The 72,089-nt window shown below is 38.3% G+C and overlaps 1 protein-coding gene across 1 annotated transcript; it reads left to right on the top strand.

Annotated features, from left to right (window-relative positions):
* The first annotated feature begins 1,413 nt into the window (after window positions 1-1,413).
* On the top strand, window positions 1,414-37,135 carry LOC140239661 (uncharacterized). Its single transcript, XM_072319491.1, has 15 exons — window positions 1,414-1,433; window positions 12,530-12,829; window positions 13,498-13,789; window positions 14,371-14,526; window positions 15,406-15,501; window positions 15,949-16,140; window positions 18,402-18,606; window positions 19,372-19,558; window positions 20,003-20,180; window positions 20,328-20,334; window positions 29,174-29,247; window positions 30,183-30,801; window positions 30,850-32,138; window positions 35,243-35,358; window positions 36,482-37,135. The coding sequence occupies exons 1-15, from the start codon at window positions 1,414-1,416 to the stop codon at window positions 37,035-37,037; spliced, it is 4,287 nt and encodes a 1,428-aa protein (XP_072175592.1). The 3' UTR covers window positions 37,038-37,135.
* The last annotated feature ends 34,954 nt before the right edge of the window (window positions 37,136-72,089 follow it).

Below are 72,089 nucleotides of genomic sequence, written 5' to 3' on the forward strand. Positions count from 1 at the left end.
TCCGAAGATGTGTTATAAGTCAAGGTCACGACTTTTGATAATAAACAGAAGTCATGTTATGCATCATAAAACTGTGGAAGGGACTTCGTTTCGACAGTCTGAGTCCCAGACCGTCGTTCCTTAGAACTACAAACACTTTTTATATAAGAATGTAAATGAATGACACCAATTTAGCAGTGGCGGATCCAGGGAGGAGCGCACCGGGCGCTGCCACCCCCTGATTATTATTATTATTTGTTTTTTTAGAAACAAAAGAAATAAAACGAAAAAAAAATGGGGGAGGGGTGGGTGCGTCCCCTTTAATTTTGTAAAGGGGGAATTCCTGGATTCGCCTCTGATTAGAACGTATTGTTCTTATCAGTTTTAAATACGTTCACTGGACCAACAATAAGTTATCATTTTTACAGTGTCCTTCCGGCTCCTCGCTCCCACTGGAAAGACCGGACGGAATTATTCTCAAGGGTCAAAAGTTTTGTGTTGTTGTCGTTTTTTAAAATCACTTTTCCACGGTTTTTCGAAAGTCAAAAGCGAGTGAGGGATTGTGTAGGTGTTGGGGGGGGGGGGGGGAGAGGGGTGGTAGGAGGGGAGGGGGAGGGGGTACCCGTGTTGTTACACTCCAATCCACTTTTGTTCCGAGGTCTCGGACCTGATAGGAATAGTCTTTAGTCATCTAAGGCGGTCCCATATGCGTATAAATTTATCACAAAAATATCAAAACATGACTCCATGCACCTTCTGCATACAGTGATTCTCATGGAGTCTCCATGAGAATCACTGTATGCAGAAGGCCTGTAGGGAATTTCCCAAACAATCCATGTAAATAAAGCTGACTTTGACATTAATTGGTACAGGTTTCTCTATTCAAGAGTGGGGGAATCATTCAAGTTAAAGCAAATAAAATCAAACGTGAAGACTAATTTGAGTTCACGCGTCAGCCATATATTAGCGTCGCGTACCATACTCGCGTTGCGTTTCATTTCTTGTTTGCGCTTTGGCGCTTCCATAGAAAGACGATCGCCCTTTCGCCTGCATCGCAAACATACGGCGATTGCCATAACGACGGCTTCTACCTGTTGTGTGTGTGTGTGTGTGTACACGTTACCTGTGTGTGCAGTGTGTGCATACGCGTACTACGGCACAAAACCCATGTGTGTCTGAGTACGTACACTCGCAATAATAGTGGCAGGTTTATGCGTCTTTATTGTTTATGGACGCATCCTTATCGTCGTCGATGCCTGATGCGAAGCGCTCAGCGAATCGTTCACCGTGTAATAGGACTGCTGCATTACGATATCGCCATGCCCAAACAAAGTTAATCTACATGTTTATTGCTGATTAAACCATTTCAACTCATCCTTTTCGTCACGACGGCAAGAAGTCATCGAAGACAGGAAATCCACCTGCAAAGCCACCATGTCTCACGTTGATTCCGGGTAAGTTTAACAAAATTGGTGAAGGGTTTTTCTCCACCCAGCCGATAGCGGTGTCCAGTGCACTGTTCCGAAGGTTGCACGGGTCCTCACCACCACCTGTCTGGCGGGTTGGGTGTGCTTCTCACCGCCCCGCATGGCAGTGTCATTATACTAGGCCCAGCCCCAGGAAATTCAGTAAATTTACGGATCAAGTTAGATATTTACAACCCCAAACTCATCTTGTAACCTTCAGACTGAGGGAATTCAAACTCAACAAAATCCAACCCTAATCATAGTTAGACGTTAGACTCCAGAGACTCCAACCCCAAGCACCTTCTGATCTGGTTGGAGATTCTCTCGCCTGAAACCCCTAACTTGTTAATAGTTAGCAAACGGGAGACCAAGTTTATGTGTGCGAAGCGCGAAGTTCCTAGGGTTATAGATGCTCTCTGGTGCTATCTAAGGCTCATTTTTGCAATATACGATAGCAATAAGTAAGAAATCCTTTCCAACGGGAGACATTGAGCCAGGGCGGGAGAAATTAAATCTCAAACGGGAGAACGGGAGATTTTGCAAAAGTGGGTTTTCGGCGGGAGATCTCCCGTCGAAAACGGGAGAGTTGGAGTCTCTGAGACTCTATGCCTAACGTACTATAAGTTATAACTATAATAACATAAGCATCTTTGCAGAGGAGACAGGAGGAGGAGGAGGAGGGAAACATGAATTTGCCATTTTATGTCATGATGATGACTATTGTCGTATTGACATGTCTGGGCAATTGCCTTCCAAACAACATGCCTTTTGCTGGATATCCTGATAGTGATGATGGTTCTGTAGGCCACCTAAGGTTACAAATAAACACCTATATGTAGACCTACAACGTAGGCCCTACTTGTACAGCAGTTGTAGAACCTATATGATGAGTATATCATAATACCTGTGTGGTTTGGGTTACACTGCAAAACTCCCTGATGACTAGAGCTACAGTGTAGATCTAGTCTTGCCTGTGTGACCGTACGGTAAACTTTCCAAAATTTCTGCTCGGGAAACTTCTTTTTATAGTGATGCACTGACTGGCGTGACTTCTCTCAAAGGGATAGGATTATTGCTGACTGTTATATAGAGATTTACATTTTGTGTCCCTGTGTACATTTGTACATGCACAGGTGTATTAGGTTACCGCCGGTAATGTATTTTATTGAAAACACCATCATGAATGGTTGAAATCCTCATTCCTTATAAAAGGATGGTACGTATTGGCGGGGATGAGGATTGAGCTTTTAACTTTTGCGAGATACATATGTAGAAACCTACATTGTAGTGAGAAACCACAAATAAAATGTTAGAGCAAAGTTAGAGCAAGAGATTATTATATCATCTTTGAAGGTTATTGGATGAAAATCAGTTTTGAAATGGCTAAAATATCCAAAAAACAAAGTAAAACAAAGCAATCCTATTCAATAGGCTTTGTTCCTGTAGTCTAGTATTACAGTAAAAGGCGGGTCCCACCTTTTATTGAGATCGCTCTGTTTTGGATATTTCAGCCATTTCAAAACCAATTTTCATCAAATGAATGATGACATACAACAATGTATTAAAATTGTATCCCAGTGTACCAAATGAAAATCAGCCAATTTGTTGAATTATTTATTTATTTTTATGCCTCCGCAACGAAGTGGCCGGAGGCATTATGTTTTCGGGTCGTCCGTCCGTCCGTCCGTCTGTCCGTCCGTACGTCCGTCCGTACGTCCGTCCGTCCCGTTTTGTTTTTGTCGATATCTCAAGAACCGTGTGGTGGTTTTACATCAAACTTGGTATGAGGGTATATCCTTGGGGGATAATACTTTGTGTGGATTTTAGGGTCACTGGGTCAAAGGTCAAAGGTCACAGGTTATTTTGTGAAAAAAAAATTTGAAATTTCATGTTTTTATGCCTCCGCCACGAAGTGGTGCCGGAGGCATTATGTTTTCGGGTTGTCCGTCCGTCCGTCCGTCCGTCCTTCCGTCCGTCCGTCCGTCCTTCCGTCCGTCCGTCCGTCCTTCCGTCCGTCTGTCCGTCCGTCCGTCCGTCCGTCCGTCCGTCCGTCCGTCCTTCCGTCCGTCCGTAATGAATTTTGTGGACAAGGTAACTATCAAAACCTGTTGAGGTATCCTAATGAAACTTGGCATGTATGTGTATTAGGGGGTGAAGTTGTGCCTATCAACTTTTGGGTGCACATGCTCAAGGTCAAAGGTCAAAAGGTCAAGGTCAAATACATAAAATTTCACTATTTCCACCATATCTATTGAATGCCTGAAGATATTTTCTTGAAACTTAGTGTATACATGTATTACCCAATTAAGATTCTCTGGTGAAAGTTTGCGTCATGAGGTCAAAGGTCAAAGGTCAAAAGGTCAGGGTCAAATACATGAAATTTCACTATTTTCGCCATATCTATTGAATGCCTGAAGATATTTTCTTGAAACTTAGTGTATACATGTATTACCCAATTAAGATTCTCTGGTGAAAGTTTGGGTCATGAGGTCAAAGGTCAAAGGTCAAAAGGTCAAGTAAAAATATCAAAACTTCTTTTTTTTCTCCGTGCCTTGGAAAATTGTTCAAGTATCTTCATGGAACATAGTATATACATGTACTGACTGGAAGTGATTATCTAGAGAATGTAGGGTTCATGGGGTCAAAGGTCAGGGGTCAAAGGTCAAGTGCAACACTTCAAAATTTTACTATTTCCCTCATATTTATGCAATGCCAGCAGGGTTATTATTTTTTTACACTTGGTGTATGCATGTGTAACCTAATAGAAATTCTCTGGAAAGTTTTTTTTTTTTCTTCTTTTTTTGCCTCAAAGGTCAAAAGGTCAAAGATCAAGTGAAAGTGCTGAACTAACTTTTTCCTCCATATCTCGAAGTGGCTCAAGTTATCTTGAAACTTAGTACATATTATGCATGTTCTACCTGAAAGTGATTATCTTATGAATTTTAGGGTCAAGGGCCAGATGAAAATGGTAACAATTTACTATTCAATTCAGAAATTGCACTTTTTCTCCACACCTGTACCTTGAAAATTACTCAATGCCTAAATGTATGAATGGGTCAAAGTCAAGTTAAAGTCCTTAAATCCCTAGATAAATGCTCTCCTATTCATTCAATTAAACCTAGGTCAATGAAGGTGAACATTCAACACATTTGTGACAAACTTGTCATTTCAATATTTTGCCAATTTTGTGAAAATGTAATCACACATTGTCCACATGTACTATCTAGACCTATTGGGAAAATCATGCATTATGGCGGAGGCATACCAGTCACCAAAGCGACATTTCTAGTTCTCCATATCTCGCAAATGGTTCAAGGTATCTTCATGGAACTTAGTATATATGCTTGTACCGATGGGCAATGATTATCTAGGGAAGTTGGGGGTCATGGGTCAAAGGTCAGGGGGGTCAAAGGTCAAGGTCAACTCCTCAAAATATCAGTACTTTCCCTAAAATGCAATATGCCTGAAGGTGTTTTTTTTTTTAACTTGATGTATGGCATGTATTACCCAATATATATTTTTGGGGAAGTTTCTTGCCGAAAGGTCAAAGGTCAAAAGGTAAAAGGTCAAGTGAAAGGGCTAAATTGCACTTTTTCCTCCATATCTCGAAAGTAACTCAAGGTATCATCATGAAACTTACATATTTATACATGTTCAACCTAACAGTGATTCTCTTTGGAACTGTGAGGTCAAAGGTCAAAGGCCAGGTTTAGATAATGCTATTTTCCCATTTGATACTGAAATTATGCTTTTTCTCAATACCTTGAAAATTACTCAATGCATAAACTTATAAAAGGGTCAAAAGTCAATTAAAAATCATCAGTTCCCCAAATACCTGCACTCTGACATTTTAATCATTCATGCAATTGAACCTAGTTCTAGGAAAGTGAACATTCAGCACATTTGTGTCAAACCTGTCATTTTAATATTTTGCCACTTGTGTGAAACTGTCATCACACATTGTCAAGACATTGTACTATAGACCTATTAGGAGAACCATGCATTATGGCGGAGGCATATCAGTAGCCGTAGCGATATATCTAGTTTTTTTTAAAGGTTGTACCCTGGGTTGCCAAAAAGTGGAAATTATTTTGGTGCTGGAGCTACATTGTAGCCACTGCACTGCACTAAATATAGCACATGCTTTTGCTAGCACAGCGTACTATGCATGCATAGTACATAGTATAACATGCAGTGGCATGGGAATGACTATGTATACGCACACATGTGCATGCATTTCTCTGCAGCTGTCCTCGAGTGGACATGAGGTGGCGCTACACAACGTGGTACCCCAGGGTACCGTAGTACCCCGGGGTAATGTGTGATATATCAAATGTTAACGTGTGATGTACGTTGTATCCAATGTTGAGGTAACGTGTGATGCATCAAATGTTGAATTTCTTTTATTTCATATGATTTGCAAGGTTTCTTCATAGGGCGTTCTAGCTCACAAAAAAAGTTAGAAACCTGAAGCCAAGTCTCAACCAAAACTATACCCTCCCTTTAAAAGCAAAGTAACAAAAGAGATAAAATCAGTCATAAATTTTGTAACAATTACAACAAATAAAACAGCATACAAACACCTGTTTGCCAAATCCAAGCCATTGCAATGTTTTGAGTTTGTGTGCAACATTTATCCATACATAAAAAATGAAGACGTCATCCTATCAAGATAGATAATACCTTCGTCTTTCATTGCAAAGCTCTTGTTACTGCTTCTTTAAATAATGCCGTGATTGGATTGTTGGTAGACGCTCAAGTTGTGCAAAATTGGAAATCGATGCATGCACTGCTGTGTATTGTGTCGCAAGTCTGCAGTTGTACACTGTACAATGTACATGACTGTAGGCAGGCTGACAGTGTACAAGTATGTATGTTGTACATGTACGGTATGTAAACACAGGAAAGAGTACAATTGGTTGTGCAGCTGTTTGTCGGGTATGTACATGTAGCATAGAGAGTGTTTGGTAAGACAAGCCAACATCCTCAGTAAGTCTTCAAAGACTCAGATATTGACACAAGATGTGACCGTTTACCTCCTTTGATTCCATGCTTGAACTCAGTAGGTCATGATGTGCAAAGCCTATATACACAAATGGGAATTTCAGCAGTTTATTTGAACCCGTTGAGCTATGAGGACGATCAAGTCCCGAGTATACTCGGGCACCGAGTATACTCAGGCAAGCGTCCATGAGAAATGCGTGTTATGTAGCATAATCAAACTGTCCTCGACGGGTTAAGGAATATGAGTATAAAAATTCCTCAATTCAATATGTACAGTGTAGAAAGGTACAGTAACTTATCAATTTCTATGCACAGAATGCATTACATGCTATTATATACATTTGTACACATCCATTACCATTTCAAGTTATGCTTGAACATTACTTCATACATGTACATTGTACTATATACCGGTTTAAATTGCTAATAACCTATTCAATCAATGCTTTTCCGTTGTCAAACAGATATTCAAAATAATTTTTCCTAATATAATCATGTACATTATTTCCCTGTAATCAAGGGTGTTTCCTTTTAACCATATATGCCCAACAGTACCCCGACCCCCTTCCCTAGTCAGGGGATACTTCAGGATGGGTACAGACACATTGTTACCTGTCCACTTGATCATGAATATTAAAGAAGCAAAGCATTTGCAAGCTTTTGTAGAATACAAGTTTAGATGCTTGTTGAATGCTTTGCTTTTTAATTTATAAACATTGTAATCATTCAGATTCGTAAAATGCATTACATCTACACTGCATACTTCAGTTTGTTAGATGTGGTAAGAAGATGTAATAACATTCAATCGTTTCTGATTTCTTTTTATAATATTAACACATTTTGCATGTTTTGTTTGTTTATCATTCCAACTAAAAAGGGGGCTAAATACAGAAGACCATAAGAATAGAAAGTTTATTTGAACTTTTAAATTTGCATTTAATAACAAGACGTTATCTTTTGTACAAAGAAATTGACTCTAATTTAAATTGGACCACCTGCTATTGCTCTGGCAACAAATATATGAAGAAAATGATACTGAAAAAAAAAGAAGAAGGTACAGCTGGTACAGGTTTGTTTTTAAAATGCCCTTTCTATTCAAAAAGTGTGTGGTATTAGTGTAGACTAGTCAAATCATATTGCCAAGAACACAATTATTCTCCAGATTCCTGACTGCAACCCATTACAATGTACTTATTAAAAGCAAGTAATTTGTATACTGTAAAAGTGGAAATTTTTGCGGTGTTGAAATTTTCGCGCATTTCGCGCAACCAGAAACTAGCGCGAAAATAAAAACATGCGAATATTTTTGCTTGCCATACATTCCTGTGCGTGATGTCTTGATTCCGCGGAATTAAAAACACGCGAAACTCTTCTGACCCGGCCTAGCGCGAAAAATTAGTCGCGCGAAAATATCCACTTTTACAGTACTCCAGTCTCACATCATAAAGCTCTTAACATACAGATCCTCAGATTTAAACTGCAAGGTGTTTCCAAAAGTATACAGTTTACGTCATCCTTGTGAACAGCTTGTGACAGAATATCATATATTGCAATCAATATCCATCTCTTGACACCCAAGTCAGTGTGCAGCTTGGTTCTCACGCTGTTCACTGGTGGGTGCTGTGGATGATTGAGTGTTGCCGTGGTGATGCATCAGAATCGACAATACAGTAAGTCCTCTCTACCATGCGTACACCATCAATGTCAGATTAGGCTAGCCAAGTGCAATCTAGTTTATCCACACAGACCCTGTTTTCATGTTTCTGCCTGAGCATGTTTGAGTGTGTACAAAAAAGAATTTAGAAAAGACAAACTAGACCTTCTGCACTGATGACTTGTGATAAAAAGATTTAAAAAAATGCACTTTGTAGATAACACCAGTTTGTCGATCTAAATTCATTCCACAAACAGTGAGTGGGTAGTGCTCATTTGTGCTTTTTGTATACAATATAAGGGTCATGGTTAGGGAATCTTGGATTACATTTGATGAATACATTGTAGTGCTAGCAGATGTAAATAGACCGTATGAAGTTGAAGTTTATGATAACACAAATGTACCTTGAACACTTTTTTTTTTTGATTTGAATTGGTGAACCGCAATTATCAGTATATTATGATGATGCTCTTTTTCATACTTAACTTTCCTTATTCTTTGATAGGGTGTCCTGAATAATGGGATGATTACAATTTCATGCCCCCAAATTGTAAATTGGTATTTCTTTTTTAATTGAACAGGTACTGTGTAGTATCAGTCAAAGGTAGTGTGATGTACAGTCTGAAAAGAGACTAGTCATTGCACTTGTTCAATTTCAGTCCGCTATATTAACCAATCAATATAGCAGGGTGAAGGTCCAATACAGCATTTATTATTCAGCCATTGTTGGCAGATTACTGTGTACATTGTACATGTGAGACTGTACCGGTGTGTGCTGTACTCTGATATTGTACATATTCCAAATTAATCCTTTGGTATTGTTTCACTGCAATGTCCTTGACACAATCAATCAGTAATATCTACAATTGTAGACAGAGCAATGCAGGCCTTTTTAGAATTGTTGAATAAGTAATGTGCATTCAATAATAATATTGTGCTGTGTTGTATAGTTTTATTTGAGTAGGAAAACAAATTGAATTATTTTTGAATATCATCTTTTAAATTTTTTTTTTCAATCCCATTGCAAACTTGGCATATGTTTTACAAACTGAAATCAAAAAGATAATTCACATATATGACTTTGGGAAGTTAAAATGCAGTATAGGACTTGCATTTTTAAACGTTGTCATGGTAGCATTGTACCATACAATTGTGCATTGTACCCTACTGGTACTGGACACAGACATTTAACCCGTTGAGGACGGACTGATTTTGCTACAACACTCACTTCCCATAGACACTTGCCTGAGTAAACTTGGGACTCGTCCTCATCTGGTTAAGATGCCAAAAAGTACAGTTTCTGCACACTACAACAACATAATGACAAACGTGTACCGTACTGTGAACAACAGAGTATACTGCTTTGAAGGACCTGTGACAGTGACTGATGTTCATAATATATCAGGAGAGTTCAATGAATTATACAAGCTGTGCACTATACTTGAGCCCAGGAAGGACTTTTGCTTTTGAAAAGTGTGTGCTTTGACAGGCCAGTATAAAAAGCCATAACAATGGGATCCATTTGTAATGCCATCCATGGTCCAGCCTCTCCCTCTCGAAGCCTATTGTAAGGCTCTTTTAATCCCTCCTCCTCTGGGCTGTGTTTCAAACAGGATCAGGTGGAATTAAGAAAGGTTCCTTTTTATAGGATTACACTGTATGTACATGTACATCCTAGTGAAACAGAAAAACAAAAGAAAACATGATAATACCTCTTCTTTGCCTTGCTGTGGGGGAGGGAGACTAGAATCTCCTATTAAATGAATCAAAATTTATGAAGTGCATTATATACTCTGTTGATAAAACTATGACAATGCCTGTTGATAGCATAAACGTGTAAGTGTGCTGTAATGTGTTTTATCGCTTTGCTGCTGATACTGGTAGTGATTAGAGGAATTTTGTGACATTGTCAATTATGTCTATATATTGCACCTAAAGTGTGTACTGGTTGATTGTACATGGTTTTTGCATAAATGGTAGCCGTCAGGTACACTGAAATAATCACTATCCTTCATTAATGAACTCTCCAGTAGAGAACATGTACCATCATAAGGTAGTATTTCTCTAGGAAGTTAAGATAAACAAGAACTTTTAAGTACTCTACGGGATATGTAATGAACTCTTCTGAAATCAGTTGTCAGTGCACACCTATCACAGCTTGTAAACATGTAAATTCTTGAAATACAATGTACAGACTTTGAGTGGCATCCACCTTTTGTACAATCGTGCCAATAGATCTTTGGTATTGGTGCATAAAGCCGCTGAGATAAGACGTATAGTTACAAAGTACTAATGGTGTGCTCATTGAATTCTGGCTTCCTAGTACCTACCCAGGCATACATGTACAACTCCCCCCCCCCCCCCCCAAAAAAAAAAAAAAATACAAAAACAAAAACAAAAAACAAAAAACAAATAAACAAACAAAAAAACAAACCCCCCCCCCCAAAAACAACAAAAACCCCCCCAACAAAAACAAAAACAAAAACAAAATAAACACCCAAAACAAAACAAAACAAAACAAAAAAACAAAAAAACAAAACAAAACAAAACAAAAACAAAACAAAAAACAAAAAGAAAAAACAAAAACATAAATCCAATACAAAACAAAATAAAAAATTCATACAAGGACATGTGCATGATAAAAGAGTGCTCTCTACTGGCGCAGACTAATCAAATGATTTTGCTTGTCACTATACCTGACATCCATATTTCATAGTGCTTGAATAGCCATTAATATGCTAATTGATTTATCCATTTATTTGATGACTTTAGTGAAGATGTGTTTATGGTAAGTCAAAGAATCATGTACTGCTGTATACATGCATGTACATGTACACTGTACCTTTCCAGTCAGACTTTAGAGTGTCTAGACGTTTCCATTTATGACGCAATATGAAATGACAGATATTTTTTTTTTCCTTTTTTGTTTGTTGAAGTGTCTGTACATGGACCCTTCTCTGGCTAAAAGCGCCTTGCACACGGCTTCATATACTCGGTTTGCTGATTAATCCTTGGAGATTTAAATCGCAATCCTTGGAGATTTAAATCGCAATCCTTGACAAATATTGTGTCCGTATTCATAGAGTAGGCCAGAGGAGAGTGTTCGTTGTTATCTTCCATTGCCATTTACATCACACAGATGTACAATTGTAGGTCCTCCCTAGTTATGAAACATCTATTCTGAAAGAGAGAAGAGACGATATTACAAAGAGATGAAAACAGACACAGGGAGGAGATGGATACTTGTGGGACGAAACAAACGCCGTTTGTTTGGTGCCGTCACATGAAATATAGGGTTTCCTCTCCTACTGCTGCGCATGATGGCCAGTCAGTTCAGCTTCTTGTCCACTCTAATTGGCTGTAAAGCCTGTCACTCAATAAATGAGGGCAAGCGTGTGATGTCTGCAGAGCATTTGTAGCACACGCGTGCACACACACACACACACACACACATGCACACATGATACAGACAGACTCACACACACATGCACACACAATCTCTCACACACACATACGCGTACACACACTACACACCTACAGACACATGGTCAAGTTTCTCCATCCGCTCCATCCTCTCTTCCTCTTCCTCTGTAAACCTTCAACTGTGCCAGCTGAGTGCCATAAATCTGCCTCGCAAATCTCAGCTCTACACTTCTGAAGGCATCCTCTCTCCTCCTCCTCTGAGGAGCGAGCTGTGATGTAAGTCCGGATGCGGGAGATGCTGGAATGTGTACTGCATTTCCAGTGGAGCGGCTCTTGTGCTGGATGATGCTCTCTCTCTCTCATTGTGCTGGCAAAGAAATGCCCTGAACGTCTTCCTTCGTACGTGGAATTGCTTGCTTTGTCTTCTTTGATTGGTGTTTGAAGCTCTCTACATGATACATACTTGATCATTACATCTTGGATGCTGTGTATATATTCATTTGACGATTTGAATTGTGGTGTAGACAGCAGTGGACATGTTTGATAATGCTTCATTCGTGAGATACAGAAATATTTTGTGAAGAAGTTGAATTTACAAGGAAAAGACTATGAATTCTTGCTGTGTAAAGGATGAAACATCTTGATGACATCATTGTGTAAAATGATTCAGTGATGGACATCAGCTGTTCCCACAGAATAATTTGCAGTCTCCAGGCCAATTGCTTCTTAATGGAGATTGGGATGGATGGCATCCGACATTGTGTGCTAATGACCGACTCTTGTCAGGCTTTGATCCTCTGCATTCCTTTGACAAATTGATGGGCGGTTCTTGACTTGGATGAGAGCCTGATTGCCACACATTTTGGTGTGAGAAAGCTATTAGCATGCATGATCATTATTTTTCAATGTAAATGGACTGCACCTAATACTTCCAGTTAAATATTTGTGAACACCGGCCCTGAATTTAGTGAAGTGAGCACTATGTTTACCTGATTGCAAGGAGTTCTGTTTCCCTGTATGTGGGTCTTCCATTGGTAGCAATAATGTTGCCCCCACTGAGCCATGCAACTAGCCACCGCAGTCCGTACAACCCCCCAGCCTGCGACACAGTGTGCCCCACCTGTCTGTCAAGGTATCACGCCGACAGTCACATTCTGAGAAAAGGAATCTTGGATGGCCAATTCCCACGGCGCAGAGCAGGTAGCAGTAAAGCGGAAAATCGTCGATGCGTCAGGGCGTTGAGACGTGAGGCGGCGTGGAATGATCGCTTCCATGTCTCAACAAAAATGACGACTGCCCTGAGGTTGGGTCCTTTTTTAGTGAGAGTGTGCCTTACTCTTTGCATATGTTTGTACATCGCTGAACAATATTTTTTTAATCAATGTGACATAGTTACGGGCATGTGTACGTGTAGTTCATGTGATTTCCTATGACATTTCATTATTGATTGATGTACACTGTATACTGCAGAATTTTATTTGCGAAATGTGAACAAGTAGGCCTATATCTATGTGAGAAATGGCTTTGAAACTACTGGTGATAAATGAAACTCTTAAAGAGTTTTAACATCCAGTCAAGCAACACTCAATGTGTATCCTAGAAACTTCACAGAACTTCATTACACTTCATGGAACACAGAACTTTCACTCTTCTTCACTTGGTCTAGTTTCATTATGAAAACAAAGGGAAAAAATGTGTTAATTTCCAGGAATTCAAAGTCATTCCTAGGGAAAATATCATGTACCAGTTATTGTGTTTATTTACTTTAATCCACTGTGATTAGTTATCCAATAATGGATTGGTCCTTGTATGGGTATTTTGATAGACATGCATAGGACATATTTTTGGTTTTGATATCGCTTTGTGCACCCAACAATTTTTCAATTCGTGTTGAGTGATATGTAATATGTTTAACTGTGAATTACAATTTTCAAGTTTTCTGTCATTCCATTTTTTAATTCTCTCGTCTAGCCCACTGGCCACCTATACCAGCCTCCAGGACAAGCACCTGGTTGGCTACTTCAACAACACCCGCATGAAGCGACACCTGCGTCGGGCGGGGCTGGTCACCCGCAACGGGGAGCTGGTGACGGAGTCCACCTACCGGCTGAACATGGCCAGGCGGGAGCACCAGCGCCATGTGCGGGACCTGATGGCCCAGGCCATCGTGCACAAGACCCTGGACTTGGAGCGACACCGGCAGGCCGACATCAAACGCAAGCTGGAGGAGATTGCCAAGGTGGAGCTGGTCCGGCGTGTCAGGGTGAGTTGGAGGACATCCGTGTCTGCACGGTCCCAATGTTTGCAGTTCTGTGCTATTCACCATCAAACAGAGACCAACGGGTTTGCTGGTATCAAGGTCTATTGTACAACCTGTACATAGTGTTAAACATTAGGCATCACTTCACACAAATTATGATGTTTTGTTTTTAAAAAGAGGCAAATGAACTCAGTGATCCGATTCTGTGACTTGTTGTATACTCTGGTAATCAGAGCATTACAATGTGACCGTGCATCACAAAACCAACAAAAAATTGCCCGCCCTGATACTGTGCGAGGACTCCAAATAGGTGAAATGAGTCAATCTATTCAATCTTGATTTTTCAAGTTTTGAGTTTTCAATATTTTCTGAAAGAGCTATTGTTCTTCTACATTATTCTGTATGAAATAAATGGGACAATTGTAGTTTTTCTAGAACACATTTTTGTAGAATAGTGTGATTAGGCGTGTCTTTATAGAGACCCCCTTTTTTCGTAAAAACCCTTTTATACACACTCTTTACACCATATGCTAAAAGTGCGGGTGCTTGTCCTGATTTATGTGATTGCATTCTACCCATCCCAGATGGACCGAGCGAGGAAAGGGGACGAAGACATTACCCCCTTCTTGAAGCCACGGGGGCGGCCCAAATCAGCCTACGCTCACCAGTCCACCAGACCTCAGCCTCCCTCTGGCACCAGACCCTCCACAGCCCCTGCAAGGCACCGACCAAAGAGGGCGGTAAGCACTAAAACACTTCTCTCTTTCTCTATTCGATGCTGTTATTTTAACAGCAAATGTCATGGAATTCCACAGGCCACCCAAAGAAAAAAACTTTGTACCATTAGGAGTACCGTAATAATTCTTAAAAAGACAACGTAATGGATGTGAAAGATGGTATACCAATTAGCAAGCAATCAATCCATCGTTTTTGTGCAATGTTTTCAAATTTTGCTATTTAAAAGAGTACATTCATTTTGCAGATCTAGAGCTACATGTTTGCTTGTAATTGTACGTGCAGACTAATGAATATTGGCCAAATACAGAGTGTAACTTTGTTTAATACATCATTAACCCATTAAGACTAGTTCCAAGTACCTACTCCGGCAGTTGTCTATGGGAAATGTGTGTTTGGATAGCGAAATCAGCTTGTCCTCACCGGGGTAATGCAGCAAGTGTTTTGTAATTTACTGACGATCATGAGATTTCAGACACCTTTAAGAGCATATTGTCGTCCTCTAAAAGAAATTACTATTTTGAACCGTAGGGATTCAAACCAGTCTAAGAGTGTCCTGTCAGTGTCTGTTGATAAAATTTAGTAGCAGTTTTATAATCAGACATTCAAAGTCTGTGTTCTTCATCTCTATCAATCTTTATTTTGAAATCTTCATAGGAGTCTTGTGAAGTGTTATCAATATGTTTATGTATCATTCAATTAGATTGAACAAACTTTTCATCTTTTTTTATTGCCATGTATAGATGAAAGTTGTGCCATGCATATGAATACACTGGCACCAGCTATGATCCAAAATGTATTAAAAATCAATTGTTTATGCTTTGTTTGATCTGATTATTCACACCCATTATTGTATTGTATTGTATTTTTTTTTTTTTTGGTAGGGTGTGGTGTACGTTGACCAGGATGGCTTTCCGGTTCATCGGGAGACACCTAGGTCAGATACTAGTGAGGAGGTGGACTCTCCCGCCCTCAGAGAGGTGAGATAATAGTATAAATGTCAATGATGATGACGATGATGATGATGACAACGACCATGATGATGACAACGACGATGATGATGATGATGGTAATGATGTTGATGATGATGGAAATTAAAAGCACGTACAAGAAATGGAAAATATTACTTCATACTTATTTTAATTTCTCAGAAGTGTCAGACGTTGTTTGCCCATAATGCAAAGTACAACCTCAAAGACACTAGTTATGTTCCCACTTGGGATTATTGTGAAAAACAAGGAGAGTCTGGATGAATCTAGTCCATTCCAAGTATGTGTTTGAAGTTGATATTAAAAGAAGAACTAAAATGTCAAATAGTTTTTCTAATAATTCCATAAATTTTTCTTTCATACAGCAGTGTCTATTAATATGAAAGCTTCATAATTCAATTCAATACTTTGTCCTTGGTTTCATCAATCCCGTTCCAGTTGGATCCCAAAATTCTCAACAAGATTTCCCTGAACCTGAGGCCGGAGGAGAAAGAGGGTCTGTCCCCTTACTCACCAGACATCACCCCACGACCTCCCCCATCAAGGGCCAAAGGTCAAAGGTCGCCCCGAAACAGAACTGGTGGAGTGGTGTCGAAGTCAGGCAGGGGTTACAAGCCAAAGTCAAACAAGGTATAGATCCCTTAGTAATGCTCTTTTGTATCAATCAACAAAGTTGTTGGCTTACTTTCTCCATTACTTAGAAAGGTTATCTTTACAAATGTATTTTGTATTTTTCATACAATTCATATAATTTGTTTATATCATTTATTGCAAAAAGTGCAGAACGGTACTGTACAGGTATTGCTGTTATTACTGGAATATTTGGTTCCAAATGCATCATGAGCAACAACATAATCCCCATGTGTGTGCACAACTTACAAGTGGTATGTCAGTATGCTTACACTGCATGACTGTACAAGTGCCAGTAATACCTATGTAAAACACAGTGGCCCGAATTCACGAAGATGGTACAAATGAAACCATGGTTTAAACCGGGGACAAAAACCATGGAGCGCCAAGTGTCGCACAGAATATTTGGTTATAAAATCAGTCATTTCGTGGATGAAATGATTATTTTGTAACGAAATGACAACATTTTGTAACTAAATTAACATTTCATCCACGAAATGATAATTTCGTTAACAAAACGGTCATTTTGTCGACGAAATGACCAATTTTGTAATGAAATATACCGTGAGACACTTGTCGCTCCATGGTTTTTGTCCATGGTTTAAATCATGGTTTCATTTGTACCATTTTCGTGAATTCGGGCCAGTATGTTTGTTTTTTTCTGCACTCATTGCTTCGACATACAGTGTAGGCAATGAAACAAATTTGATACAATCTTATCAACCACACACACACACACATGCACACACACTCACACATACACAGTCATAACGATGAGGAAGAACATGTATCTATTTTCGAAAAGAGTTAAGGAGCAACCTGTCAGTTTAGAAGATTTTCCCGTTTTAATCATTACTGTCAAAATCTTAAAAGTCCTGAACTGCTTTTGATTGATAGAATTCGGTCACATGTAACCCATTGCAGGTACTCTTACAAAATTGTGATGTATACAATAACTATTCTATTCAGTGATTTTGATCCTGAAATGCAAATGATTAACAAAAAACACTTCAAGTATAAAACTCCTTGAGTGCACTGCTTTGTTGTCCTCAATGGAAGGACTGGATGACACTGTCCTCTCCCAAGAGATTTCTGGAACAAGTGGTGCTGTAAATGTCAAACATTTCAAAAGCAGTGTCTGAGGAGAATAAAATTGCAGTCATGCACTTAAAGATGGTTAATATTCTACATCGTAAATGATATTGGGTGAAGCCATTGAAATTCTCCTAATTGTAAAATGTATTTCCAACTTTTTTTTCATATTTCTGTTTGTCTCATATAATTGAGAGCCGTGCGTGACATTTAACAAGATTACATTTCTCTTTGTACAATCTCTTATCTGTCCCACCTATAGTAGCTCCATTTATTTATCTGCTCCTATTTTTTCTCATCTCCCTTTCTGTGATGTAATGTTTCTACTGTATTGTGGGGTCCTTGATACTGTCTTTTCTTGCTGAAGTTTCTGCACAGTTCAAAGCTCAGCAATATCTGCATTTTTGTTTCTGTTCCCTTGTGCTTCTTTGTCTTATGTGTAGCGTTAATATTGATCAATCATGCCCTAAACACTAGAGCAGCACTTATCAACCAGTGGGCCGCGAAGCTCTCCCAAAGAAAAGATGAAAAGAAATATTCATATTTGATGTAATTGGGCCTCAAAAAATGTACTAGTAATAATGTATAAGAGCAAAAGTAGACCACAGGTTAACAAAGGTTGAGAAGCATGGCAGTAGAGTACATGCCTTTTTTTTGCTTCGTCTCTATTTATTTCGATTGATTGTAATGTTCTCTATCAACCTCTGTTATTCTGTTGCCAATGATTCCACTTTGTTTGTACTGCTTTTGTAAATCTACATTTATGTATTTCAAGTTTCATGTGGTATCCCCATGCATGAAATAATGGTAATTATACAGTGATACCTGCCATAACAGCAACCTGTCTATAGTGGCCACCTGCTGTATACAATGTAGGCCACTGAAAAACATTTCCCCTTGAGAGAAAAGCTACGTTAAAGATCCTGTCCCTAGGGACCACCCGTCTATATTACAACAATTTTTTTTGGGTGGCCGCTACAGAAAGGTTTATCTGTGTTATGCAAATCTGTCCCTCATTTCTGTTCTGTTGTCCCTAGTTTTTTTTTTTTTTTTTTGCACCTATCACCTAATTATGATCAAATGTATGACTCTTTGTTCCCTTCCCCATCCCATCCCATCCCCTCCCCCTCCCACCCCTTTCTCGCCCCCTCCCTGCTTGTCTAATTCAGGGCTCACTGGCCCTCCACCGCAAGGAGCCAGCCTACCCCCACGCCACCCAGCTGCAGACCATGTGTGATGTCACGGTGCGTTACCGTGGCACTGGCCTCAAGATCGAGTACGAGCGCGACGACAAGAGGGATGAGGTTCAGGTCTACCAGCAGCACTGCGGAGGAGAGAACCTCATGGTCTTCTCTGGCTTTGCAGAAAAAGGAAGTGAGTCAGTTAAAAGAGAAAAACAAAACCAAACAAAATCAACAATCATTTGAACATAAATTGCACTGAAATCCAACATACTGCAAAACCAGAAATTCTCATGTGCATCTTAATCTTGTGAATTAAAATGCATGAGAAAGTTCTGGTCGACACTGTAATGCATTGGATGTATGTGGCAGTTGGCGAAAAATTCATGCGGCAAAAAAGGCCGTCTGTTCCAATTTGCAAAAATTTTATACCATGAATATATCTTGCTTTACAGTGTAATAAATTGATTATTGCAATTCAAATGTCCGGTATGAGTAAATCAAACCTACAAGATGAACATGTCTATTTGTCCTTTGTGGATGAAATCCTTTTTGTGTATTCTGTTTTTATCATGTGGGTGTGACTCTGATGTACCATACCATACATCCACCACAGCTGACAAGAATACAGTAACCTGCACCAGTGTGCTTGCTTATAAAGCTTGGATTGACCATATTTTTCTATGGAAACATGACATTATCTTGGCAGTGTAGTGGTTAAATTGTTTATCATTCTCTGTAATGTAATAAACGGCAATATAACTATGGGTATGATTAAGCTACATTGTAATAAAGTTATGAAGGAATGTAACAATACTTGTGATAGTATAGAATGATGGACTTCCTTTCATTGTGTGTATGTCAAATGCAGTATGGTTCACAAGGTGTAGTGAGACCACAGATACAGGCATAGCACCAGCTGCTACATGTAAACATTGATTTTTCTCTTCATTTCTAGACGACCTCATCTTTGTGTCGAGGCGTCACCGTGGTTACCCGTTTAGCGTGACTTTCTTCGTCAACCGCGTCCAAGTGCTGCGGCTCAGCGCTTGCTGCGAGTACAAGTACACTCCGGGCGCATTGCTTGGAGGGTCAAAAGGTCACTTCAAGTTCATTGGTGTCCATGGAGCATCCCCATGCTATAGGTAAGAAAATCAAACTATTGTTGTTGTATGTTATAAAATGTGTGAAGCAAGCAGGCTACCAGTGTGTGTGATTCATACGTGTCAATGGAAAGAGTTGAGCCTTTATCAATTGAAGGATTACATTATAGGAGCGCTTTATCAGTATCATTGCGGTGTATGAAAAGATAAAACATTCTATCTAGGCAAGTAGTTATTGAGAATTCTTGCCAGCGAAAACCCAAGATGATGGATGCCTGTTTAAATTACTGGAGTGATGAGAAATGGTTGATGTGTGTGATCTGAATGGATCAATCCAGATATGAACATATTTGATAATCTGATCAGTGTTGAATCTCAGTTTTTCTTTTAGACTTGCATCTCACCTTTTCTCGAAGAGCAATGTACCAGAACCTTTAAATAGTCTGTACTGTATTATTGTATTAATACATTCTTCTTTCTCCAAAGGTGTCTTGTGGAGGCGGAGCTCGCACGGAGAGAGAGGCAGCGTTACAAGGACGTCCAGACAGACGTCGTGGTCCCTCCACCTGAACCTGTCCCCGAGTTTGCCGGGATGTCCACCCAGACCGAGCCGGGGGAGGAGGAGAGCGAGAAGAAGGAAGAGTCGACGCAGAAGGATGAGGAGGTGGAGGAGGAGGAAGGTGAGGAGAGTGGGAGTGGTGGAGGGATGACTAACAAGGATGGAGGGAGGAGGAAGGGTTCAGACCACTCCAGTGGGGATGAGGGTAGCTATGGCAACAGCTTTGAGTGCCTCTCCAGTTCTGAGGAGGAGGCTAATGGTCCATCCTCTCGGAATGATAGAGGTGATGGTGTTGCTGTCACTGGTAATTCTGAAACAAACGGGAAAGAGAGGAGTAAATCGAAAAAGTCTGGTCAAAAGTCTCATACAGTTGTTAATTCAAGTGGAGATCATGGTGGCAAGAAGGACGTAAGTAATAGTCGGGTCAAGCAGAATCATACCATGGTGAAGTCTTCAAAGGAGATGCAGTACAAAGGCATCATTAGGCAGAGTAGGAAACCCACGAGAAACAGAGGAAATGGGCAGGACATTGATGCAGGTAGTGCAAGAAAGAACCGTGCAAGTCGTGGCGGGAATCACAGAAAGAGGGCACGGGATCGGAAGAGATCCGATGGTGATGATGATGATGATGCGGGCCGGGGCGTGGCTGGAAGATTGAAAGAGGGGGCATCGATGAGAGGGAGAGAGGATGATGGAGTGGGAGAAGGAGGTGGAAGAGTAGAGAGAGGAGAAGGCGAGGGACGGGAAGACAAAGAGACGTGGCGAGAGACTGATAAGGGGGAAGGTCAGGTAGATGTGGGATCATCTTCAGTAAACATGGCAAAGCAGGAGGGTCCAAAGGGTGATGGGGGTGATGGGGACCAAAAGGGGGAGAAGGAAGGGAGTGGCGCCCCCAGTGTTACCCCGGAAGAAACCCAAGCAAGGGATCTTTCCTTAGAAGGGCTGACGATAGAGGAGACTGAAAAGAATCTCGGTTCATAGGGTAGAACATCAACCAAGCTTTGGAAGTTGACAGACCGTTCTTGATTTTGAAGAACCTTTGGGAATTAAAAGTGCACACAATCTTCCTTCCTTGATTAATCTTGTCAAACGAACAAATGATAATAATCTCAACAAATGAACAATTGAGCAGGTGAACAGAATGAAAAATTGCTGCATATTTTGATTGCCATTTATTTCGTGTAAAGTACCCTTTATTAGCTGCTGTTTTGGGGGACTTGTTTGAATATTTCTTTCCAGTTGAAATCATTAACTGTATCTGAAAAAAAAAATAATGTAAGACTATACATTCATTCCATCTCTGTTTATGGAGATCAAACTGCCTTGAATTTTGCAAAAATAACCATTGTGCTTTTCATTTTTTTTTTCCATAGCATTTTTATGTTTTTTTTCCATAGCATTTTTATGGTGGGTGTGTTGTGGATGTCAAATCAGAATGAGAATGTGAATTCTTATGTAAGTGCCAAAGGAGCATGAACAAGTTGTATTGTGTTTGGGGTTAATTGAAATTTTGTATTCTTGTAAATACAGTTTTGGTGAAACTTTAAGGTGCTTTGTGAAGTAGAGGTGTTGTCAAGCCTACTGTATGTGCAAAGACAAATGAATAGTGGAACCAAAATACTACAGACAGGACAAGCAACATGGTGTACATCATGCTCTGAAGTGAATCAGATTCGATGGTTTTTGTGTACAGGTGGTCACTAAAACATGTTTGCAAACGAAATAACCTTGAATAGGGTCATGCTTCACTTCTGCTTCAGTGGGAATGACTCAAAGTTGCCCCTTTGAATCACCAAATATCATCCATCACATCACAATGCATGCCTCAAAGAATGAGCAATTTCATACTCTTCTCACCATTTGCACACTTATCACCTCTCTGCTGCTCTCTGTCACACAAGTGTATGTTCTGTGTTCTGCCTTGTTCTTGCAAACCTTGTGCATGTTTATCTTCCTCATTCTCCTTGTATACTGTAAAACATGATATATTCGCGGTATGAAATTTTCGCGAATTGGAGCCGACAGCCCTTTTCGTGGCATGAAATTTTCGCGAATTGCCACTGGTGTTCAATGCATGTAGTGTAGACAAAAACTTTCGTGTGCATTTTAATTTCGCGAATTTTGGCGCTCACGAAATTCGCGAAATTAAAATGCACGCGAAAATTTCTCGTTTTACAGTAGTTTTATACAGTGTGCATGGCATAGCTGTTCAATCAAGATTGTATCCTAACATGGCATGTGCTGGAACCTTGGATGAAATGTTACTGCTTGAAGTGGTATGGTAGAAATTGCTATCATGCACGGCTGGCTGTTATTAAACTGAAAAGCCCTTCGATTAATTTTAGGCACAGTTAGGTCCAGATTTTGTTGAGACATCCTTTTGATGCTAATAAATAGAGAAGAAATAGTCCACATGTGCAGGATATTGAAAGTCTTATGTTATAGATTCCAAATCAGACTGCATCCCATAGCAAATTAGGATACTGTTATGCGTTCCTGCAGATCAAAATTGAGGTCCAATTTATATCGTGGTGTGCATATACATGTACGATTTACATGTATGCAGGCACCAATGTTCACAAACTGCAATAGTATACAGCGCAAGATGTCATTATTGTAGAGAACCTTGAGAGGGGATTATTCTACCCCAAAGTAGTTGCAGTGTGCAGCAGCAGCGGGAATGTGAGTTAATTAGAAGACAGTAGAGATGGTACTTTGTATCTCTTTCTATGGCAGTGAATCTTACATTTGAGGTCTGATTTCCTGGTACAACGGGTGAGGAGAACAATAGATTTCCTGGGAATTTATTCTGGTATGTGCAGGGATGCCGAACGCTAGCCAAGATTTGAGTATTAATCAGTTGATGAACAAAAAGACTGGCACATTGGCACATACAGTATAGAAATATTTGTGTACATAGGTGTAAATAAAGGAAGAGAGATTTTTAAGAATGGTGCATGCATGTAGTGTAGATACAATACATGTATGTAGATAGATAGATATAACATTATCGTTAGTAGGTAGGTACACATTGTAGATAGATAGATTGATAGATTGATAGATTGATAGATAGATAGATAGATAGATAGATAGATAGATAGAAAGAGAGATATACAACTGTAGGTAGGTAGGTACATACAATGTAGGTAGATAGATACTTTTGTAGATCTCTAGATCACTAGATAGATAGATAGATAGATAGATAGAGATAGATAGATAGGTAGATACTAAGGTGAGGGATGAATATGTAAATAGAATATCTGTAACTAAAACTAGTTGGATAGAAAGAAAGTGAGATATACAAGATATGTCAAAGTAGGGAAATTTATCTTGTATACAGTGACAGACCAAGAGATGTATGTGTGAAGAGGTGGCAGAGAAATTCATGAAAAGGAAATGAGAGTCTGCCTCCGTACAAGCAACAAACAAACGAACTTCTCTAGCTGAGTGTGTTTTGAAGCAGATCTAATTATTTTCAGGCTACATCTGCACCTAAAGGTGGGCAGTAATGGCCATTAGTGAGCTCCTGCTTGCTTCATGAATGACGCATGATTTCTTCCCACGAGAAATCAGGCTGAGGGAAAAAAGTCCTACCCTTGCCAATTAGCGTAGAGTTTTGTGTGTACGTTGTAGTTGTTGCATGCAAGCTACAAAACAGCATGATTCCATGCTACATATGTGTCTGTTTTGCTTTAAAAAAAAAAAAAAATGTAATTTAATTTTTATTTTTTTATTATTATTATTATTTTTTTTTTTGGGGGGGGGAGGGGAATGGAACGAGGATGGACACGTGTGCTTCTTACGTACTTAAATAGAAATCTAGTGCTTTGTGTTTGTTTTCAGTAATTTACAAGAGTGTTGTTTTTTTTTTCTTTTTCCACTGGTAACAGTGAAACAAAAGTGCATGTCTATTAAAGCAGAAAGGAACTAAATTTACAGTAGGCAATTCAGCAAAGATAAAAAAGCAATGATGGATTATTAGGATATATGGATTTTCAGTTATGAAACCTGAATCTCATAGCAAATGTGGAGAAAACTACATGTACTTGTCCTCAATTAGAAACTAAAAAATTGTTTAAGTAGTTACAAATTCAGCATAGAAAAAATTGTATTTAGTAGTTACAAATTGCTTTTTTTTTTGGGGGGGGGGGGGCAATGTTGTTGATTGTCCTTGCCTGACAAAAAGGAATATATCAAAATAACGTAAGTCTGTTGAAAGAGTGAAGTTCTGACTCAGTTACATTGCATCACCAAATGTCCTCAGGATTATATAACATACTAGCCATGATATTAACACAAGAGGTTGTGTTTGTATTAAACCTACTTGTAGTCTTTTATGACCTATGTATGTATAATTTATACCGTTGCTACCTGTGTACTGAATTTGTGCAGAATGTGCACTGTATGAGTGTAATATCAATAAAGAAAAATAAACATTGTTGCAAGGAAATATTGAAGTGGTTATTCTCCTTTAACCAGGAATGTCAGAGTTACAATCACAGTTGTTAGAAAAAAATGCATATATTATCTTTCTATTAATTCATATGTTTATCATCTTATTGTGGGGGAGGTACTGGGCTTGTTTATTTCATACTCTGTGCATTGCAGATATATTAAACTGAATGTGGAAGGCTTTAATGGTTGCAAACTAAGCTACAGGTTGTATACCATTCACATTGCACACATTGTTGCAGTTTGTGCTTGTGCTCAAGTGCACTACAACATGTGCAAGTGAAGGGATCTATGGGAAGTTTATAGACACCAGTTTAATGTAATGAATTTGTTTAGTGCTAGTGAAGTTTTCTGAGATGTTTTATGATGTACACTGTTAGAATTCACTCCAAAACTCTCCTGTCCAATGAAAACAGACATTACTACATGTAAAACACCTGACGTGTACCAGCTCTGTTTACAGTACAGGATGTATTAACATTACACACATACTTGCATTCGCAGAATATTCTATCATGGTTAACATGTCATGTGTTACTACCATCCACAGGCCTTTGATAGCATGTTCTTTGCCCCCCCCCCCCTTTTTTTTTTCATTCATCTTGATTATTCATTAGTGTTTCTTCACTTTGATATTCTGGAGTGTACAAATTGTATGTAAATGTGTATGGTGTACACTGGTGTCAGCTAAGAATTGATTTCACCTGTTTGAAAAATACTTGTAGGTGTTGAAAGTAGACACTGACAGTACTTCCAATATTGAACAATAGTATGATGTACAATGAACACTTTTATAGTCTGAATGGGGAGTCTGTGGTTATTGTTGTTTTAGAGAGATAGGGTAACTCTAATGTACTCTAATTGTAATTTGCAGGGGCGGATCCAGGAATTCCGTAAAGAGGGGGCGCGTTTACAAAATTAGATGGGGGGCGCATGCACCCCTCCCCCATTTTTTCTTTTTATTTCTTTTGTTTCAAAAAAAGATAAAGGGGGGGGGGGGGGGCGTGCACCGGTTGCGGTCCTCCCTGGATCCGCCCCTGAATTTGGAATGATGTGGGATAGTTTCACTGTTTGTAAATGTAGACCAGTATGTTCAGGTGCTTTTAGATTCTTTTACCCACCATTTTTTGATTGTTAGATAGCAGTGTGTGAGTATTTAATACTTTAGATGATAATTTGATTCAGCTCTGGTGAACTTTTTACTTCTTCTTGTAACTACCTTTAACCTGTCCAAATGCATTCTGAGGGAGACAAGCTTTTAGTTTTAGACTGACATACACACTGTTGTACATTTATATGTAGTGATTTAAGATTTGGGTAGTGTGGACAGTATACAGCATTAAGCCTTGAAACTACAGTACATGTATGTTTAGCATGATTATGGTATCATACATTGATTCTATCAGTATTAGTCTGCTTGAGGCAGAGTTAATAGAGACGTGGTGTTTTACAGTGTAGAAAATCAACTACACATGTACAATTTTTACAGTGTAGAAAATTATGTAGACACATACAACTGCACAATTTCTACAGTGTAGAAGATTAACTACACGTGTACAAGTACACTGTAGTATAGCAATGCAAGGAGAATGTCTGTTCATGATGTTTACTTTTAAGGCATCTGACCTAACAGCAGAGCAGCACTGCAGAGTGATCTTCTGCCTTCATTGCACAGATGCACATATCGTCATGAATAGCTGTGAGGTTTTTCTAGAAGATTGCAAGAACCAACCCACTAATTTCATCCTTTGCTTTCCTATTAAATAGTTTTATAACAATTACCATAATATTGTTTAATATGTCAATCAACCATTTCAGCCTCTACACGTATGACAATTCTTTGTCTTTTTTACTCTCTGTACTCTTTTAATAGACACTTGCTGATGGAAACTTTTGACTGAATAATGTGAACTTGTTTGTGTGATTTTGTGTTCATTATCATTCACATGTTATGACTCCTCATTAATTCATGTATAGCAATACGTGTACCACAAATATTTGTGATTGCTTCTTTATGTTTCAGGATCCTGTTTCTTTGTGTTTGTACTGATATCTTGTGATTCTTGCCATCTCTGAATAAATCAATCATCTTCACTTCTTGCCTACTGCACTCACTGTGTGAAATCGTCCTTAATAAATTCATTTTTCAAAACATGTCACTTCATTACTGTTATTTTTGTGCTCCATGCATAACCCTTGGTTCTCTCTCTCTCTCTCTCTTATAAAAACTGCAAGAAAGGGCAAGTCAAGTCATCCACTAGCACACAAGCACTTTAGTTGGACTTCTTCAAGCCCACTAACATTTTCCTTGAAAGAAACTCATAAACACACATGTATGTATTTCTCAAGAATTCATCTACAATTGTATCTGCACAATTAAATGCTTTATAATTTCTGTCAATATATAGGCCTATCATTTAACTTAAAGTTCACAAACAGTTGAGTTTTAGCCCACTAGCTTCTGGCATTAACATTTTTTTCATCTATTTGTCCTTTTTAGTATCACACATGCACACATAAAATCTTTGTCATTGCATCTCTGACAATCACATCATGCAAAATACATTATGCCTGTATTAAAACAAACAAAGATTCCCCTAGAAACGAAAGAAAAAGAATACTCAAGTAAATGGATAATAACAAAGCATACAGATTATTCCTGGTGGCCACAACACATACATCTACATAGTCAAATCACTTGAAACTTTGGTGTTCCTTTTTGGTGGATGACAATACATCCCAGTATTCCAGATCTCAGCATCAGCACATGCACAAAGCAGTCATTTTTCTCTCTTACATTGTATTTTCCTTCTTACATTGCATCTTCACTCTTACATTTTCTTATCTTTCAGTATTATATCTCCTATCTTCAGTAATATGTTATCTTTCTATTTTTTCTTCCAAATCTTCACTCATATATATATTCTTATCGTCTTGCCTTTAATATGTTTTCTCTTATAATTATTAACTGATCATTCCAGTACTTATGTTGGGCTGGTTGCTTACAAGCTTGAAAAGAAATCCTCTTTCCCTTTCATCAAATATAGTCAGCTATGGATTCTAATAATCCAGCTATCCTCCCAGTATACCACACAGCAGGCCTACATCACTCTGAAGGAGTTTTGTAGTAGGACGTTAATAAATCGTAGATAGTTTATCCTTCTACCTATCAATCGCTGTTTTCAAGACACGATAAAATACCCCCCGCTTTGGAGCTGGGCCTGGAGTTGATGAAGTTGCAGGAAATGGTCCTCTGATTGAAAGTTCAATCATTACACTTCTCCCGTTTAGCAAATACACAAGAGAACATAACGCGAAACAAAATATGATTTCGGTAAATAAAGTGAAATGGCACAATGTTGAATGCTCCACAAGATGGCAAAATTAGAGATGGAAAGAGAGAGAGATAGATTGAGAGAGAGGGAGAGAGAGAAGTTCGCGAGTCGGATGTTTGGATTTAGATGATGAGGTTGGGCGAATTTACAACTTGACGTTTCTGTGCTTTTACGTAGAAAGCTGGTCAAGGAGTGTAGTGAGCGTGTATTGTTGAATTTTGTGAATGAATATTTGTAACAGGTATGCGAAAATTCTTTGAGACGTGAAGTGGAAGAAGAAGGAGATTGGTTGGAAAGTATGTCCATCTCGCGTTGCCGTAGTGACCGGAGGAGTAACTGGAGTGGAAGTTACGTTGTTCACGAGGAATTTCAGATAGATGATAATATGAGTGCTTGCGATGCAGTGGACCAGAGCGGTCGTAAAATTGTGCTCGTATTACGTTGTAGTGTGACCATGAGCGGATATGGTCAGTGCGTGGACGAAAACAATACTTGGTATTAAAAGTGAGAAAATGAAAGCATGACTCATTATGCTGCTACAACTCAATTCCTCTGTGATTGCAGTTCAGTCATACAAGATCTTCAGTCCACAAAGGAAAACAACCACTCTTTCTTTTTTTTTTTTTTTTTTACCAGTAGAGGTGGCTGACAATCACACTACTAGCTATAGATGCATGATCATCAAATTAATTATTTAAGATGTTAATTCCTACAACTACTAGCAGTCAAATACCGTCACCCGCTTGGGGTCTAGTCATGTGCTTAATCTAACCAAGTTGCGAGCTGTTCAGTGAATGGGACAAAAAAAAAAACCAGGATGTGAAAGTCTCTAAAAACCACAGTGAAAGGATTATCAGATTACACTGAAATTGCCCACACTCATTAGGCACATTTTGTTCCTTACTGATACCAACTTTAAATACAGCAGCACCATCCTTTCAAAAGTTATCAGAGTTGAAAGTGAACAGTGTGTAAAGGGTTTTTAATGAAGTGAAAAGGGGTCTCTGAGACATGTACCTAACCACACCATTCTATCAAATAGCATTCTATCAAAACTGTTCAAAATACAATTTCCCATTTGTTTTATAAACCCAAACTTTGGAGTTACATGGAAGGAGAATTCTCTTCCAGAAAATATTAAAAAGCTGAAGACAGACCAGGTTCAAATATATCACCTCTTTTCAGTCCTCATGTAAAATGAGGGTGTGCAACTTTTTGTTGGTTTTGTGATGCATCGACACATATATGGGTTATACCGAAACTTCCTTTGCATTAGCATTGTTGAACAATCTTTTCCATTCTCTGGTGCAGGTGGATACGAAGATGATTTTGAAGAAGATGAGGACAAGAAAGAAGAAAAGGAAGTGGACAGCCGACCTTCTTCTGCCGTTCAAACAGGTACCTATCGCTTCCTCTCTAAGAACCTCACAGTATAAAGCCTTTCTGTTCCAGGGACTTTCAATGCACAGTGTATACAAAGGTGTTTGGGGATTTCTGTGCCAATTAGTACTCAAAAGTTCACAAAGGGTCAAACAAGTATGAAAAGATAAATTTCGCTCAGAAAAAGGACTGACTAAGTCCATTCTATATGTCTGGGTCATGCTCCAGAGATTAGGGAGTATATATGCTTACAGATTGCAGATTTCGATAAATTCAAATCTGTTTGAAAAACTCACCTTTTTGACAATTGTTGATTACATGTTTGAATAGAGAAATATGTGATAGATTTTGTTTCATTATTTTGTACACGCATAGAGACTACTTATGGTATTATGCGTTTCTAAGAACAGACTATTATTATTCTTGTTATTATGTACCTCTATAACTTGACAAATTCTTTCTATGCCTGTTTTTTGAGGGAAGGTACATGTAAGTGAGTGACTGATCTGACCAGTGAATCAAAGATAATGTAGAATCAATAGCAAATACTAGGTGTATAGTTTTGTGTTGACTAAGAACTGCAGTTCAGGAGGGCTACCACCACTTAACAGTTTTATGGCAGTGATTTATGTACATAAAGTGACTTTGACATTTGTCATTTCCCTTTTATCTTGAACCATGATGCCCTAACACCCTTCAAAATGAAAGTTGGAAGTTCCCACTATTGATTGCCACTATTTCTGCCTTTACAGCCATTTTTGTTCAATTCTGATGGTGGGTCAAGTCAAAAACTGCATCCGAGCTACTTTGTCATTGACAACATCCCGTTTGTTGCTGTTGAATATTAGCCGCAATATTTCTCTCTTATTTTCAAAGAAAAAAGGGTTTGAGATGAATTATCCACTGGCTTCTCTGCTGTTATCTCACTTCAGAACCAGAGTCAGACAACTTCTTCTCAGAGGCGGAGAATGAGAAAGTCTCCCAGGCCACAGAGGAGAAAGCAGCAGAGGATGACTATGCTGAGTCTGACTTCGAAGCTGAATCCAACAAGGATGACAAGGAGCCGGAGGAAGAAATTCTTGATGAAGTGCTAGAGGAAAAGGAGTTAAAGAGGGAAACAGCAGAAGATTATGAAGTTGAGGATGAGTTTGAAAAAGACGATGATGAACAAGCAAGGGACGAGAAGGAAGAGAAGGAGATTGAAGAGGAGAATCAGAAGGGAGATAGCGATGAAATCAAGGAGGAAAAGGATGGGGAAGAAGATGAAGAGATTGTCCGAGAAGAAGCTCAGATGGAGGAAGAGATTCCAGAAGAGAAAGATGATGCCCAGGAGATTGGTGAAGAGATGGAAGACAAGAAGGAAGATGACAGAGAGGAGGAGCAAAGTGTCCTCAGCGACACAGAGGGAGACAACAGACTCTTGTCTTCCGATGATGAAGGTGATAAAGAGAGCTTCAGTGGTGACCGAAAACCTACTGCCTCTGAAGCGGACTTCAAGATCTCCAGCTCGGCAGATGAGGATGAGGATGACAAGAGAGATGAGAAGACAGAAGACACAAGTGAGAAACATTCTGCTTACAAGAAGGAAGAAGAACAGGTCAAGGAAGCAGATGAAGAGATCACAGGGGAGAAATCAGATCAGGAAGAAAATGAAAAGGAAAGGCAGCCAGAAGATGAACCTGTGGAAGAAGAGAAGAAGGAAGAGGAGGAAGCCACACAACTGGAGAGGAGTCTCTCTGAAGAGGTTACCATAGAAACAGAGATAGAACCACCAGCCCAGGAGGCAGTTCTTGTAAAGGAGGCAGTGCTAGTCAGTGCAGATGAAGATGGTGCCTCTGTCGCAGAGGAGCAAGTTTTGGTGGAGGACACTCCTCAGCAGAGTTCAGAGCCTCCTATACAGGAGGAGGATGAGGATGATGCTGATGGAGCTGGGGCCAAAGTGAGCAGTGACCATGAGGAAAACACAGAGGATCAGAAGGAGGAGAAGGATGAAAGTCCCAGAGTGGACAAGGATGAGGAGGAAGATGCTGACAGGATAAGCAAGGACCAAGGTAACAATGAGGAAGGTGATGAACAGAGTGTCAAGGAGGTCGACATGGATCAACAGACTGCAAACACAGAGGATACCGAGACAGCACCTGATAATGATGCAGGCGGAGATGCTGATGTGGATGGACCACCTCAAACAGCATCTCAAGATGTGGCTGAAGATGATAAGCAGGATGAAGATGACACTCCCAAACAGGAGCCCGATGAAACACCCAAACAAGAGCCAGAGGAGTCTCCAGGAAGCCAAGATGCTCAGGAAGAACCCCCTCAGTCGGTCCAGGATGACGATGTGGCACAAGTCAAGTCAGACTCAGAGGAGGCTCAGGCAACCAAAGAATCGTCAGAGCTGGCTGCTCCTGACAATGGCCAGCAGGAGGAACCTTCTGAGGAGGCCAAAGTGGAAGAGACCTCAAGGGATGATGCAGATGGTATTGCCACGGAGACAGCTGGGGATGTAGAAGAGAAGCAGGATGAAGAGGACAAACAGGATGAGGGTAAAGAAGAGCAACCAGAGGAGAGTCTCAGTGAACAGCAGCAAGAGAGCACTCCAAAGGATGAGGAGCCAAGCAACGAGCTCAACGTCAGTCCCGGAGGAGATGGAGAACAGGAGAAAAATGAGAATGAACAGGAGAAAGCTGAGGAGAAGGAGAAGGAGAAGGAGAAGGAGGAAGACAAGGAGGAATCCAAAGCGGAAGTACCAAAAGATGAGGGGACAGAAGAGAAAAACGACAAAGGCAAGCAGTCAGACTCAAGCTCCAGTTCATCTTCATCGAGTTCAGACTCTGAGGACGAAGAGGCGCAGAAAATCAAATTGTCCGGATTTATTCGTGAGCATGCAACAGATTCAGTAAGTTCTATGTCTTGACAGCCTTGGTTGTATCTTAAAATAGAGTGGAAACCACACTGCGTAGCACCACTAATACCACTTTTCATCTGTTCGTATGCATAACTTGTCACCACTCTTCTCTAATAAAATTGTTTTAAATAGAAAAGCTGAAAAAAATCCAAAATGAGGCAATATTTTAAAAAAAAAATGTTCAACTTGATATTTGTCTGAAAATCAAAAAGTGTGTATCACTTGTTTGAACTATTTCCAGTTTAACCTAGATAATGCCCGAATGGAGACAGTTTATGCTGTTATGGTGCATTTCGTGTCACCAATTACCTAAGTATACAAATATTATGTCTTCTGCACACTTCACTATGGGCACTGTGACTTCAAAGGTAATGGTCTTGAAACTTGTTATACTTAATGAGCACTTTTCCTTTGCATCTACTGTAATTTCCACAAAAAAAGAAGAAAAAAAACCCACTGTATATATATATATATATATATATATATATATATATATATATATATATATATATATATATATATATATATACATATATATAAAGTGGAAGAAGGATCATCACTTAAGTGATAAACTCAGAGTATTTGGACATGCCAAAATCAGAAAATTGTTTTCTGGCTGCAAAATCAGGCTTGTGTGGTGAAGGGTTACTCCTGGCAAATGAACTTCGAAATAGCGATGCCTTCAAAAACAAAACAAAACAAAACAAAACAAAACAAAACAAAACAAAACAGAAAAAAATGTCTGCCTCATATTATGTGTGTGATTGAAGGAGATGGAAATGTTATTCTTTTTTTTTTCTCAAGATAGAACTAGATGATTGATAGGAGATGAATATTTAACAAGATTTTTTATTTATCATGGGCATTAACATTTCCTGTTGAAAGATAATGTGCTGTGGACACTTCGCCTTACTAACATTCATCTTGTGTACTTCTGAACAATCAATACTTCCATATATCAACCTCTCCCTTGGTTCAAGCAAGTCTTTTCTATCGAAGCAATTCCATGATGAATAGTTGCTGATTCAATCCAAGAAACTTTGAACCTTATCAAACAAGGAAAAATCTCCCAGATTTTGGCTCTGAAGAGGGTAGTAATTAGAGTAAACTGACCCACTTGCCTCAAGCGACAAGCTGCTTTCTCGATGCATTTGAGCCACCATTCTGCTGGCTATCTCCAAGCCTTGTACAGCCTTTGCATTTTTTTCATGCTTAACACCACTCTCACTCTCTCTTACTGGATCCCTGCAAGAGCCTGAAGCAGACTTGCTGCCACATTTGCAACCCAGCCTGTTCAGTCATCCCAAAATGCGCCGATGACTTTCCTTCCATAATTTATGACCTTAAACCCGAGCCATTTGGAATATTCTGACCAAAATTCTTGGAGGAGGGGATTAAAATTTATGAAATATGATAATCACAGTCTATCCCATATAAAAAAACCCAAAACAAAGCAAAGCAAAAGAAAACAAAACAAAGCAAAACAAAACAAAACAAAGCAAAACAAAACAAAACAAAACAAAACAAATCAAAGCAAAACAACAATAAAGAGAAACCACATAATTGCTGGTCAAGAATCTTCTATTTGATGCCTAATTAAAGACTCAAGCCCAATGATTTTAAGGCTTGGCAGTGCTTTGTCGAGCACAACCTCATTCAAGAGTTTTGTGTACAAATATCTGAACAATCTGTTCACACAAGTTTGTCATTTCGTGATTTCTGTCCCTGTGTCATAACCTGCACGCACCCCTCTTAACCAGCTCTGTCTCTCTTTCTTCCGATGATTCCACCACGTAGCAGAGTGAATTGGAGAAGGCCAATTTCCATCCTTCTTCACAAACTAACACCAGTGTGTCTGAACCTGCCGAGAATCAGGTGATCTGTCACATGACTTTTCTTCCACTTTGTCCACACCTATGACTAATGCATGCGATAGAGTACCAAAGTGTGATGTCATAAGTGATTCATCGCCATGGAAACTGGTTCTAAACAACTGCACCCAGCCTGGGTGTTAATGCACGCACTTGCAACTTCCAACCCAAGCTATAACTAAAGATGTTATGTCATCACTTTGGTACTCTATAGGTTCACGTGCATGATTCTTCATTAATCTACAAAACTGAGCAGTGATGAAGTTTTGCTGTGGTTTTATCAAGATTGTGGTTGCTGATTGCAGATAGAATACAAATTTTGAAATGCATTTGATGCTGTTGCCTTGCAAACATCTTCAGCTTAATCTGTATTAAAAAGATACAGTTATTAATTAATTACTTTTTTTATGTGAGAGTGCGTATAATAGTCATGATCAAATTTTGACAATGCTGTTCAGCCCTCTGATCCTCTGCAGTTTGCTTGGCAATACTAAAAGGTCAAGGAATGTTTAAGACCAAAAACATGGTGCCAAAGTCGAAATATAAACTTAACAATGAAGAACTTTGAAGTACAGAACCTGAAACCAAATAAGTTGTCATTATTGTACTTTAAAATGCATTTCACCAACACAAATGTATGACTCACTTGCATTGTTATGTTATGGTGGAATATGTGGCTTTTTGAAAGTTTCATTGATGTCTCATTTTTTTTTTTGAAAGGGAATGAGTTTATTCATTGTACCCCATTCATTCATCTCTCACACTAATACCAGTTTGTTTTCAAGTGATATTTTTCTTTGTATGTTGACAGACTTTCATTCATTCCATATGAGGAATTGATATCATTCATCTCATTGTAATCAAGTGAAACTTGTTGAGCCTTTCCTAGAGTCAATGTCATCATTATGTGCACTTGTAATGAAGCCACTCAAAATTTAGCTGCATATTATGTTGGTCATCACAGTTTACTCTAAAAACTGTAAAGTAACATTGTGATATCAGAAGATTGGGCTTGTATGAATATCTGAATTGAAATAAAGGTAAATTGGCAAAGTACCGGATTTTTGACAAACATTTACAATTTTTATACTTTATAAAGTTTCCCTGAAGTTCATCAGGTGATAAATAAATGACACTGGGGCTTCATCTTTTAGGAAAATAAAGCATGATTTTCAGAATTAAACCACAACAAATAATCTTTTTTTTCAACACTGCCCTCTGTAGTCCTACAGCAGACTTGCCCTGAACATGAGTGAAAAGAGTCTGGGACCAGCACAAGCTCAGCAGATTGCCAAAGCACTGCTTGACGATCCCAAGTACAAGTCTGTGGAGTACTTTCTGTAAGTGCGCCCTCTAACACCCCTCTATATCCCGGGGTACCAAACTAACACATGCAGATATAACCTCTTCCTAGAATTATTGTTGTGCTGTTTAGCCAAGTAGTACAGATACAAATTGTACTTAGCATGGAAATGGAATTGCAGATACCATTAGCATTCAGTCTCCAAAAGAAGATTGAGAAAATAGACTTGAGTAGAACACTGACTAGGAGTCAGTGAAAATTTGATAAAGGCAAATTCGTACATGACATATCATTACTTAAGTTATGACAGAAACTTTTTTCCTTGTCTATCAAAAAACACAAACAATGGGCTGTTTCTTTGTCTCCCACTCAAATTAAAGGAATCAAGAGCAATTGATACTTTTATTGTTGATCTTAGCGGACCAGCATTTTCTGACAGTGGCATATTTCCACTGTGCTTGCGATATTGGTTTATCATTGTTTCATCACAACACCAGTGGACAGTGTTTCTTGGTGGAATATTGTGTTTGTGTTCATCAAAAACTAAATATTCACAATACTAATAAGCCTCGCAAAGTGCATGATCATATTGTGCATATTGTGATTCCATATTTACGTGCCAGTATTGAGGATACTAAAAAGTCTTGTACAAGATATGTTTGCACATGTCTGATATATTGCAGTGTAAATTTAGTATTGTAATGTTATTGCAGCAGGTGTCGTTGGTACTATAGTTCAAGCTATGGACTAAAACATCTATGTACCTGCATTGAGACTAGAATAAATGAAATACCAAGTGACATAGAGAGGTATGAATTCAAAGTAATGTCAGGGTGTCTTCTTTCTGCACGAGACTGATGTGTGTGCTGTGCAAGAGCTATTACAGGATTTTGGCACAGATGGAGTAAGTTGAGACTGTCTCCACCTTGAGCTTTTCATAATTCTCCGAGAAACTTGTGGGTTGTTTGATTCCCCCCCCCCCATTAGAACGGTGTCACTGGTAGTATCTTGTTTAAATAATGGAATAAGAATTATAGGGGGAAAGTGGCATTGAGTTTCTGTTTTATTTGGATTGCTGTAGATAGTCTCTATTGTTTGCTTGATGTGTAGCACTAGCTGCCTCTCACTGACTGATATTTGTGGAATCTTCCTATCTACAGAATTCGAGGTAATCCCATCCAGGATAAGGGCGTGGCCAGCATCATCCAATCCCTCATCACCCTCCACCACCAAATACCAGAACAGACCGACCAGGATGAGGACCCGCCCAAGACGGGCCTAAAACTCACACACCTCGACCTCGGCGACACCAAGATGACCAACAAGGGCGCAGTGGAGGTCAGCGAACTCCTCAAGCAGCCCACCAACATCACCAACATCAACCTGAGCGACAACTCCATCGGGCGCATCGGCTGCAAGGCCCTGGCGGCGGGCATCCGCTGCAACACGTCGCTGCGGACACTGAGCATCGAGTACGCCGCCCTCGGTGACAGCGGCTGCCGGGAGATCATCGAGGCGGTGCGGGACCATCCTGCGCTGCAGGAGCTGAACCTGGAGGGGAATGACATCACGGACGAGAGCGCCCGGGCCATCCTCCAGCTAGTCAAAGACAACAGCATCCTGACCACCATTAATTTCATGCGAGATAACCATGTCACCCAGGAGGTTGCTGATGAGGTAGAGGAGATTCTGAAGACTGGAGAGTTCTTGTGGTAGGAAGAACTTAAAAAGGAAAAACTTCACCAAGAATTGTCATCATCGCATACCTTCCTATATCAATATTCTTCTATAAGTGCTTTGTAGAAGCTGAAATTTTGTTCCTTTTCTTCCTTTTATAATCAGTTGAAATATCCTCACATTTACAGTTCAGACAATCATGTATTCCTCATTCCTTTTAAAAGTATGACTACACAGGCAGGAAAGGATTTTTGATGTGATATCTCGAGGGGGGAAGGAAAGATGCAGGCATGATGCTGTCTGTCTTATTTTGTTAAAGTCTAACAGTTTTGGCTCAAAGTGTGACACTGTAAATGAAACAAAAAAGTATGCAGCTGTGAAATATTTTATGAACGCTTCTCCCACATTCTGTCTCTAGCTGCTTGTCACAAGTCATGTATTGAAAATGCTAGCTAAATGACTCATCAAAATGATTTTCAGGCCTGCATAGATGTACAAAATGTGTATTAATTTATAGTTATGCTACAAGTTGTAGTTTTATATCAAGTATTTCATTATTTTATTGCTGAGTGCTGAGCTATATGATTGATGACTGCCATTGTGTGTGACCTGCAAATTAAGTATTTGTTTTTCAGATTTCATAGTTCAGACCCCCCCCCAAGTGTTTGTTAGTTTGCTCTCACTTAAAAAGAAATAATTGTTTGTAATAATTTCATAAATTGGAGAGTGATCAAATTAGGATGTTTAACTGCACTTAAATAAGACAGATATATGTTTACTGTTGTTGTTGTTGATAGATGTGATCACCTCTAACTATCACAGTGCCTTAATTCTTTCTCAAGTGTGAATGATGCAAGTTAGTTTAAATAAACATGCAGTACTTTCAGGGTTGTTTGTTACATTGTAACTTAATCCGTCCCCGTGGAATCACAAGGTATATTGGATGCTTTTTATCGCCCAGTTCTTTTCCATAGAGCATTTTCTTTTCAGGGCAGATCATTTATGTTTGGACAGATGTAGCACAGATGTTAATCATTTTGTTAAGTAAAATTTCACAGAAATAATACTTTTTATTTGTCAGTTTTACATAGGAGATGCATTTTAAATTGTGTAAATATCCTGTACCTCCTAGGAAAAAAAAGATTAGCCTGTGAGGATTGCTTCTTTTACTGAAAGAGCTGTGTGATATTTTATGCATCCTTCATACGCTGTCAAGTACTCTTCTGTATTAAAAAAGATGGAATATTTGCATTAGGCTATGTAACCTCATTGCAGTTCAAAGGCAGAAGGGAGTTTCTAGTGTGCAGAAATTAGCAACTGAGGGCATTCTACCAGCTGTAAGCAAGTAGCTGCATAGCTCTCTTATTCAGGCCTATCAGAAATCTTTGCAATAATTTTACTACCATTATGTATGGGATAGATATGATGCATAGTAGTTTAGAAACAAAAGGGCCTTAGTGCAGTGTAAATAAGGGAGTTACGATACTATGCTTCATCGATACCTGTTCATGCCAAAGTTCAGAGCATGTGCAAGTTTATCACATTAAAAGTGGCAAAATCAAGGCAGCCTTTAAGTGGCAGGGTACATTGTATCATGTCAGCCTTGGAATGGCAAGATGAGTCTTCCTTGCAATGACAAGATACACAATAAGTCTGCCTTCAAGCTACAAGATAGACAGGGACCAATATGCACACTTGTACATGTGGCTTTTTATAGTAGCTTGTTGACCTTATGCCATCATGTTTCAACCATCCCCCAAAGTTCTGTTTATTTCTGCTTTGGTTACATGGGTTTCATTTTGTTTCCCTCTTCTCACATACATTTGTATATATCAGTTATTTGTAGAATCTTGTAATAATGCATTCTGTGCAATTTGTGCAATTACTATGATTATTTCTCTCTCTCGTTCACGCTATCTTTTTGTATATCTGTTGCTGTATCTTCTTTTTTAGAAGCAGCTTGAAAGAAAAAAAAATGTATAGATGTTATATTACGGTATTCATAAGACTTTGCTATTGCAAAAATATCATTTGTCCATAGAGAGTCCTTGAAAAATGTCACAAATCTCTACAGATTATTGATGTGGCAGTCTGTACATATGTATTGTAGGAAGCTTATGAATAAGTGATTTTGATGGGTGTATTTTTAGAGATAGCACTTCATTGCATTACTGAACTACTAGATGAATTTATGTTACACGTATGTTGTTATTCCCAGTGTGTATTTGAGCTATACCACATTGCCTTGATGCATGCTAGTAATGAGACATTCGTAACATCAAGATTTAATCCTTTTCTGATCGCAGGAGGATTTTAAAATTTCCGTATTTGTCCTTCATTGCATCATGTCAAATAAAACCTTGTGTGTGATTGTACAGTTGTAGTTAGTAAAAGATAAATATTATGGACGTATTCATTGTGTACACCTTGATTATGTAAAGTGGTTGAGAACTTTGTTGTATAAAATCTTGAGAATATTTCTTTTCTTTCAATCAATCGCTCCTGGAATCGAGAAAAGAATACTTGCGTGATATTTCATTCTGGCAGCATTGGAATTGATGATGACTTAAGTGAGAATGGTTGAATATTTCATTCATTGCTTGTTAAATTTCTGTTATCAATTCAATTGATCGTGTATCATTGATCTACATGTATCATGTCGATGGTAGAGCAATGAATATAGATGTACTCAAAGCCAGCGGAATTCAGTAACAACTGTATATTTTGATCTTACAGTCATATGATAATGGTCTTAAACTACACACTGCATGAGTGCAAAAGGTGTTCATGCTGTATAAGTTGACACAGTTTTGGTTTTCTGCTTTTCAACTGGATACTTTTAGATGTGCTGGCTCAAAGTATTCCCAGTGTAATTTGCAATGATCGATGGCCAATGCTACTTGTCACTATACAACCTGTACAATCACTCATACTTAACAGTTTATTTTAAGCTACAACGTCATGCATGTTTTAAAATCCAAGCACAAATAAAGATGTTAAGATGTACAGTGTATTTTGCATTATTCAAAATTTAATTTGGCATTATGTTTTACTGGCTGATTATTGGATATATTGCAATTTAGATTTACATAGTTTTTAATATGTGTGTAGTGTTGCTATTAGGCAAACTGCACTCATTAATTCATTGTATATGTATAAGTGTGCACTTAAAAGTTTGAATTACTTGACACTAAACTCTGTACTGTACCAAGTTGCATATGATGTGTAAATATTATATAAATGACCTGTAGCATATGAAATGATGACAATTTAATTCATGCTAAATGATTACCAAACATTGGTGTGTGAATTGTGTATATATCAGCTGAATCATGTCTCAGTGTTTACAAATGTTCACAATCTTCTCTAATGTAGTCAAGCAATGTGTCAATGTGTTAGTCGTGGTTGGAGGAAGGAATGATAAAATAATGACAATTTTTCTGGCAAACGATAGTCAGGTGCTTGTGCGATGGTAGAGGAATCTGCAAAAAATTCAGCAATCTCTCACGATTCAAGATTTACATCTCTGTACATCTTGACTGCATATATTTGTCACCACAGTAATAGAAAACCAGCATGCAAGACAGAGCAGATGCATTCCATTTGGTGTAGCAAAATGTTATCTTGACTTGTCCAAGAGGAATCTGGAAAGACTTTGTTATCGTTCTCCATATCAAAGGTGGGAGAGGAGTAGTGCTACATTCAATCTTCTATTTGCACTCATTTCTTTGGTACCTGTATTTATGCATTCTGTCTCTGCTATCTCATGGTGCCTTTAAACTATTTAGACCATAGTCATTACACCCGGATCGGACCAATCACCACATGTGTTCCTTTCTCTCAAAGTGTCAAAATTGATATTCAGTGTATTCATTTCTTTTGTAACTTTGTGTCACATGCGTCACTGCTTGTTACCTTTCAGTATGTAAATATAGTGTAACGTGTGATACTGGAATGTTTGTGTTTTGTCCCCAAAGCAGGGGGGTGGGACGAGGAATGCAAAGAGTGACAGAAGAACAATGCAGTTCAATTATAGTACGCGTCGTCCAAATCAAGAGTTTCTGGCATTATGCGCTGTGTTTGTATGGCTTCCAAAATCCTTCATCTTGTTTGTGCCATATTTCCCGTTGACGTTCGCTATTCAGTCGCCGCACTTATCCTCAGCTATCTGAGCACATTGAATCCAGATGTCGCCGCCCACAACACTATCTTAATGCTTAGTATCTGTATAATTTTGCACGTTGATGTATCATGATCACCTTGATGTTGTTATCGCATTCCGTCCACATCAAGTCTGGGAATAACGTGAAATTAGTCAAGCACACTTTCAGTTCTTTCAAATCTTTTAACTGTAGTATTCTATTTACTGCTACCACGAGAATCTGTGAGCATTGCGATCAAATAAAATAGTCGAGATATAATCTAGACATATATGCTTCTCTTTTTTCTTTCTGAATATGATTTGTGTATGAATGCACATGAAGCGAGCGTCTCGAGCGCAATCTATGTCGTTTTGATCAGAGCCCGTTTTGATATGTGGTGTGTGTGTGTGTGTGTGTGTGTGTGTGTGTGTGTGCAACTTTGCTCTTGCAGCTTATATTTTTTTTTTCGTGATTGTCAAGGAAATACTGAATTCTTACAAGGTAACAACCACGTACGTGACCGACGATGTGGATTCCGAAGGCAAAGAGGATAAACGTGCCTGCCTATGATGGGCATAAGCACTGCAGACTACGGTCAACGTGATTGATAATCCTTGATCAATACAGCTCTTCCGCGCTGTACGTCTAGTGCTTTTTTTTTTCCTGCTGGTTTAAAAATTAAAATGCAATTTGGTTTGTCATGGCCTGTTTTCCTTGAAAAAAACCCAACAGGAACAACAACACAAAACGTATAAGTTTTCTTTGTCTCGCAAGGAAACAAAAAGATGGCAATGCGCTTCTGTAGGTGTGTGTGGGTGTGCATGTCTGTCTTCGTATGGGTTCTGTCACGAGGAAAGATATAGCTGCGCGGATGAGATTGAGTTCATGGAAATATGATTTTACTGTGGGCCCCCCTTTTTTTTTTTCTAATTGAAACCAGTGTAAGTGAGTAAGGTCGTTGGACAGCGGGACATTTATGATATGCAGTTAATCGTCTCTCTCATAGCTAGTGATACTATGCGGAATTTCCTGATAGTCGTGGGAATCAATTCCATTATTGTGTCCATGACAACATTAATTAGTCTCATCAATGTTACATACTAGTAGTCTGCTGTGCTTGAATTCAAGTCTACATGTACTTAAGGTATGATTCTTAGTTTCTACGAAAACATATTGACATTAGGGGAATAGTGGTACACGATCAGATTATGAAAGGGAATCAATACAGCAGCATAAAAGTTTATTCGTAAGTTATATAATAATACAGTAATGGTATCCTCGATCGATCGTTTGAGAATGATGATATGAACGTGACTTGCTTTAAAGGAGAAAGAAGTAAAATATCATGAATTGATATGTATCATCTATAATGATATGAGACGGCCTACTTAACCCTGTGTATTGCATCACTTCCAGAAGTTGGCGCCAAGAAAAGGGCACCAGCGTGCACACTCTTATTATGAGCCTATACCTCTGCACAATAAAGACACTAGTACTGAATGTACTTCACCACTTTGCCCTCTTTGTCAAAGTCAACGACCATTAACGTAAAATACTACTTTCGCTTCAAATCACTCTCTCAGTCAGTCTATAGTCTTAAATAACTGGTGAAAATATCCTGTCGTGTTTGCCAGGGGAGTAATGTTATACATTTTAGTATTACATAACACATTCTCATGAAAATCATTACTAAAGTTGTTTAAATCGTGTTTCCGTTATGTCAATATGTTATGTGACTGTTTATAAGTGTTTAATTTTTATTTGATCTTCATCTTTTTTTGTACGTGTGTGTGTGTGTGCGAGAGAGAGAGAGAGAGAGAGTGTGTGTGTGTGTGTGTGTGTGTTTCTGTTGATTAGCTACTTAGTACTTTGAGAACACTAAAGCAACGTATTAACAAAGCCTTTCAAAACAGAGTTACCGCGACAACGTCTGGGTATTTATTTTTTTATTTTTTTTTGTATTTTCTATTATGTCGCTCGACCGTTGTCGCGGCAACTTTTGCCAAATTCTACCCTATAGTCTGGAAGACAGTGACTCAGGTTATGGAGCAGATTAAAGATGATAACCAAGGTCTGAATTACCTGTCGTTTTCTCAGTGGTTTGACGTAGGTTGTATTTTACAGATGTTCTCTATTGAAACGGCCATCAACTTCCAGGATTAAGCGAAGATACCTGCTGTGTAATGTTTGAAGCTTCGTAAGTTGGGTATAACATGACCATTCATCCAAACGATATTACAATTTTTGCTTTAGTCCAGCTGTGGATGAATCAACATTTTAGTGCATCATCATTCATATTCTCCTATCGAGGATTCGCTTTACTGAATGATATGATTTCCAAGTCTTTTTTTATCACTTCTTCTACTTGAGGTGTCCACGTAAAATGATATCAACAATGACTCCGGTGTATTTGCATTGAGATACTCTGCAATTTACTGTTTTGAATGGGAAGATTTAAATTTTCAAACTTACGTAGCACCCCCTTCGAACCGACCTACATATAACATAATATTTGCAGAGAAACCCCGTTAAGGAGGTCCATGAGACCATCGATATCACTTCGTAATAACCTTACCCACTAACAAAAGAAAACCCAAACATAAGCACGGAGTCGAATACCATTCAATGAAAAAACATAAAATTATGAACAGTCTTTGCATTGTTATTACACAGATGTATGGATGTATGGATCTATGGATCATCATATCATTGAGAAAAAATGAAGAGAAATCATTTGTGTGTGGATTATACGAAAAAGAATAGAAAAAGAGAAGAATGAGTTGAAAACGTGTTCTTCATTTTTCTTCCAAAAATTTCTTCCCATGTGTTGTAGACGCGCTCTTGAAAAGTGTACGGCAGGGTCGAATTCGTGATCCTTTCTCTACCTATACCAATGTATATCGCTCCCTCGTATTTTGAAGCACTCCTGAGAGAATAAACATTTCCGTTTGTGAAATACGACATAAAATTTTAATGAACAAAATCAGATTTTTTTTTTTCCTGAACATGGGCGCAAGTATAGTTATGCATTATTTAGCATGCATTTTTCAACCTATTTTACGCTGTTGACGTCCAGCGCAATCGCGATGATTTCATGAATTGTTTCGGTTGTTTATCTTTTATCTATTTTGCGGTTAATTGTACGTTGTTGGTACCCAGCGGGATTGCGATGATTTCATGAATTATTTCGGTCCGTTCAATGAAAAGTGGGACGCGTCGGTCCCATAACCGAGAGACCACTTTTAACGGAGTAAAGGATTATCTGAGAACCAATTTGACATCAACTTTATATCATCATTGATAAACTTTCCTAATATTCATGGATCAGTAGCTGCAAAATATAATCAAGTGTCGTCAGTGTAAAGTGAAGTTGAACACAGGATTAACATCAACTGCCTAAGAATGCTGCCTGGCATCACGCTAACGAGTATTGTTTGGCTTATTGACCTATTGCTATTCACCACAATCAGTTTCTCTCTTTTAGTGAAAATAATCTTCGAACCATATTACAGCCTCAGAGTCAAAACTAGAGAGAGTCTACGATTTTTCCTAAAAGTATGTCAGACGATATCATATCAAACTCCTTTTGCAAATCGAGTGTGACAATCGCTATACGACATAACCTTCATCCATATGTTTCGAAACGTCAGGGGTCAGTGATAGAAGTACAGAGTGAAAAGAATAGTCTGGACGATATCCCCGTCGATATTCATTCAAAAGGTTATTTTCGGAAAGATAAGCAATACGAGGGGCGACTGAAAAGTTTTGAGCCTTCAAGAGATGGTAAGAGGCAGAAGTACTTTACTGCTCTATTTTTCTACATAGTCCCCTTGTGAGCCCACACACTTCCTCCAGCGGTGACGTAGTGCCTCTATGCCGCTGCAGTAGAAGTTCTTTGGTTGGTCCTCCAGGTAGGAGTCAACAGCATCAATGACCTCCTCATCAGTGGTGAAGCGTTTTCCAGCCAAATCTTTTTTGAGGTTCGGAAAGAGGTGGAAGTACGATGGGGCTAGATCTGGTGAATACGGTGGGTGCGGAACTAGTTGGAACCCACAGTCATGAATGGTTGCCATTGCAACCGCTGATGAATGCGGTGGAGCATTGTCCTGGTGAAACAAGACACCTTTTGTGATCATTTTGTCCATTTTTTATGAATCACCTGATACAGAAAGTTCAAGAACCTGTAGAATAAGGATAAAACTTGTTATGACCAAGAAATTTGGTTTAGTAGGATTAAGATATAATGAAGACTTCATGGACCAAATTTGGCCTTCATATCTTAATCCTTTCTATGTTAGGCTCAAAACTTTTCAGTCGCCCCTCGTACTTGATTAAAAATTACTTTCTCCCTACCTTAAGTATAGAGGACAAGTAGAACGGAGATCGATCTGTACTTAGATGGACTGGAAGTACCTCCACCTTTATCAATGTTTATACATTGGGGTGACACAGGCTCGTTTCCATGTGTTTGGAATTTTGCCCGCTTTCACGACAAGTATGAGTGTTTTAAAGTTGACAATATGCAATCTTTCAAAATGCTTGTTTGGATCTCGTCAAGGCCAGTTGCCTTGGTTCTATGAATATCACTTACACACTTGTAAACATCACATTGTGTTATTTTTCTCAAAATAAAACGTCAATTTAACTTGGGACAAATATTTCTTCATGTTGTTGCCAAGTCTTGTAGCCAAACCCACTGTAATGATTGTTACGATATTATTTCAAGCCTGTGATTTCTTTCCCATCAATGATTAATAATTAAATAGAGCTCCCATGAACTTTCTTTGGTAAAATATACTTTATCGATTTCCACATCGCCTGGAATGCCCTTTCTATTTGACGAAATAATTATGTTCCGATACATGGGCGCTGCGCTTTTCGTACCTCGTCTATGAAATATTTGTTTTTCTCTCTCTTTTGTATGATTTTCAATTATCTTCAGATTTGGAGGCAACTGCTTTCTCCTTCACATCATTTCTTTCTCGAATCTCGTAAATATCAACATTCATCTTGGGTGCTTGTTTTCGTCTAACTCTTCTCTGTTCGTTTATGTATCCACAACGTTGATTTTGTTAAAAGTATGTCCGAAGCATAAATAGGATTAGACTTGTTTAAAACATTATCCCAGTTTACTCGGCTCAGATCAGACCTGAATTTGTGTAGGTCAATCTTTTTTTCACATTACGACAGTAACTGTTTACGTGTTTATGTTGGACAGAATGTATATTTGTTTTACCTCGAGCAGTGCACCGAGAGCAAACTTCCGTAAAGTGATCCCTGTCAAGGGCAACGGGATAACGTTATCATTACGCTACTTTGTTGTTTAATGCAAATAACACATCAGTTAATGTTGCAGTTGGAGAAGTCAACCGTGTTTGTTTGTCGATATGTTGCTTTAACTAAAAATCTTGGGCTAAGCATTTTAATCTCCTATATAGTTGATATGCAAGAATAATTCTAAAGGAATTGCAGTTAAAATCTCAAAAAAAAAAATAGCATCATTACCTGCAGATTCCAAGGACTGTAAAAGAGTTTCTATATAATTATAATCTTTAAAAGGTGAATATTGTGTACCTATAAAAGCAAAGAATGGTTTATGTGTTTCGTTGACTTACTTCAAAATGCATCAGTTCTAGGTCTTCAACATATAAGTTATTTTTTTATGTGAAGGATCCCCTTCGCTATAATTATGGAAGGACCCCCACACTTTTGTTCCTATCCAGACTAAACGAATCCAGACACCAAACGAATCTTAACGAGTTTCACTTAGCATGCTTAGTTCTAACAATCGTATGTTTCACTATAAAGTAACACATGGCGTACATCTCATGTATAGTGTATATTATTCTACAACATTCATACATTTCAAACATGTTAAATGGGCAATTTCAATACCAGGGTTTGACTTCAATTTTCACTTTTTTTTTTTGGAAAGGAAGAAATGCATCACAGATCCACTTTACATCTGTCTGACAGGAAAGTGTTGTGCAGTGCTCGCGAACACTTCAAGTTCGTCCACTTGAACATAAACATGATAATGCATTGTGATCACGTTTCACTTATTTTCGTCAGAATAAGCCGGATCCAGCACTGACAGATCGCGTATGATGGCTAGATGACAGTCAAAACGTAATGTCATGTCGTATACAGGTTTGTTTGTTTGTTTGTTTGTTTGTTTTTTCGATTTCGTGCTCGCTCATATAAATCCGTATTCTCCTGCTATGGACTGGTTCAGCGCGAAGATAGCTCCGTTAAGTCCTTCCTGGTGAAGAGTTTTGGTCCATTCATGTCTTTCAGTCGAGTTCGCGTTCTGCAGTCGAAAAATTAACCCCTTGACTGGAACTATACTTGTCGTTCTTACGAAAACCTCTATCGCGGTGAACATGGAAAACACAAGTCCCCCTTCGAACAATTCTGATGTCGTAATGGAGCAGCACCCATCATGGATTAATATGGTGTTCTATTTCGTGGTGCTCATATCCCTTTTTGCCGTGCTCGTCAACGCTTTTACCATGTGCGCGATTCTTGCAAGTCGCCGCTTACGTAGCAAACAGAACATTCTCATATTTAACTTGGCCCTATCTGATTGTCTCTCAGCTCTTGGCGGACTTGGATGGTCTTATGCTGCTGTTTTCAGACTTAATCAAGTTCAGGTTCGTCTTTGACTATTGTTATTTAAGTCTTGACGTAGATATCACAGTATGTCAATGTCGTAGAAATAAATAATGGTTTCTTGGCTTATAAAAATGGAAAAGAAAAGAAAAAGTTATGTACATGGAACAGGGAAATCTTTGGTATCTTCGTAAGCTTTTTATAATTTCAACTCTTACAAACTTTTGCAGTTTCAACGCAACTCCACAATTGCTACGTGGGATAAATGCCCTGATCGACTCAGTAAATCATTGTAATACTGACTATTAACAATAACTTCTCTTCCCTATTGTGCACTAAAAAGTGAAATGCAGAATATAGGTATATTCTTGACACTTCCTTTAATCATTACTCATCATAATAAAAGTAATATTTATATAAAAAGTTTATTCTCCTGATTATTATGTATGTCAGAATTTTTTTTCATCCTGTGACTAAAACTTAGGATACAGTTTTTTTCTATTTATCTATCTATTTGTTTATTTATTTATCTTTTCATTCATTCTCGTTTTATGGAAAGAGAATCGCAGTTACACGATGTGTACATAGTCCTCCAAGTAATGTGCAGTTAATCGTTTACAATCGCCCCGTCACTGTACAGGCATGCTAACCTGGAGACATTAAACTTCACATTTCTTGAATATGAGACCATTCTGAAGCAAATAATTTTCACACAATAGATATATAATTTACTCTTAAATGAATCCCACAAGGATTTGAACAGTCATCCCCCAGCATTCCCACTGATTCCCACTGATCAGTTACTCGCCATCCCCTTTAAGTTATTACAACGTGATATTTTATTTCATACTCTTCACGATCGTCAGTTCAAGTCAATTAAGTAGGCCTTCATAGGTTTCCTTAATTCTTTTATTTCATTCGAATGATATTATGTTTATATCAATGAGCTCTTGATCTCTCTTTTTTTTTTTGTCTATTCAGGACACCAGTGAAGTTGCTTCTCTGCTTTTCGTAGGTGTTTCATATTTGTTCTTCCCCACAACGCTTATGTCGATAACAACTACACTAGGATTAGCCATCCATCGGCTGATTGTATTTATCCTCGACCCACGAGGTCACGACCACTGGGTTACTGCAAAGATAATGATCCTTAAAGTTGTTTCAGCTTGGATCGTCGTCGGAATCTTTTCTTTTCTCACGGACCGTATGCTCATCGATGCTAATAAAATTTTGATGGCGTTTTCTGTTCTCGTCTTGATCAGCCAAGTGGCCATCTCGGCAATTTACTACTTGATCTATAGAGCAATCACCTCGTCATCTCGAAATGTGAATCTATCAAATGCCGATGCTTCACTGAGAAATAAGACCAACAAGAGAGTCTTGATTACGTTCGTTTTGATTTCCGCGACGACCATTCTATGTGTGTGCCCTATTAGCGTACAAATCGTCTTGACGTTTCCGGCCTTAGTCGTGAGATTGAACGCCGCAGGACGTGTCTGCTACTCTCTCCCGGTGCTCAACAGCATTCTGAATCCGGCGATCTACTGGTTGCGACTCACGGATTTTCGGACAGTGTTGCGAGGTTGGTGCGGCAGATGCAGCGGAAAAAGACGAAAACGACACATAACCATACATAACATCACCAAACAATCCACTTGAAAGGGGAAGATCGAATGCGTGTACAGCTGTATAAACTCAACTGTAACTTCTTAGCCATGGCGGAGAGAAGACAAAATAAAGCGAACACTTTAAAAATAAAATCGTACAACAATCATACTATACACCTGTTATTTTCTTCTTCTTTTTGTTTCTTTCGCTGACTCAAAGATCTCCGCATGATCTATCAGAAAGTTGTGAATTCCGAAGCTCATTTAGAAAATTTGATTTATATCTCGATCTTTCTTTGTGAAGGCTTCCCTTAGTGATTTACACATTCCCAATAACATTTGTTGAGATCAATACTATTACTATTATAATGTTTATGGCGTGCGCATTTTAATGAACGAGCATTCCTGTAATGGTTCTCGTGTCAACGAACAATAGTTACTACTTCATGTGGAGTAGATGGTGTATTGAATTTCGGCAGAATACTCCCTTTCGAAGACCATAATTATAAAGTTATGCTAATAATGTTTATTACGTGACATACCGTTGTTTCTGCGCATGAAATCATTCATATCCAACTTCTAAATTTGAATGAATTTGTGTAAAATTTTATACGTGTTTGTGAAGCCGTAAGATTTGCATGATGAGAGAGTATGCGTTTGTGTGGGTGCGTGTGTGTATGTGTGAATGTGTGCGCGTATTTTATGTAACATCCGTCGTAGAAGTGAGCTCAATGTCAGCAGTGAAGCCTACATCATTCCTATTATTGTACATACACGTTTTCATTGTTTTGTATTTGATATCATAAATGCATGGATGTTGTTACTAATTGGTTAATGTGGTTGAATGTGTACCCCTACAAACGATTTGGACTTGTAATATCTTTTAAGCAGCTGGACTTTTATTTTGCCATTCTTGTAAATAACCATCCTGATCTTACTGTTTGGCCCACATGTTATGATCATTTCATAGACTGTAAAATGTGTATGGAATAAAGACTTATACAAAGATGAGACGCGTGTGTCGCTGTGGTGGAGTGATGTAATGTTGTTTCGTATAAATATTGGTTGGAAATCGTTATTCCGAAGTTTCGTCGTTCTGAACACACTTGATTCTACCTCTGGATTCGTTAATCCAAATTTTATGTTGCAATGGGTCATCTTCATTACTCCGAAGGTCGTTAATCTGAAAATGAAATGAGATTCGTTTTTCAGAAGGTGAGTTAATCTGAAACACACAAATTTCCTATATCCAGATGCTTGTTAATTCGAAAATGAAACAGGTATTCGTTAATGCGAACATTTTCTTTTTGCGTCATTCCAAAGGTTTGTTATTTCGCAGGTTCCGTAATCCGCAAATGAAATAAGGTTCGTTATTCCGAAGTTTTTGTTTTTGTTTTGATTTTTTAAATCCGAAAGCGAAAATGAAACAAACTTCATAATCCGAATATTGAATTATGCGGCGAAGCTGGGAGGGATGGGGGGGGGGGGGGGGGGTAGTGTCATATCACCGTTTTTGTCGAGTAGTTATGAGAGGCGCTGATTAACACGACCAGGGATGTGGATAGGCCTTCACGGCATCATTTGAAAAGGGATGATCAGTACACGCGCGTGTGGTTTTTCTCCTTTTTTTTTCTCTGCTTCTCTACGTAATGCATAGCTCACCCTGATGATCGCCTGGAAGAGTTTGGGCATATTTCCTGGAGGACCATGAATTACTTCCTTTTGTATTAATAATACGATTAATGCAAATTGTGATTGTATTTCCGTTCGCCAATAAGTATTCACAGCAACCAAGAGTAGGGTTCCTATTTATAGATACATACAATAAAAATCCAAGTAGTGCTGTCTTGGGAGGCACAACGTGCATTTCGCCATGCGACAGGGAATTGAATGTCCCCTCACGTCCTTTCCTGTTCCTACTCTGCCTCAACAATGTCATAAAAAAATATTGAGGGGAAGACTACAAAGCTGAACGTTGTGGTTGTGCAGATGATATTGCACAGACTGCATGGAGAAAATGTACAGTGGGCTCCTGTTATAACGAAGTCCTCGGGACCGGCGGTTTTCTTTCGTTATAATTGAAGGGATAAACAATACAAAAACAAAACAAAACAAGAACAACAAGAACAACAAGAACAACAACAAGAACATCAAAAACAAAACATAGAGCGGATAATGTTACGATCTGAAATGTTTACTTTGTTGTAACCGGAATTACGTTGCAGACGTGCTCGTTATAACGGGGATGCGCTGTATCAATACTGCAGACAATCATGGATGAGTGGGACAGGGGACTTACTGCTGCAGGAGTGAAACTGAGTTACAGTAAACAGAATATAATGCAGACAGCGATGGAGATATCACTGTATAAATAAAGGAATCCAATCCGAAATGCTTTCAATTACATGAGAAAGATATACCTATAGGAAAAATCCAGACAGATTGTGAGTGCAAAAAAATTATACGAATCGGATAAGAAGTAGGGAAGTTATGACATTTTGAAATTTCAAAATTTTTTCGGGAAAAAACACTTTCTAATCATCACTATTCTGGGATGCATATCCCATTTCAAAGTACGTACTCTCCTCCAAACAACCAGTTTTACCTACTTAGGCAGCAATCTAAATTTTAGTATCCTCCGACGTTGTATGGAAGAAGAGATTAATGATAAAATTGATAAATTCACTCGAGATTTAAACGCACTTTACTCTCTTCTGAAGGAAAAGATGATTGTTTTCATTCAATCCACGTTTGTAATTGGGTGTTGGTTCCCCCTTTTTTTTAATAGGTTTACTTCCTGCCTCTTCTATTTGGGATGGTGGTGGTAGTGATGGTGGTGGTGGTGGTGGTGGTGGGATGGGGTTGATGTATTCCAGAGTCGAGCCAAAAGAAGAAAAAAAAAACAAGAAAAAAAAAAAAACCCGAAAACTTATATGCCATTTGTTGAGCGTATGAGAAGCTTTGCTTTTTGATGGATGTAGAGAGCATTAAGAGCAAAGAGCACAGAAAGAGCTATTTGCTGTGTAGATAAGGGAAATTTGGTTTCTATAGTGCCTCCATAATTCAACAAGGCTTCGCGTAACCATGGGTGACGAGCTCTGTCGGGACATAATGTATGAATGAGTATATGAACTGCGTTATTTACGTTCAGCTCTGAACAAATCTCACAGTATACCATCACACACTTCTTAAAGGGTCTGTACAGTACTGGTTGAGGTAGGGATTCATGTTTTGAACATTCCTAAGTGAGATAATGAAAAGCCTCTTGAAAGAGCATGTAATTTCAAGAAGGATTCAATGTTTATTTGATGAAAATTTGTTTTCTAATGGCTGAGATATCCAAAAAAGTTCTAATAATAAAAGGCTACATGCCACAACTTTATTAAGATCTCTTTGTTTCACCTTGTTTTTAGATATCTCAGTCATTTCAAAACCGATTTTCATAGAATAAACTTTTGATACCCCTTGGAACTACATGCTCTTTGACATCTCAAAGAGTGGATTCTGAATATCTCGCAAAATGTTAAAAGCTAAATCTTCACCTCGACCAGAACTGTACACACCCTTTAAGCCCATAACCTCCATAGGTCAACGGGCACCATGGAGTTTGCAAGTTATTGATAATAACATGGATATCTTATCAGGTGGCTAACGTGTCTGTACACCATTAGCAGATCAGTAATCATGTAATCCACTTGCAAAATGACATGTATTTCGGCAGGTTGTTCATGGGTAACACCAGGAATAACATCAGGAACAACAGCAGGTCGAGCACGCAGCTACCTTTCGAAAGGCCCGGTCCCACTGGCCGACGGACACAAAACGTATGCAGAAAGGACACAGCGGACGAGCAAAATTTCGGAAATGGCTCCATCCGCTTTCATCCGCTCCTGAAATTGACAAAATTGGCTAAAATTGGCGAAAACAGTGGGTAGTATGTAGAGGTGATGTTAAACGGATGTTCATTGGAAGCTTAGCGGATGAAAGCGGTTCGAAGCGGATGACAGCTCCAAAGACAGTTTCAGCAAAATCCTTGGTTTTGATTGGCTGAGATGCTCTGGTCACTGACTGTTACTATGGATATTGTCAGAGACTGACAACTTGCCAGCGCTGACTGTCTTAGATGAAATACTCCCCTGATGTGGTCGTGAGGTAACTACCTAGCCTACGTCATGAACGTCGAAAGCCAATAGGATGTGTTGCCAAGAACCAAACTTCGAAGCAGATCATAATAATGACACTATCAGCCTCGGATTAAACTCCGATTCATCTCGTGTCAGTCCATTTTAGGTAGGGTGAAAAAATACGTTGAATTCCTCGTCGTGTTGTTTCACCATGGTGCGACAAGCATACTAGGTGCAGTGGTACTGAACGAACTTCCGACATCTTTGAGTTTTGACCTGCCGTGGGCCGTAGAGAACTTGAGATGGGAAACCATCTTCATTATTTGCATTTCTATAGAGGCACTTGAACGACACTGAACCATATTTTGTTTCTTCCGTCAGGGTAGCACGTTTTCATTTCGGCTGCGCATATCATTCTTTACATGAGGGTGCGGAGAAAGCAGTCTCGTTTTCATACACTTCAATAACTTAACATCTACAAAATCCTAACACAACTTAATTGTCCTATCCATCGAGCTGCATTTGTTTTCATCCTATTAATAGACCAATAACGCAAAACAGTGCTCATCATCTCTGGACTTTCGAGACAAAAACTCTTAAACGAAATAAGTCCGGCTGCTACGAAAGAGGAGACAATGCTGAGCGAAAGTGACCGTCGAAAGAAAGTAAGTAACCTCTTGGCATTCGTGCCTCACACACTGCAAAAAGTCCGGTGTCAAATATGAAACACCGAGCTGGTTTTAAATTTCCGGTGCTCATTTTTGGTGTTTCAACACTTCCTGGTGTCACTTCAATGTATGAAACTGTTTCTTTGGATAGTTACTTAGTCACTGTTTTTCTTTATGATTTTGAACTTTAACAAGACGATCAAGAACTTTCCGATAAAGTACTTGATTTTTTATTAAAAAAAAAGGGCAAATATTTACACCACAGTAACACCAGTTGGTGTGGTCTCCAATGGAGGCTGGACGGGTGTTATACCATTGGCAATAACACCAGCAATACAAAATAAACAACATGTGGTGTCATTGTTGAATTAACACCAGCGCAGTGTCAAAATATCACCAGCTACAATGTCAAATTAACATCACGAAGTGCCAGGTAAACACTTTTCAACACCATCACGAAATACTTTCTTATACACCTGTCGGTGTGGTCCTCTATTGACACTTGATCGGTGGTAGATTTAACACCCGTGGTGTTTAATCTAACACCCATGGTGTTTAATCTAACACCGATGTTTTGGCAGTGTATCATTACCTAAGCCAAGGAAGGAAGTCATGTTTCCATTGGTGTTTTTTTTGTTGTTGTTGCTTGTTTGTCTGTCTGTGTGCAAAATAACTCAAAAAATTTGTGAACGGACTTGGATGAAACCTACAGAAATGGTTGAGAATGACCCAAGAAGCAGATGTTCAAATTTTGGTTGTGATTTTTGGTAGTAATTTTCATGAAGGATTTTCAATATTTTGGCAGGTAGTGTCGGTAAACTTGGAAGAAAAGAACAAGCTGCACATTTGTGAGGTTTGCATACGCGCACTAAAGTGGAAGCTGATGACGTCTCAAAACTTAAAGCTTCTATATTAGGAAATAGGGCGATTTTAAGCATGCGTATGGTAAATTGTGATGCGTATAAGTGAAAATCACTAACCTCATAATTTGGAGAGCAAGGTTAGTGGTGGAAATGAGCCGCTTCGCAGAGGTCTGCGCCGGCCCCGGGGCACTGCGCTCTCATAGTGTTTCTATAGTTTAAGAATATAACAAGAAGTATCAATTGTTATTTTTCTGGAAAGAAGAATAATTTATTGATATTCGGGGGAAACGGAAATGTATGTCTAAATCTTTTATTTCTCTCTGTTCTCTGATTACTCCTTCTATTATTCTAAAAAAAATACAATGAGAAACAATTTTCCACATTTTTCTTAATTCTTTAAAATACATTTCTCTGCTTGCAGGCACCACTGAGTGTTTGTTTAGCCGCCGACACCGTATTCAAATATGCCTGTCTACTGCTTTTAACAGGTGGGTAATACGCATTGTACTTTTGAGAAGACTGAGGGTTTGTCCTCTTCTTACAATCTCATAAATATCTTTTTTTTTCTTTTTACGTTATGATTATATAGGACTTGTCACTGGTGTTCCGTTCGGACCACTCAAACCTTGGAATCAGTGGAAGCTTGGTGGCCCGAAATAAAACAAAATTTAAGATTTAAAGATTTTGATGGCCCAAATGGGCCACCAGAGAGAAAACGTTAGTACCGGGTCCTGATCTGTATATCATTATTACTGTTATTATCATTATTATTATTATTATTATTATTATTATTATTATTATTATTATTATTATTATTATTATTATTGTATATACATAATATATTCCCCACAAATAATGATTCCAGATTGTTAGAGAGCATTGAAAGCAACAGTATTGTTCTACCGTGAAAATCTTTGACCCGTCATGAGTCCAGCTATTTTCCTACAATGCCCTTATAAGGAAATAGTTGGACTAGGATTTTCGTGATGGAAAATTGTTTTGTCTCTGTAAATGGCCTCGACCAATCAGAGGACAAGAAATAATTCGGGAGAGCTATAATAATGAATGTAAATCGTGAAGTTTTCGCTTCGCGAGAGATTTCACGTATATTATATACAAATGAAAAGGTATTGCGCACCGGTGTACCATACATACACTTGTATGTGATTTCTTCTGGACCTCTCGATAGAATAGCTCCACCATGAGGGAGGAGCTGAGGTAGGGATATCCAGCCGCAGTTTCATGTACTTTTGTGATAATTTATTTGTATTACTAAAAAAAGATATTGATATTGAGAGTTACAACACCCCCCACCCCCCACCCCCCCCCCCCACCCCCAATCGCTAGGCCCCGGTACCCTCGTAGTAGTTCTAATGCTTCTTAGGGTGTAATTTACAAGGATTATTTCCTATTTCATGGATTTGTTTCACGATAACATGTATTGATATCTCTTATCCTTTTGGCACACTCACAAATCCTTCTTTTCAGAACCATTATTTTTATGTTTATTTCTGCGTCTCCTGTCTGTGTTTCGCTGTGCATTAGTGTATTTCCTTGTCTTTGTGTGTACGTTACTAGTTTGTTTTAAACTGTTTGTTTTGTCAGGTATCATGAAGACTGTCTCAGCCGATGGTAACAAAATGGATAGCATTCGAATGCTCGGAGCGATGGTTTCTGCAGCAGACATGGTAGGCCTGGATTACAGTACGAACCCGTGTCGTCCAATCAGAGGCGCAAATAGGGAACTCCTGCCGACGTTCCCTTATGTAGTCACCTCACCCCCGCCTCTCCTTGGAAAACGTGCTGGGGGGATCCAGGAGCACGCTGTGTGCCTTCCTTTGATAATGCATGGTGAGTAATACTGTAACATCGCCTGAATCAGTTGCAGTCAATCAGCCGTGCAAATTGAGCTGATAAAGTTGATGTATTGCAGCGGAAAAAAACCAATTACTTTAATGATGCTATACCCAACGTCTCATAGAATAATTTGATTACTTATTAATGATACATATCGACTGCCTCCTCTGCCACTACAGATTTGTTTTTTCATTTCATGCAATATTTGTTGGTATACGAAGATGTATACATTCTTCTAGTAGTTTCGAAGGTTAGAAAGATGCACACTATTATAGGGATGACACTACGACTTTAATATTTTAAAGCATCATTTCTAATTTTTTACGGTGCCAACATTTCAAAAGAAGAATGTAATAAATACAAAACGAATGGTATTATGCATTTGCTCAGTGGAAGACATTGATGACGTCACCGGAAGGTATGCAAAGACTGCTCTCGGCACGGACTTCGATCCAACCTCGACGTCTACTCGGATGATGATCGGAAGTAAAAACGATAGACGCACCCTCGACTTTACACCGACGACCAGGCAAGGCAGCTCTGTTCATAACATTCACACCAATCCGACTCTACCAGAATCTACACAGGCACAACTGCTACAGAACGAACACTCGACTGTGTCCTGGGATACGCCCTCTACGCCAAGATTGGCAGATGGTTATACCTCAACGACATCTTTCCCATCAGTGACGACAAGTGACGATGTTATGCACCTTTCGACAGCTCCTACCACAGCGAAGTTCCTACCACTTGTCCCAGCAGGTATTTGGTTACAATGAATAGTCAGCACTACCACCTCATTATTTTGATTTGCTTCATTTCCTAATTCCACTTCAGTGTCTCGTTATTATTTTCTTTATTTGTTTATTTGGTTGTTTTTTCTTCTCCCCGAAGTGCTACAAAATGAAATAATTATGATAATGTTGTATTATCCGTTTTGGAATTTGATTATCTTTCTTATTCATATACATTTCATTTGATATGATATTTGTACGTGCTTGTGTGTTTGTGATCAAACGTAATAATGAGGAAAATGGCAATTTTTTCCCCATTTGGCGTATGATAGATCAAAGCTGTCTAGTATGAGCGTGGTGAGATTCGGAGCTCATTCCGTCGGCAATTCTGTTCAGGCAACGCCGGCATGTCCTTCATAAAATAATGCATAAAGTACTTGAACAGTAAACTCCATTTTGCTGACTCAACATTTTTATAAATTTTCTTTTTATTAACGAATGAATTCTTCTCGAGACTTGGATTATTGCTTTTACCTTATAATGCTTCAGTGAAATGGATGAATTGGGTCTCACTAACTACTTTGCCGTCACAAGTTTAAATATCAGAGATTTTTCTTGAGTATACTCATTTCCATTCCTATCATTGTTTTTTATTTTCAGGGCTGTCTGTAAAGGAAACCGCAAATGAATTAGAATACTGATTAAAAAAAGGAGGGGAGGTGACAGAAGATAATTTTGGAAGGTGATTGTGTCTTGCAAAAACAAAACCAGGCAGAAAGAACCCACAACAAAACGAAACCTTGCGGGTTTTTTTTTTTCACAGAAATTTTTGTCGTCGGCTGCGACACCATGACAAGACCAACTGCACGAGGCAAATGCAACTCAAAGCACCAGGCGCTGTTGCCCTTCCCGCACTCTCAGTCCTACGTCACGGCGCTGGTAGAGGCGGCTTTGGAGCGATGCGGAAGCAACGACCACATCTGGTTGTATTGCTCATGTTGCTGGAACTCCGTCCCAGAGAGAGTTGATACGGCTAACGGCAGGTGGCGCTGTGGTGATGATGGGAGTGTGCCGTTGGAGTCGCTCTTTCAGGGTGCAAGTATCGGTAGGCAACTTATTGATTATAACGGTTGTTAATTATCAGCATGAGGAAAATAGTACATAACCATCATCGTTGTTGTTATTTTTGTGACATGCATTGTCAGTATTATTTCTATCATAGTACTAGTAGTGGTAGTTGGCCTACGTGTCATTTTATCAATATCCTAAGCATTTTTTTTTTCGTATCAGCTTGGTTGTTTATGTGAGATTCGCTAATGTAGTTCGCAGATGAACATCATTATGTCTTGATCGTGTGAAAGAATAATGTAAAAAGTTAATCATCTTCCACGAGCACCGTTTAATCAAACTGCAATTATACAAATCGACTTTCAACACCTGTTCAAACTAGAGTAAAATCTGAAGTAAAACTGTATGGAAGCTGTTTCTTCAAACAATTATGATTGAAACTATTCTCACGATTTATTATGGTCTACAACACTGTAAAATGACTGGTAGTTGCTCGTTCAGGTTGTCTTTTGTCATATAACACATTGTTCACCATTTTATATCTTTTGTTCCTTTGTTCCTTCGTTTGTTTGTTTGTTTGTTCGTTTGTGAAATGATGACATGTAAGCTATTGAATTCGTTTCTCCTTTCCCTTGTCGTTCATAGAGTGGGTTGGTGACAACCAAGGCCCGGGCTGCCTATCAGTGAAGAAGGTCGGTGCAAAGTTTAGACTCAGAAAAAACGCAACGTGTGCCACTGCGAAAGGTGGACGTGCAGTGTGCGTGCGCGACGCATAATAGGAAATCATGCACACCGTCCGTCAGCGATATGTTATTATGATTATAGTTCCCAAGTTCCTCTCTTATTTCTGTATATGAAAATGTTATGTATTTATGTGCTTTCATCAGCTGCTCCAGCATCGAAAAACTACCTGTAAACTGAACGATCGAATGATAACAGGTACCCTCATAATCATTTACTCAGAACTTTCTGGCAATCTGGAGGTCTCGGTTTCGAATCCAATTTCTTTTGATCATTTTTTTTTCTTCATCCATCTCACAACTTGTCATACATTGAGATTAGATAGAAATGTTCCACTATGCTGAATTTAATGAAAAATTATAAACTTTAATAGAATAGGTTGGTAGAATATTGATTTAAAACATAAATCTCAGGATTAGAAATCTATGGAATTTTACATTTTTACATGTAAAAAAATCAGTGGCTTTAGCTACAACTACGGTATACAAACTGCGTAAATTTGATGACGATAATGCCATCCATTTAACCTTCCAAACTGGAATAATCTCATATATATATATATAATGGGCATTTCCGTGAGTTGTGCGACATGACCACCAAAATTTTACCCGCATATTTCAGGACAACTGATAATCTTACTTTGTTAGCCATAGTTTGAAGTGTGTGAAACCAACTTTACCTTTAAGAAAAGTTCCCTTTTGTGCATTTTTATACCTTTTGAAACCAAAAAGCATTTTTGACCTAAAAATCCCTAAAAATGCATTTTTGTTGCTCTTTATGATTATTTTTTATATTTGAGGCTCAAATCAAACTTTGTTTGGTTTTACAAATCAAAAATATATTAATCTAGCAGTAAATAAAGTGGAGACCTCGATATAAGATATGTTCTTCGGACACCAGCGTGCTCTTACATAGCTCGAGAAGCTGCTGTAACGTGAGTTACCGAAACATGAACTTTTTGACCTAGCAATTTTACTATGCCCAACTGAGACATGGTATTTTGGATTATCAAATAACTATGCAGCACACATCCAAGAAATATGATGGGACTTATAGTCTTTGCTTCAAATTTTCATAACAGAGGTCTTAAAATTGTAACGTGAGTTACCGTGTAACGTGAGTTACCACAATGTAACGTGAGTTACCGACATGATTTTTCTTTAATACCAAGAAATGATATGAAGGTTGTAAGTAACCAATGAGTACATGATTACTGAACTCTTGTATTAAGATTCTATTTCCAGTAGATTGTTAGTCTCTTGGTCTCTCTCTATCACCAAACCAACTGGTCTACATGTACAATGTATTAATTACACATGTTCATCACATGTGCTTCAACAGGTTCCATATTCTACAGTGCATGTACAGTGTATACTGATCTGTTACAAAAGTTGTTAAAAAGACATTTCCTCTAAAGCTGCATGGACCTTGTTCCAGCAAATTATCAAAATTTTGTGGTAACTATTAATAGCCTTCTGATTGGAATAATCACTGCATGATTACTCTTGAAAGGTTCTTGTTTTTGTAATTCAAGTGATTACTATTTGACATTTCATAGTTTATACCTACCTGTATAGACCAAAGCCATTGTTTATGATGCTGAAACATTTACATGTGAACAGAATTTTAAGATTGGAGCTCGCTTCCTGATGGGTTTTTTTTTTTCTGAGATTTTTGAGAACTGAACATTGTGAATTTGCACGCTTATGTGTTTTATACTATTCTACTCTGAGATTTTAGCTATATTGTTGAAAAATCCTACAATGAAACTTTTTCATGTTTACTATAATCTACTTTACATGCTAATCTATTACCAAAAACTTGTTGAATGTGAACCTCATTATCAGACATTTTCTTTAAGAGCTGGACAGTCATGTACCCTAAAGCAAACTATCAACATTTTGTGATATTAATAGTTAGCCTCCTGATCACAAAATATTTACTATTCATGTTTTTCATTGGGATTTACTGCTTTAGTCTGCTTGATTACTCTAGAAAATACTGGTATACTTTTTACATGTATACATATACATTTTAAATAATGGCTACTTGACATTTCATAGACCAAAGCCATTGTTTTTTAAGGCTTAAACATTTATGAACATGTTTTATTGAAAACTGATCAATACTGGTAGCAGATAACTAAAATTTGTCTGCAGTTTCTGTAATTCAAGTCTAATTTCTGTACCAGTTGAGTATAAGAATTTGTAAACAAATCAAACATACAAACAATTGATTATTGAGTAATTCAAACAATTATCAAATAATTGGAATATAAATTGCATTGTTTAAAAGTTAAAAGATTTATTGAAATATTCATTTCTGAACCTTTAAACTCTCCACAGACTACATGTACAGGTCTCTAGTCTCGTGACTCAGTGTATTAAATGGAATAGTTTATGGATGACTTGTTTTATCTAGATAGCCTGAAATCCATTTAAATCTAGTAAAATAAAAAAAAAAACAATCAAATCAAATTCTCAATTAAATCCTCAATTTCCGATGCATTTGTTAACTGGAAAAGAGTGTAATTTAATGAAATAGACTCTGTTTCATATCATTTTGTTGAATACAATTTTTGTCTCAGTACAAATGAAAGCTTGGAAAACGACTCAATTAAAAATGAAATTTATCTTCAAGTTGGTATTCTAAATGTAAAGTTTCCTGCCTTTTGGTAATCTCATGGATAAAATGGGATTAATTACTGTCAGATCAATGTTCAAATCAATTTAGATTCTATATTCATGGAGTTTGTTTGTGAAAAAAAGTTGTCTTTAGACAAAAAATCGTCTTGTGATCATGTGGAGAAACTGTAACGTGAGTTACCGTAACGTGAGTTACCGCTTCACATGACGATACCTGGAGAATGTAAGACAATTTGAATTTTTACCATACTCGGTGATGTATGTTGTTAGTCCATGACTTTGACACAATAGACTTTAAAGTCTCTCTGTTTCTTGTTTGAGGAAACTTTTGAATATAAGACATGCCAAATTTTTGCATGTCCAAATTATGTAACGTGAGTTACCGACATTTGTAGTGTTTTTTCTCATAGTTCTCATAAGAGTCTGTGGATGTAATGTTGCTGTGAGGTAGGATGGAGGTGCATGATACTCATTCACATATAGCAACTCATATCACTAATTAGGTTTTAAGGATATTGATCTCAACGACCTAATTTTGAGTTCAAAATGTAACGTGAGTTACCGTGGAAATGCCCGTATATATATATATATATATGATATATATACATATATATATATATATATATATATATATGATGCAAAGAAAGTGTAATATCTCAGATAATGTAAAACAAAGTGTATCTCTCTGTATATTTAAAAGTAAGACAAGAAGGATAAAGTATACAATAGTAATCGTTGTTGGTTGAACTTTGACATAGTATGTCGAATATTCTTTGATTTTTTTTGTTGTATCTTAATTCCTATTTCTATTTTGTTTTTGATAAAACACATGATTTCGTATTTTTTCATTGTGTGTGTTTGTTTATTTTTTTATTCTTATACTATGTATAAAATGTTGTATTTTGCAACTGCCTACTTTTTAAACTCACAGAAGAACAGCAATTGTCTGAAATTAGTGATCCGTGGTGAAATGAAATAAACTGAAATTCAAACACCAAATTTTCCACATTCAAAAGAGATATATTGAGTAGAAAAAGTGTAGACTCATGTATTTGTGGTAGATGATCACCAACCTTCCTTTCGATGTAATCCAGACTAAACTGTTACACATTCAATTGATTTGATGTGAATGATGCTTTTCATTGATTCGATATAAAACTTATTAAACGTTTATGAGCAAGGGAATGAGAGGCTTTTAAAGATGACATTTCTTTTTTGGATTTTCATAATTGGTTTGCACAGTATCATTGTTGTTACAATAATTTATGTGAAATTGATATCATTTTCATTGTGTGCAATTTTGACGAAACTCATCGGATAAGAATACTCCCCCCCCCCCCCGTAAAGGAAATGAAACCGCAGTAATATAAGCGAATTTTATGGCGTCCATGTCCTGTTTTAAACTTGAGCCAGTAATTCAAAGGCATTCAAGTCGACATGGCAATTGCGTCCATATACTGCTAACTAATGTTAACGCGTGGTGTTATACAGGGAGCAAAGGTCACGTATACGGTATTTTCAAAATATCAGTGAATATTTACTCTCTCCGCAAAACACTTATATACCTCTAATTGTAAGTTACTTGCCTTTTCGCTTTCGATATCCAAAATTGCCGCATTTTGGCTGTTATATACAAAGTGACATTTGACAGACGTATAGCAGTATACTCAGAGTACTTGACTTGGTTGATTTTCATTGTTGGCTATCTTTACTTGTTGAACAGAGCACCGTGGATGCACTTCGCTATGCAGTAAATTTGAAAATGCTGCATCATTTTTGCTTTAAAAGGATTTAAAGACTAGACATTGTCGATTTCACTTATAGTGTTGCTAGGTCAACCCTATTAGAATGACATTAATTACTTTTCTGTAAGAACTTTTTGTATTGTTGATGAAGATGTTTTATTCATTCCTGTTGTCTTAAAAGTATACGTTTCCCAAAGTAAGAGTTTTGATCATTTTTATGAAACAAGGCAATACACATAAAACAGTTTTATACATAAACATCTCATTAAAAAATAAAGCACTGGTTTACAATCCGAATTAATGCCACATCTTGAGCCTTTTCAATTATCACAAAGGTAAGGATAACTTTGTTAATGGAGATATGGATACATCATGACATACCTGACTATAATATTTCTGGTATAAAAATGCTAATGGCAACCAAACATGATAAAATGTTACAAAGCAAAACTGCGGCTGGAAAGGACAATGTAAACTGGCTGCGGTCTTTGTGACAAGAAAAAAAAAATGAAACAAAACTAGGACCCTAATTATGCACCTTGCTCATCTAGTAACAATTTTTTTTTTATAAGGTCTACAACCTGTCCTGATCTCGCTAGTTCACAGTCAAGTTCAACGCCCTATTTTTAGTAATTGGTCATACAGTTCAATATAAAAATGGGAAGTGCAGGACCAAAGACACTCTATAGATTAAAATACTTAAGCTTCGAACATTGTCACTGACGCAGAATTAATTTATTGTGTCTGGCTCAATTCAGTGTCTTTTATACATCTCTGGCAGTTAAAGAAGTTGTAGGTACCTCTGGTAATAATCCTGGCGTTTATGTCTTTTTGTCCTATTGTTATATACCAACCTTTTTTATGTGTAATTCCTGATAACATCACCCTAGTCTATCCATATGTAATATTTAAGGGAATATGTAGCACACTGGATGCTTGTCTAAAATAAGAGCTGGTGTAAGACCAAGGTAGATGCCTTGGTTAATTCTGACGAGTTTTGACTCCTTGAAGTGATGACGTCAATAAATGTTTTTCCCAGCAGCCGAAATGATCAGATGTCTGTGTGACTGATTTCTGTCCCATGTTTAAGATCGTAACTCTATCTACCTCCCTCGGTAGTGTGAATAGTGCATGTAGGTCTATAATTATATAGCATGTGAGGGCATTTCCAACGGGTGCACGCCACGAGACCGATACCCGCCGGCGAGTCATACAGCCCACGAGTTATACAGCCCACGAGTCATCAAGATGCAGCCCCATGAGTTCGACACTAAGCAAACAAGGCCCACGAGAACGACACATCAAACCCGGTGTTCTATCTGTCGAACTCGTGGGCTGTTTTTACCTAGTGTCGAACTCATGGGCTTTATTTGCCTATAGTATCGAACTCATGGGCTGTATGACTCTTGGGTGTCGGTGTCGGTGTCGTGAGATGACCCACATTTCCAATGTCCTCGGTTCCACATTCAGCCAGCTGTAAAACAAGACGGTTATCGATCGAAAAACATTGAAAATATCGCCATGTCAGCTGCTAATGTTACTATTTAGAATGAATGAAAGGCATCATTATGGAAATGTTTGTTATGCGTTACTTTATTGATTGATTGCTGTGGTACATTGTTATTCAGTCTGCTCTTTGCGATGAGTGAACAAAGGGACCTCCATTATCTTCATGTCCTATCCGTGGCCAGAGGGGACATCCTCATCACACAAGACAGTGCTCAGTGAGATTTACTTCCGTTCGAACTATCACCTTTTTAACCAGACCTCGCGGCTGAGGCTTGGAAAAGAGACTAACTGCAATGGAACGAGTAAACGCGAGGCCTAGCTGCGCCACTCTGCTTTTGTTCACCCATTCTAAAAGTCTTCAACGACATAGAATTGAGTCAATGATTTTTTCGCTATATTACAATGTGAACGTATTTAAGCCATCATCAAAAACTGAAATACTGAACAATGAAACAAGGCCAATTCATTTGTAGTGCAACAATAGACACGTCCCCCAGCTCAACAACCAACATGCCAACCATTATTGCAATTAACTTTACCCATTTACAATGTGAACGTATTTAAGCCATTATCAAAAACTGAAGTACTGAACAATGAAACAAGGCCAATTCATTTATAGTGCAACAATAGACACGTCCCCCAGCTCAACATCCTACATGCCAACCATTATTGCAGTTAACTTAACCCATTCCATACTAAATTCTGAAATGCCCATTGACTTAATACGCAGGCCACAGATTCCCGTAAAGAACGGGTTAACGAACGGGTATAGTAAAGATTTAGACTACGAGCAATGTAGCACAAAATTGAATATAACGTAGACTCAGAAAACCGACTTCCTTGATATGATAATTATATGTTGCATTTGCATAATGCTCTCGGGTATCAAATTTAAAGGACAAGTTCACCTTCATTAACATAAGGATTGAGAGAATGTAGCAATATTAGTAGAACACATCATTGAAAATTTGAGGAAAATCGGACAATCCGTTCAAAAGTTATGAATTTTTGAATTTTTTTTTTTTGTGCAGTCACCGCTGGATGAGAAGACTACTGCAGTGTATGATGTCATATGCGTACAACAATATAAGGAAAATATAAAGAGAATTTCACAAAATTTCATCTTTTGAAAAAAGTACACATTCCCTTGACTCGTTACTGACATATTATGTTATGGGTAATATTATTCCCATTGCCTTTAGAAAGAGGCAAGTCAAGTGCTCTTTTGTTATGCGGAAAAAGTGAAAATATGTTGAATTTTCTTTACATTTTCTTTATACTGTTGTACTCATAATGACATCACGAGCCTTAGTAGTCTCCTCATCCAGCGGTTCCAACACAAAAGTTGTAAAAATTCATAACTTTTGCATCGATTGTCCAATTTTCCTCAAACTTTCACTGATGTGTTCTACTAATACTGCTGTATTCTCTTAATCTTTATGTTAATGAAGGTGAACTTGTCCTTTAATACTACCATCACGACGGGCGATTGAAAGTGCAATGTCACTGAAGCAGTGGTCCGTTGAGTGACCCAGACAATATCATTATCGGTGAACAGGAACCATAAAGAAGAGCACTTTTATTTAAAAAAAGTAACAACTGTTCCAACGAGTCAAGCGTCATATTGTCGAGAAGCCAATAGGGTGCGTTGCCAAGAATCAAACTAGCGAGGAAATAATGTAGCAAAGTCAGGTGTGGAAGCTCTTATTCAGCCTGCATTAACCAATTGCCCGTATGTGGTGGAACAGCACTGAACTTCTCGGTGAATGTTGTGTCGTTACCGCCTTCGCAACAAGGGTCGTTGTTCCCGACGAATTATATAACGACTTTCAATTTTTGGTCTGCCGTAGACTTTACAAAACCGGCGATAGAAAACCACGTTCATATTTGCAACTTATATAGGCACTTGAGAAATACTGAAACACCTTTTTCCTCTACCTTCAGTTTTGACACGTTTTCACTTCACTTGCATAATTCCTTGTATCACGGTGTGGGGAGAAAGCACTCTCGATATCTGAAAACACTGTCTTCATCATAGCTTAACGTCTTCAAAATTCTGCAACGAATCGTCCGATCTATCGACCTGAACTTGTCGCGATCGTAGACCAAATTAATCACACAACAGTGTCATTATCTCAGTGCACTTTTTAGACCAAAACTCCTCAAAGTAGATAAGTCCGTTTGCTGTGAAGCAAGAAGAGACAATGCTGAGAGGAAGTGACCGTCAAAAGGAAGTAAGTGACCTATTTATATTATTCGAACTTTTCATCTTTAACATTTAAATTTAATTTAGCAATTAAGTATCAACTTTCCTGCTGGGGCAAAAATCTAGTTAGGGAAACAGAAACATAAAATCTAAATGTGTACATTTTCCTCTTTTCTTACTCTCAGTTATGATGATTACAATCTGTTCTTCCACAACAAATAACACAGAGAAAACCGTTTTTATTTTTGTCCTTTTTTTTTCTTTTCCTTTACTTTTAGGCACCATATGTTCGTTTTGCCGCCGACATCAAATTCAAATATGCCTTTCTACTGCTTTTAACAGGTGGGTATAAGTATATGAATATTTGCACTTTTGAGAAGACTGAAAAGTTGACCTCTTCTTCCAATCCAGTAGGTATACTTTTTTTTTTAAACGTTATAACTTTACAGGGCTCGTCAATGCTATCCCGTTAGCACCACTCATTTAAACCTTGGAATTTTAAAGCTTGGTGGCCCAAAATAGAACGAAATTTCATGTTAAACTATTTTAAAGGGGAAAAATAGTTTCGAGCCCTGATGTATGTCATATATATGCTTCCAATAACGCTAAATCCATCATTTTTCAATGGATTTTAGCGCCTTTTGGAAGCAAGCCCTTCATATATACATATATATATATATATTAATACTGATTAATGATAATATCATGATAGCGGAATGAATTAAATGTCAATTGCCTTAATTAATTCTAATTTAAAATTAGACTTAATTATTACTATTCCTAGTACTGCCAATACGTGGAGCAAATACAATATAAATATGTATATATATATATATATATATATATATATATATATATATATATACATATATACATATATCACTATATGAATATTATAACGACAGAGATCGTCCAATATGTATTGTGTCGTGGCATTTTCACGCGTTTAGTTCATAGTCACTCCAAGTTTCTTCAGATTTCCTTTCTGATCATGAAAAATGTTATCAATCAGAACGGTGTTTTTTTTTGGGTGCATATATGAGTTTTTAATGCCTATATTCAATGACACCTTACTAAGTTTAATTTAATGACAAAATAAAATACACACATACATATATTCACATGACTTGGGGATCGGCAATAGTCATCACGTATCCTAACACGAGTAAACGCGCGCGATATGTCCGTACAATACAATTAAACGAAATTAAATGTATAAAACGTCAATATGGATATTTCATGTCTGTATAATTATGTGACAGAAATGTAATTATTTGTATCGGATATATAAATTTTCTTGAATTACGTCAATCAAAACAATCATCTCCTGAGGGGCGTCGAACGTATTTCATGATAATGGGGGGGGGGGGGGGGGGTCAAAACTTGGAAGATGTGTGAGGAAGCGGAGCGACCAAGCGAGATAGGTGCGGGATGGGTGTGGGAGTGGGTGCCCCCTCCTACACGGGGGAGATTTTGTATATTCGCACCTGAAATTCAGAGATCTGATGCACTCTTTGGGTGAAAACTTCTTTATTTTTGTTTATATCCATACGACCAATCAATCTCCAAACCTCCAAAAACAGAAAGTTTTTGCATTGTTAGAATTGAAATGAAAACAATTATACCTATTATCGTATACACATTCTTGATGAAATATTTGGGAAATTGCCAGTCAGGAGGGAACTAAATTCATTTGGGGAAACCAAACGACGGAAGGATTAATATTGGAGGGGGATATCACTCTCCCATTTGAGGGAACTTTTGCATTTTGTTTGTGTAAAATCTGGTGGACATATTTAAATGAAATTTTTCGTTTCAGATCCATTGTTTTTGTTTATCTCTGCGCCTCCTGTCTGAGTTTCGTTTTGAGTTATTGTATTTCCTTGCTATTGAGGTTGTATAATAATAATAATAATAATAATAATAATAATAATAATAATAAGGTCTTATTTACCCAGGGTAGCCTCTTCAGTGTTGCCACTGCTCTACCAGAGGGCCCTGCCATTATTATTACCCTAGCGTTGCCAGGTACCCATTTATACACCTGGGTCGAGAGGGACATGTTGGGCAAAACATCTTGTCCAAGGACGTCAACACTGGGCTGGATTCGTACTCGGGTCCTCCGATTGGGAGTCGAGAGTCTTATCCACTATGCTACAGCGCCCCCAGTTAGTTTATTCGAGCGCATATGAATCTGGTTGTTTGTTTTGTCAGGTATTATGAAGAATGTCTCAGCCGATGGTAACGAAATGAATGGCATTCGATTGCTCGGAGCGATGGTTTCTGCAGCAGACATGGTAAGCCTAGATTACAGAACGAACCCGTGTCGTCCAATCAGAGGCGCAAACGGGGAACTCCTACCGACGTTCCCTTTTGCAGTCACCTCACCCAAACTGTCCCTCCCTGGAAAACGTGGTGGGGAGATTCTGGAGAACACTGTGTGCCTTCCTCTGATAATACACGGTGAGTAACAAAATATGCATTCCCTTAATTAGCTGCAGTCATTGAAGCTCATAATGCGAATTGAGCCGATACGGATGATATAATTTAGCGAAAAAAGCTATTACTTTAATGATGCTATACCAATGTCTCTTGAAAAATTGAAATGATTACTTATGGATACATGGAAGTCATATTGGTTTCCTCTTCTTTCATAAAGAACTGTTGTTTTTTTTTAGATCAATTTCATGCAGTATTTCTTGAAATACGAAGGTGTAATTCATGTCTCAAAATATAAAGATTAGCAAGTTATTTATACTAATGGTGACACTATGGCTTTGACATTCTATAGACATGTATTTACACTTTGTTTATGGTTCCAACATGTTGAAAGGGGAACATCTTTATACAAAACGAATGGTATGACGTATATGCTCTCTAGAAGACATTGATGACGTCACCGGAAGGTATGCAATGACTGCTACCGGCACGAACTTCGATCTAACCTCGACGTCTACTCGGCTGATGACCGGAAGTGAAAACGAAAGACGCACTCTCGCCATTACACCGATGGCAAGGCAAGGCAGCTCTGTCTATATTCAAAGCATCCCGACTCTGTCAGGATCTACACAGACACGCCTTCAGACTGACGAACGCTCGACGTTATTCTGGGATACGCCCTCTACGCCAAGATTGGCAGACTTGCCGTCAGCTTTCCCAACAATGACGGCACGTGAAAATGAAAAGTCTCTGTCGACATCCTCTACCACAGCTGCACTGCAACCTCATGTCCCCACAGGTAAAGGTTACATAGAATAGTCAGCAATTTCCCCATACCTATTGCTTTGCCTTACTGTTTCCCAATTTTGATTTAAGTTTGTGTTGCTGTTTCTGTTTTATTTGCACATTAGTTGGTTTTTTCCTTCTCCCAGATGCCCGAATTTAAGCAATGTGATTATGTGTGTTGTCCATTAAGTATAATTGTCTTTCTTTAATTTACATTGTATTTGATATAAAAAATGTGTGTGTTTTACTTCATTATGATGCTATCAGTGAAAAAGATTTAAAAAGATTCTTACATAATAGTGTTCTTTATTCTCTTTTAAGCGTTAAGGTCTGTTCATTTTGCTTTTAGGATTGTCAAAGTTATTGTATATACTGCTTAAAAACAGGATAGATGGTGACAGAGGATTTTTGGACAGGAGATTTTATATTGTAAAATCATAGTAAATGTGCATCGTGCATGTAAGCTAGGTCATTATGCATTTGAGTTAGTGTTTCTACCTGGATATGATTTTACAAGACAAAATCTAATGCCAAAGAAATCCTCTGTCACCTTCCCTCCTGTTTTTAAGCAGTAAAATGTATGAATTTGCAGTCATTCATTAGAGACATGTCTGTTCGTAGAAATTTTTGTCGTCGGCTGCAACAAGATGACAAGACCATCCGCTATAAGCAAATGCAACTCAAAGCACCAGGCGGTGTTGCCTCTCCCGCACTCTCGGTCTTACGTCACGGCGCTGACGGAGGCGGCATTGGCGCAATGCGGAAGCAACGATTACGTGTGGTTGCATTGCTCATGTTGCTGGAACCAGGGAGGTGGGAAGGTCACGAGGGCAAACGGCAGATGGCGCTGTGGTCCTAATGGTGCTGTGCCGTTGGAGTCACTGTTTCAGGATGCTACTATAGGTATGCAGCATAATTGTGATTATTTCAGCGTCTAGAAAAGGAATATCATGGAGCGCATGATAAACATTTATATAATATTGACTGGCCTCGAGGGAGATACTAGAAAATATTGCCCAAACTGAAAGAATATTGCCCGAGTCGAAGACGAGGGCAATATTCTTTCAGTGCGGGCAATATTCATCTGGTATCTCCCGCAAGGCCAGTCAATATCATAATTATTACCTATCCCCTAGGTAAATAAGGAAAATATGTGAATACAGCTATATACACTATGATATAGATCAAGCCGCATTTGACTACCTGTAGATCATCACCAACATGTGGAATAATTGAAAAATTGTTCATCAATGTATATCATTCAACTCCAACTTCAAAGATACATAATAGTTGTGACAGGCGAACTTCAAAACATCTGAACGCTTTTACACTTTATTTTTGCTTC

Source organism: Diadema setosum, chromosome 16 (assembly GCF_964275005.1).
Source record: "Diadema setosum chromosome 16, eeDiaSeto1, whole genome shotgun sequence".
NCBI classification, from domain to species: domain Eukaryota; kingdom Metazoa; phylum Echinodermata; class Echinoidea; order Diadematoida; family Diadematidae; genus Diadema; species Diadema setosum.

Coding starts and splice junctions, on each gene's coding strand:
- LOC140239661 (XM_072319491.1), top strand. CDS start 1,414: ATGTCTCACGTTGATTCCGG. Junction 1,434..12,529: donor ATGTCTCACGTTGATTCCGG/GTAAGTTTAACA, acceptor GATTGCAAGGAG/TTCTGTTTCCCTGTATGTGG. Junction 14,527..15,405: donor GGCACCGACCAAAGAGGGCG/GTAAGCACTAAA, acceptor TTTTTTTGGTAG/GGTGTGGTGTACGTTGACCA.